Here is a 72,089-nt window from a genome sequence, read left to right on the forward strand (position 1 = left end):
ATGAAAAGGGGACTTGGATCTCCCTCGATAGTGGAAATGACCTAAGAATTCATTCTTTACTTGATAAAAATATGAGTTCACTTATTAAATTACTGATTTGATTAGAAATCCTTATAATAGATTTGTAACTTTTGAGATTAAAACATACATGGATAGTATGATTTTTGAATAAATTTCTGAAGACCAAATTGTCAGAAGTATTCTATATATCTAAATTGATTGAAATAACCCTAATGCTTTAGAACTCTAAAATGACTAGAAAAACCTCAAGTACTAAAATTACCTAAATACCCTTATGACCTACTAAAAAGTGAATGTCATTGGATAAATTCTAGAAACACTGATAAACCTAAGTGTTGTACCACCCCAAAAGGTTTGGAACACGACCCAAGCACATTGGTCATTTTGGATACTATTACAATACATAAATAAAATAAATACCACTAGAACACTTGTTCAGTTCCTCAAGATCCTTTCAACGATGAATCTGAAGGTGATCAGTTCAACTAATGCAGTTAATATTAGGAAGTGAATGAACATGAAGTATCTTGGTCCAAATGATTGGCTAGTATCACAGTGTGGGGATCTATTAGTTCAATTTTGGCTCAAAATTTGAATAATTTGATATATCTTGAATAACGTAAATCATCGTTTTACCCTTATTGGGTTAAATTAATAATAATTATTTAGGAATTGTAATGACTAAAATGCCTTTGATGGTCTGAGTAATAAAATCACTCTTGTTACATCTGAATCTTAAATAATACTGATGTAAGATTATTGAATACCTTTCTGATGCACATGAAATCCTAAATGATCATGAAACATCAATTTTTGAATGTCTGATTAGATCCGTTACTAATGAAACCCCTTTTTATTAAGGATTTCATTTACAATATCAGACTAATTTATAGAAGTTTCATGTTTCCCTTCCTGATAACTACCAAGTACCTCAGAAAAATAACTAGATCCGTTAGTCTATTCCTTATGCACATGGATATCCTCTCTGATATTAAAAGTTTGACTCTTTTATTTGAAATAAAAACATGATTTTTTATCTCTGGTTCCTGATACAAGATACATCTAGCTCTTGATTATGTTATTAGTATTTGTTGTTTAACCTATTTTATATTGGGGTATTGTCCCAGATCTGTTATGGAGTTATGTAGGTTCAACTCTGATCAAGCTGGCAATTCCTTATGGACCTAACACGAGCCTTGCGTGAGATCTTAAGCCTAATAAACCTAGTGGTAAGACCTTATGGATGCAGTTCTGAGGAACTGTATATCCATGTTTGGGTGGAGGGTATTATAGTGATTTTAAAATATGTTTTACTTAAATAAACTACTATTACTTTTTTCCAACTATGTTTATATTTATTTTTGGTTTTGTGGGAACAAACTAGACACCCTTTTTCGATCTCCTAAATCTATCTCTTTGAATGTTTCATCTGGACTGTAGGTTTCCCTTCTATTACCTGAAGAATTAATTAAATAAATATCAGCTCGTCACGATAACCTGTTACTGTATGAATCAATAAGATGCTTTACCATATATCTTCATCTCCTTTAGCATCATCTGGTAGTTTTGTATTCCTGAGCTTTCCAAAGATCACTCTTTTACATACAATTTTAGGTTAAAAAATCGATCTTGTGCAGTTATCGGCATCAATAATGAGAGTTTCTTCGACGCCAATTGCATAGTACGATACATATGTATTTAGGGGCATGTATGTCACTTTTTATCTGTATATTAGAGTTTGAAACTGGTTTTGATAATGAATATTAATATAATTATGTTTTTATTTATAAATGTTTTATGGTTTTTAAATGGTTTTAGAAAAAGTTTATTTTTCCCATATTTTTACTGTGTGTCGCTCTGGTGGCTCTAATGTGACACCTCGGATTGGATCAGGTCACCCGTACCAGTATGAGGGTGTTACAATTGGTGGCATCAGAGCTTAGGTTAACTCTAGTATTTTGGGTAGATCGACTGTCATAGGATGTATGGTCAGTACATGCCCCTAGATTATAATCATACTCTTCTAGTTCGGAACTCTGATGTCAAGTCCTCCTTATATAATAAGTGTACATAAGTATTATGTCCATTATTTCTTAATATGTGCAGAAAAAGGATATCGTTAACTTTTTTATATTATGGAAAACACCTCACACGTAACGTACGAGTTAATTGATAAAAAAATTTGACTTAACTTCAGACCAGAATTTGAGTTTTATTACTCCAAACAATAAATGATGTAAGATATTAACCAACCTTATAAGTGAAGTTTCAAGATTAATAAATGCTACCCAAGTGAATTGAAAATCAATGTATTTGGTCCAAGAGTTGACAATGTAATTTTCCCTAAAGTTCTGTATTGATAAATTGATTTGAAGAAATTTTAGAATTATTCTTTTCCAATTTATGAGATTGAAACCTGATAAGTGCTGAGCTGGCTGCCTCAATGATTTGATCGGTATGGGATTAAAATAAAGTGATTGTGTACTTGGAAAAATTGTAAATCTCGAGGTGATTCTATTTCATCTGAAAGAAAACAATTATGTATACATGTTGCAGTGAAGGTAAGCAATTCTTATTAGGATTGATGAAAGTTTAGTTTCTGCATTTCTTTAACTTGAATAAATTTTGAGGATAAACTTTTTTAAGGAGAATAGAGTTGTAACACCCCAAATTAGCGCAATTTACCCTATTACTTTCATGTAGTTTAAAAAATTGAGGTTGGTTAGTTTTGAACCTATGACTCACAATAGCAAAGCCATGCCTATACTGCCTAGGCTAGGCTACTATTTGAGAATAAAATATTAAGACTTATCTTTATATCTAATTTGAATCATATTTTGTAGAAAAAACAAAAAACCCCTTTTCGACCAGATGAAAACCAAAAACCATAAAGCTTTTAAACTCATTTGTCTCATTCATCACCATTCAACCACCATCTTTTCCCTCGGTAGTGTGCACCACCACCACCGTTGTGACCACCATTCACCCGCAATAAAAACCCAACCATCAGCTTCTCTCGTAGTCATCAATTCATCTTAAAATAGAGGAAAACATTTTGAACAACCCGTTAACAATCTTGATTGTTGGTCGTCGATGAGTGTCACCATCCACACCAACTAAAACACCACCTGGTCTTGATCAAAATCTTGGTTGCCGCTTGACGAAACTCACTACTGTTCACAATGAAAAACCCTTCAAAGCCTCTTCGGAGAACCAAACTGTCGCCCTCATTTTTCTTCGATTCTAGCCAATTCCAATGTTCATTGACTACCCCACCTTCATCATTAGAATGACCAAGTTGTTACAGTCAAAACCCAACCACTGGTCTTTCCACCGCCGTCGTCGATGATGGGTAAGTTCTGATTTCATTTTTGTTTAGTTTTATGTTGTTTTAGTTGAATTTTTGAATTATTTTGGGTTGATTTTGGCGAGTGTTTGAACAAGGAGTAATCAGTCGCCTGAAACCATCCTCACCATCGTTGCACGTGGCATCACGCGCGTCTGCCATGCGTGGGGCTAGTCCTTCAATAAAAAATTCTAGAACTAGTCCAAGTCAACTCAAACCGGACTAAGTCAACTCGAATCGAACTGAGTCAATCTAAACTGGTCTGACCTGTTGACCTTGACTGAATCGTTGACTTTGACATGACTATTGACATGACTAAAGTTTACTTTGACCTTTGACTGTGTTGAACTTTAACTTTGACAAAAAAAATTAACTTTTTTGAAAAGTTTTATTTTTTTTTTGACATCTTGTGTTGAATCTGGAGTCCGTTTCACCAAATTTGAACCCGGTAAGTTGTTTTTCAATGTTTTATCTCCTGATTCGATCTGATTTTAATGTTTAAGTTTCATTTATAATGTAATTTGTTGTGCCATGTATCTGAGATATTTTGGGATGTCGAATTGAAGTTTAATGGCGATCGAATAGTCTAAATGGTCGATCGATATAGCTTAGAAATCGAGGTAATACTCTACTACCTTTTGTATGCTTTACGAAACTCGTTGGTAATTGATTCATTACTCGTTGGTAATTGATAAATGAATGAATGGAAATTATTGGTCATTTGTTTATCGTTGATTATTCTTAAACTAGTACTGAATATGGTGAAAAGGATGGTAGATTAGTTAAGACTCAATTGACTCGTGTAAGGAACTAGAAGACTAATAAGAAATAAATCCAAGTTCAATGATTAATCAGTAAGTTAATTAAATTTAGGATCTTTATATTTCGATTATTTTCGTTAAAGGTTTTAATGTCGGAAATGCTTGGATGAGAAATTATGAAAATACCCTTGGGATGTAAAAGGACAAGGATTGTCCCTGAAAGTAGAAATAATCCTGAAAGGACATACTTGATTCAATTAAACTATTGATGAATCTATTAAATTCTTGTTAGTAAACTTTCAATATCCGGTTTTAACCTCCGGGATGCAAAAGACTTAGAATTCTAATTCTTCAATAAAACCATGGATTCTAATTTATCGAAAGTAATAAAAATGATAGAATTGAATGAAATGAATGAAATACTCTTGAGAAAAAAAAGACCTAGATATCCCTTGATAGTGGAAATGGTCTAGGAATTCATTAATTACTTGCTAGAAATACAAATCATTGATTTAATTCATGATCTGATTAGAAATCCTGATAATAGATTCGTAACTTTTGAGATCGCAACATAAATGGATATTATGATTTTTGAATAAGTATCTGAAGACCAAATTGTCGGAAGTACTCTATATAGCCGAATTGATTGAAATGACCATAATGCTCTAGAACTCCAAAATGACTAAAAAACCTCGAGTACTAAAGTTACCTAAATACCCTTACGACTTGATAACAAGTGAATATCATTGGATAAATTCTCGAAGCACTGATAAAATTAAGTGTTGTACCGCCTCATAAGGTTTGGAACACGACCTAAGCACATTGGTCATTTTGGATACTATTGCAATACAGAAATAAAAGAAATACCACTGGAACACTTGTTCAGTTCCTCAAGATCTGTTCAACGGTGACTCTGGATGTAATTAGTTCAACTGATACAATCAGTATTAGTAAGTGAATGGTCGTGAAATATCTTGGTTCTAATGATTGACAAGTATCACAGTGTTAGGATCTATTAGTTTAATTTTGACTTGAAATCCAAATAATTCAATATAAATCCTTAATACTACAAATCGTATTTTATTCTTATTAGGTTAAATTACTAAGAATTGTTCTGGAATTGTAATGACTAAAATGCCTCTGAAGGCCTAAGTAATAGAATCACTAATGTTATATCTGAATATTAAATAGTTCTGATGTAAGGTTTCTGAATACCTTTCTGATGCACCCGAAATCATAAATGGTCCTGAAAAAGTATTTTAATGTCTAATTAGATTTATTAGTAATCAAACTCCTTTTAATAGGGATATAATTTTTTATATTTGACCAATTTACAAAAGTTTTATGTTTCTCTTTCTTGATAACTACCAAGTGCCTCCGAAAAATAATTAGATCGTCTAGTGTGTTCCCTATGCACATGGATATCCTCTCTAACATTAATAGTATGAATCTGTTATTTGAAATAAAAACATGATTTCTGATCTTTAGTTTCTGATACAAGATACATCTAGCTTCTGATCTCTAGTTTCATGTTTTATACTGAGGATTATTTGGGATCTATTATGGAGTTCTACAGGTTTAGCTTCGATTAAGCTGGTAATTCATTATTGACCTAAGGTGACCCTTGGGTGAGCTCCTAGGCACAATGGACCTAGAAGTAAGACATAATGGATCCTAAGGTACTCCCTTAGGATGACTCCTTTACTTTGTGCATTGGGTAAGTCCTTATGGACCTGGGGCACTCCCCTAAGGTGGCTCCTATAGTTCACCTAGGGTAAGTCCTTATGGACCCAAGGTACTCCCTTAGGTTGTCTCCAACGTCCAATGGGCCTAGGGTAAGTCCTTATGGATGTAGTTCCGGGGAACTTAATATCGGTGTTCGGGTAGAGGGTATTGCAGTGATTTTAAAAATTTGTTTTATTGAAATAAACTACCATTATTATTTTTCCACTATGTTTACATTTATTTCTGGTCTCGTGTGAACACACTAGACACCCCTTTTCGATCTCTTTAGTCTGTCTCTCTGAATGTTTCCTTTGGATTGTAGTTTACCCATCTATTATTTGAAGAATTAATTAAATAAATCTCAGCTCGTCACGAAAACCTGTAGCTTCCTGAATCAATGAGAAAGTTTTATGTTTTACCATATATATGTTTGCCCTATAGCATCATATGGTAGTTTTGTATTCTTGAGCTTCCCAATGCTCACTCTTTTACTTACCATTTCAGGTTAAAGAATTGATCATGTGTAGTTATCGACATCAATAATAGGAGTTCCTTCGTTGTCACTTGCAGAGTATTGTACAGATGTATTTAGAGGACATGTAGGTAACTTTTTGTCTTTATATTAGAGTTTGAAACTGGTTTTGATATTAAATATTAATGGACTTGAGTTTTTATTTATAAATTATTTTACGTTTTTAAATGTTTTAAGAAAAATATTATTTTTCCTATATTTTTACTATGTATCACTCTAGTTGCCTTAGGGTAACACCTCAGATCGGATCAGGTCACCCGTATCGATCTGAAGGTGTTACAAGGAGAACCCTATAAAGTCAAGGGAAAGACTAAGGTTGGTAGAAATTGATCATCGATGAATTTTATTTTGTCTTGAGCTAAGATAGTGTACTCATAATTTTCATTATGTATAAATACATTCATAAAGACGTTTTCTTGTATGTTCTATATTGTTTGTTGGACATGTTTGAGGAGTATGCTTGCTTGGTGGTCAAATTGATGGTTATGTTGTTAATCATTTGTATAAATTATGTTATATGACCCTATGATACCCTCTTGAGTCCTAGAAATAGAATAACACCTTAACTTGAAACTTTAGATGAGTTTTGAGAGTGATTTCTCAGCATAGAATGATTATTTTTGAATTTTTACATCAATATTGTTCTTCTAGTGTTAATATGGTATGAAAACATAATTAAAATCTGGGCTTCGTAAAACATGACATTAGCATACAAAAACTCTATGCTATTAATTATTTTGAACACTTTGTTTCTTTCTTCAATATTAAACATTCATTTGATGCCACTTTAATAAGTTATGCTTTCAATACTTTCAATTATACCTTTTCCGACACTTAATCGAGTAAAATATAATGATACTTAGATTGAGAAATAATATGAAATTTAGTTTATTCCTTTCTCGACACTTATTCAAGGAGTAATACGATACTTAGTCTGGGATAGTAATACCACACTTAGTAATTATAGAATATAGTCAAGGCATAAATATCAAACTTTTATTTCAATTATCATAACAAATGTTCACATGCTATCGTGATGCTCGGATACTTTCAGCATAGTATATTCATAGGCAAAACACATACAAATATACATTTAGTATACATGATAACCAACTTTAAATAGATACTACCTTATACTTAATTCAAATTAATAAAAAAATGTATATTTGATAGCCAAATGCTCAGTTTAGAGTCGAAACTCACGTTTAAACACAAATTATGATTTTAACCTACAAATACATCTAGAGACGAGTTGAGGGGTTTATTGGTAGAGACAAATGCATGATTTCATGTTAGAGTGGGAGAATTTATAAATTTTTAATGAGAAAAGAATTTTCAAAATTTCAGGGTAGAGTGAAAACATATTTTTAATAGAAAATACAAAGAAAACATCTAAAATATATAAGGATTTAAAATTTTTAGGTGCGACGTCTCCACCTGCCCATCTTTTAAGTCTACTTACTGGGGTGTGTTACACAATTTGAAATTTTAAATTCTTATATATTTTAAATATTTTTTATTGATAATCTCATTTCGTACTTTCTAAATTTTATAATTTTACACCCCTTAAAATTTTAATATAAATTCTTAAATTTGTATCACTTAAATAAAATTTTACGATCTGTCCCTACATACATCATTGAAGTAAGATAAACACACAAACAAACATAAAATCAAAATGCATCTTGAATAAAAAAATGATATCATAATTTAGGGTTCTTGGTAACTTTACCTTACTGAAGTCACCATTCAAATGTTAATTTTCCATGGATTTTTTTCACAAGATTATTGCTAAGATATAATCTTAGCTCTCAAATTGAAACCCATTCTTCAATTTGTAACTAAAATTAAGATCACTCAGATTAGGATTATTTTTCAAATAATGGTTTTTCCTCTCTTTCCTATCAAAATGGAATCAATTTCTTAAAACCACTAGTGACCCTTCCAAACCTAAGTTATTTTTCTATCGTTTTAAATTTATTTTTATTTAATAATTAATATTAATATTGGTTTAAATCTCACTGTATAACAATATCATGTGATGATACGTCCGTATGAATCAAGCGACCTTAGTGGTTAAAGTGATGTTTATTATCTCTACAGGTCCTAGGTTTGAGCTCCAAAGATTGCAGGATATTAAACGTTTATTGTCAAATGATTGAGAGTATTTAGAACAGACAATATCACTTAGAATCACCTTATATTAATAAAAAAAATGACACAACACGTACATCCTAATAGCCAAGCAAGGATCATATTTCACTCGTAATTCATTTTAATCAGTTAATCCTAAACAAATAATCTTATTAAAGCTATTGAAATTTGAATTCTAATCAATTTAATCCATTTCCACATTTTTCAATTATCGATTTCAGACGATTTCTGGATACCGTAATTCGAAGTGTTACATTGTTGCTATGCTTGATGATAATAATTGCATGAAACATCTCTGTCACCTATCTTCCAACTTAATTTATTTTAATAATATGATAGCATAAGGTGTAATGTTGATTGTGTCCATGATCATAGGAAATTGTCGGATTTTTCTGGTAGTAGGTAGTGTTTGTTTTAGGAGATTGGCAGGGTGGTTTTATGTTTTGCATATTTAAGAGATAGTTGTTAAATGTCATATTTGGTCTAGGGAGCTCAAGAGACAGCTTCTTGTTCATTTTGCTGCTGTTTTGGAACTAGTATGGATCGGGATCATTAAACAACGGTAACAAAATTTTGATATTTTAAATAATTAAATGAATACAAAATTTATACAGATTATAACATAATATATTAACTTTCGATGTCACTTTAGTAATTTTTTAAATAGTTTAAGGTTCTTATAAGGTAGCATTTTTTCAGAAAATATTTAGTTATTAACAACACACACCAGACATAACTGCTTGAACTTATGATCTCTACATAGAACAATACTCTATTTAACCACTACATCATTTGATGGGTTCAAATATTATTAGGGTTAAAAGAACGTATTAATGTGATATGCCTAATCAATATTCAAAGAGATTGAATATTATAAAGACAACTAATTTTTATTTGTTACAAAAAATTTGAACAATCATAACTGGATTAATTTTAATTTGTTCAAAATCTTAAACCCAATTATTTATAAATTAATAAATAAAATTTGAAAAGAGTGTTATTACCAAATTAGCGAACCCCATTTAAAAGTCCTGAAATATTAGTTATTTATTATAAAAAATCTAAAGCTTGAGTGTGGGAGAGAGAATATGAATATTAGAAATAAAATAAAATATTATTTTTTTAATATTTTAGTGGAGGGAAAAGGATTAATTTATTTCTATATAAATTACATTTTTTATAATTTATTTTTTATTTTTTTATTTGTTCAATTTCTTGTTTCATATAAATTTATTAGTATCTTTTTGTATGAAGTAAAAAAAGTTTGCCATCAAGCACATCTTTTAAGCTGTAGGAATACTATGGATTCAAACTGTTGGACATTGATTAATCGAATTACAAGTGAGATTACAAAAAAAAAGATATTAAATATCCAATCCACACTAACAGTAGATAAAGACAACAAACTACAAACTGCAATGTGCAATCATCAGTGTAGACTCTTTTGATGTTTATATGGCAGTACAAATTAATTGAACAAGCAATCTGTCTCCATTACATTTTTAATGCATCCCAAGTTGTTTGCATGCCGTAAAGTATCATATACGCCTCACAATTCGGACATGAATATCGAACATGTTCATAAACTTCGAGAGAAATCAAAAACCCATTCTCTCACATATTTTTGATAACGCCACGAGCTGCTATAACATTATTACAATTTCGCACAGTCCTATCTATATTAATTTTAAACCATTTTGATAGTGAACACCCTTAATATCTCACCTTTCATTCAATAAATTCGATGCTTCACAACCCATTCACCTTCAATTGCCACCATAAAAGATGGTAATATTAAATTTTAAGATGCCCATAAATGATGGTAACAACATGATCATCTAATGATTGCAATAAAATCATCATGATGTTGCTAGGCATTACGCGTTTGGGTTTCCCCCTTCAATTATCATTATCAATACTTAATAATAAAAAATATAAAAAAAATATTTAAATCATATAATAATTTAAAATTTTTAGGAGACACAATTATATCTTCAGCGCTCGGTCTATTATTACATATAGTTATTCAAATATCGTTTGGAATCAATAATTATGTGGATGACATTGAATTAGTGGCATAAATAGTATACTCATATAAAGTCATAAATATAAAGATGCTTTCCATTTGGCTTTTACGTTTAGTCAAACAAAATGGCAATGGAGTAGGAAGTCATACAAATTTACTAAATTCAATCTCCACACTCACGCCAACGCATACTTTGATTCTAACCCCCTCTCAACATTTATAATCACATACATTAATTAAATTAAATATAGAAAAAGCTAAATAATGAAAGAAATTTAATCTTATATTACAAATATTATCTCTTCATGGAGACCTAATCTTTGAACTCGAGTTGGATTCAAATTTGACAAGCGTTGATATTTTGTTACTTGAACTCGAGTCTTAGGGTGAGATACGATCCGATTTTCAACCTTGGAGATGGATGATATCTCTATGTTCATGCGATTAACATGAGCATCGAACACAGATCCTTTAAGAAGAATGAAGAGTTGGAGTAACATAATTAACTTGTAAAGGCTTCTTCGGGTCATTATCGGAAACAGAACAGCGTTTGATGAATTCCAAGCAGTCGGAAATGGCCTCGGAATATAAAGAATTAGAGCGGCCAAGCGACGATCTCAACCTGTAGGTGTCGGCTAAAGGTATGACGTTGGGCGAAACTAAAGTCCTCCGGCAACGCCAGCCACTGCGACAACTTCCATTCATACGCATTTTCCGAAAGACGGATCGGAAATACGATCTGAATCTTGTGATTTGATTGAAGAAATAAAGGAAGCATGCCCTTAGCCCTTGAACCGAGAATCTCCTGCACTGAATATTGAGCCTCAAACCTTTGCTTCTCTTTGGAACCCTGGTGTACCCCATATAACTGCTCATGCTTCTTATTAGGCTATTTCAAAACATGTAAATATTTACACCAATAAATAATCAAATACTGGGAAAGCCTTATATATAAGTATTTTAGCTATGGGTGGAAAGAAAAGTTTTTGGAAGAGGAGGTAATGGTTTCCAAGGAAGGAACTCGGAAAACAATCGTAGCGTTTGGGATATATATATAATTTATATTAGAATATTAACATGAGGATCCTTTGTTTTGTAATCAACTTGTGGTTAATTAGAAATGGGTAGGTTAGTAGGGTCGTTTTTGCCGAGGACAAGCAGAAAACAATTTGTTTTTAAAAAAAAAGAATGTATTACAGGTGTCAGTCACTGATTTGGTCTTCTTTTATATGGATATAGATTAGAGCTTAAAATCAGACGAGACAAATCACGAGTTACTCGAGATTGAATCGATTAAGGCTCGATAAATACTCGGATTCAATGGACTCGACTTGAGCTCGAGCTTGACTCAAGTTCTTAATGAGCAGAAACGAGCTATTTGATATTCGACTCGAAAAGCTCATGAGTAACTCGAAAATATAATATATTAAGATTTTTTTAAAATAAATTATTAATAATATCAGCATTTATGTATTGATTTTTTTTATAAAAAATACAGTAAAATTTTCATGTATTTAAGGTTTAAGTTTGAGTTTGAGGCTTCAATCGAGTTAAGTTTAATATTTTTTTTTCATTTCGAGCCCTTTCGAGCTGCTCACGAGCTTCAGTTCAGGATTTCGAGTTCAAGTCGAGTTCAAAAATTTTAAGCTCGCGAATTCTCGAGTTGAGTCTAGCTCAACAATACTCGAGCTCGACTCGGCTCGTTTACACCCCTAATATAGATTGTTCAATTCAATGATTTTAGGTAAACCCTGAGATATCCCAATTTGGTGTTTAATTGCTGCAATCGAAACATTAATCATTATTTTTACAACAAAAGATCTACAGTTGCAAGGCGGGCATAATCTGAGATGCACATGACCCAAACTACAATATGAAAAAAATAATTTGTACACTGATATTTTTATACTATTTTATAAATGAATTCAAATGCAAAATTTATTAATAAGCAATAATTTATAAATAATAACAATGCTGATGGGTTTGTTATTGGATTTGTTTGGATATGTGATTAAGTTTTTCAACCCAAATGTTGATTGAGGGATATGTTACTACTATTAATTAATTTGAATTAAAAAATATATATTTGATTGAAATTGAGCCCCAAATTGATCACTATTCAAGCTTAAATTGACAACTATTCGAGCTTAACTTGATCAGACCCCTAGTTGGAAACGTACGAACACACCAAGGTTAGCGTACCTGCACGACATAAGTGACGTGAAATATCTGGATCGATCATGTCCTTGGGAGCCTATGTAAATTTTATCCCAATACCATTTTTTTCTCAAATAAGAGCATATCTCTTAAAAATTATGTTTAGAATTAAAAAAGATAAAATTAAATTGACTTTGATGACTCTTAATTTAGACATTATTTTAAGTAACTGTTATCTTAATTCACAAGACGATAATATTATGCATTAATAGATGAGAATATTATGCATATAGACACTAATTTTCGTCTGGATTTAAATCGAACTTTTATTCAAAATCTTTAATTTTTTCTTTAAAGGTAAATTACAATACACGCTTACTCACTGAACTTTATTCTCTCTCTTATTTCACTCACCGTACTTTCAATTTTTTCAATTTGCTCACTGAACTTTAGACATTGAACTTTTTTGTCACTCGACAGTTTACTCAATAACAGTAGGATGATGCGACTTTTTTATTAATATATAATGATTATATATATATTATTAATATTAAAATATAGCGTGTAATATGTAAATAAAATAAAAAATCTTAATCTCCCCCACCCTCCCTCTCTCACTCCCATCCCACCCGCATATCCTCCTTCTCTGACCACCATCTTAATCATCCCTTTTAGAACCATCATCATCCCAAGCAAGCTGTGTTGAACCCCCTAAATTGTATCATCACCATCACTATCTCCCAATCAAACTCACTATCTCAATTTCAATAGAATTTTTCAACTTTAACATCTCTATCAACATAAAAACACAACGAGCTCATCCCTTAAACTCAAAACATACACTAAAACACAAGCATCCACAAAACAAAGAGAAATAGAGAAGAGAACGAACATTTTCCCCTCTTTCGTTTAGCCTTCGTGATGGTTGGTGACGATTTGAAATGGTGATGATGAGAGGTAAAAAAAGAAGAAGAAGTGAAATCATAAATAATAGAAGAGAGAAAAGCAAAAGAAATCAAAAAAATTGAGAGCTTTACCTTTTTTTTTACTGCGACATCTTCGGTGGTCAAACGACCATTCCACAAGGTGAGGAGAAATGCAACGGTGAAGGGAGCAGAGATATGGGGTAAATGGTAGGAGAGATATGGGGATCGGGATTGGAGGCGGTTAATGTTGAAGAAAGAAAATGAGAGGAGAAAAATGGGGTAAATGAAAAAGGGATAAAATGAAAAAAAAAGAAATTTAATTTTTATTTAGACAAAACAACGTCGTTTTGATCAAGATTTGATTTTTTAATGATTCAAAACTATGTCGTTTTAGTACAAATTGCCATGTAATAACGCTGTTAATTATTTAACGACAAAGTGAAAAAAAAAGTTTAATGTCTAAAGTTCAGTTAGCAAATTGAAAAAATTGAAACTACGATGGGTGAAATAGGAGAGAGAGACAAAAGTTCAGTGAGTAAGCATGTAATATACCCTTTCTTTAATTACCTTCTTTAATGAATTGGCATTACTTATAATTTTAAATATGTTGATATACATTTAGTAAATAAATTATATGTATTATTATAATTTATTGTCGTATTTAAATATATATATATATATATATATATATATATATATATATATATATATATATATATATATGACACCGTTTTTCGCCCGGGCGGGGAAAGACCGATACCAACTCGGGGGTTTTCTCTTTGAAAATAATTTTCGAAATGTGAGGAGTCGCCACCAATCATTTAAGGTGCGATTGGGACACCGTGAAAACTGGGTAACCGAACCTTGCCTTAGTTTTAGAAATCAAGATGTGGTTTTGAAAAGGATGTCGTCCTATTTCGGGAATCACCAATAGTCACCCCCTGAGCATACTTGCGGGAGATATACCATTAATTCACTAATAAGTGAATATAACCTTAGGTTTAAAAATAATAATGCAATCAAACAAATTTTTATTTAATCCTAATTAAGCTAAGGTAAATTAGAGGCTTTTTCTAACTTAAGGTGTCAAATTATGAAAATTAAGGAACCTAGGGGACTACACCTAAACTTAGGCTCTAATATTAACCCTATTTGATTTTAAACCAATTATTAAATCGAATAACCGAGGTGGTCCCTTGAGCATTTACGTGAGGGCCGACTCGGATTATTCCCTAAATTAGGGGGACTATATTAAAATCTATCTAAATGTGGATGCTCTATTTATCTTATTTAATTATGTTAATGTTAAAGCTCTAATTAAGTTTGGGGACTAAATAGTCAAAGTATTTTAAAAAGACTACAACTATGAGATCTAAATGTAAAATTCTAAAACTTTGGGATCTAAGTCTAAAATTCTTAAAGTTTAAAGGATTAATCTACAACTCAAAGCCCTAATACTTATTAAAAGAAAGGAATTATATTAAGATAATTTTTAATTTTTTTTGAAGATTAATAAATTAAGGATTCGAACAATCAACTCGAGTAATCATATATTTTTAGTGCGAAAACTCAAATCGGATTGTTCCCTAATTAAACTAAAATGAAATCCTAATTACTATATTAAATTTTAAACTTAAGGATTTAATCTAAGAATAGATTCTAAAAAAATAAATTAAAAATTAGAATAACAAATCTCATTAAAAATAAAAATAAACAAGCAAAACTAAAAATAACAACAATATGCAAGGATTAAATTGCGTTAACAATAAATTATAGAGGTAAAAAAAATAAAATAAGCCTATAGATACAAAGGACTAGATTAAAAATAAAAAAATTTACACTATCACATTTAAACAATAAAAAACATATTAGTGACCGAAATCTAAAAATACTTAATGTAGAATAACTAGTTGAAAATTATTCCCTTTTTTACAGGCTTAAAATACATTTTAAATTAAAAATGTGTAAATTACTAAATCAGTCCAGCCATATTAAAATGAATTTAAATACTCATTGTATATGACCAAAAACAAAAACACGCTTAATGATCGCTTGTAAATGTGTATGCTAAGGCAAGCAATTCTGTGCAAGTATACACAATCGAATCAAGTAACATAGGATAAGTGAGTTATCTTCTCCTCAGGGATTGGTCGAAAGTTTTTAAGCTTCACCACAACCAGAACTAGTTTTCACAAACTAATTCCTACTGTCTTGTCAAACTAGAAAACTATTATTACTAAAACAAGAAAATACTATAAAGTATGATTGCAGAAAAGTTTGGTTGAAACAAAATAAATGCATAGACTATCGAAATAAAATAAAACAAAGAAAAATGTTGATTCAAATATAATTCAAACAACCTCGCATATTCAGACCCACCACAGAGCACTTAAGCTGATCTTTTGCATTGACAAACTATTATTCTAAGTTTATAAGGAATCGTTATGACACGCTTAAACTTCCCGACAGGAGTACTACGTATGCTTAGACGGTTGCAATAGAAATACTCCTCAACATTAACTACAACCCTTGGTTTGTCAGACTGTTCTTGTAGTAATACCTCTCAACGTAAACGATAGTTGTTGTTTATCCTACTATAGCATCTATCCCTTTTTTTTATTGAAACCCGCTTCTTATCTCTAAGGTAGACAAGATAGAACATCACCATCTCGGATCCATTCCATTGTTCACGTAGATATATCTTAATTTTCTCGAATATAAGAATCACTATCTAGACAAAAGGCAATCTCTCGACACTCTTACATTACCGAGACATGTTTTACCAACCCTAGGCAATCTCTAGAGGCTCTTACAGTGTCAAGGTAAAATATTCAAACAATGAACAAAATAATCATGAGCAGAATCATACTTCTTCATTCATAAAGCAAAAAAATAATTGTTTAGGCAAAACAAAGATTAACACCAAGTAAGATAGTCATGGTTCTATAAAAAAGTCATCCAAGTATCATCGTTAAATACAACCCCAAATACGTAAAGAAATTAAGAAAAAAGGATGAACGACTCCCAAAACCTGGGGCTCTATCATGACAATTCTGATCAGCAACAAGCCTGCCTTGGTGATCAGCCTCTCTCGAGACCTGATCACCGCTCTGCTACAGTCTGGCTATGGAGGACACCAAGGAAGGTCGGTTGGTAATCGGTGGGGAAGAACTGTAGTTGCTTGCTCACACTTTCAGAAAATCTCTCTAAATTCCTTGCCTCTTTTCTTTGGCGACTATGGTTGGATATTTATAGAGGGGAATCTCCTAGGGTTTCACATGAGTGGAGATTCCTTAAATAACCGTTATTATTTTGTGCAGACTAAAAAGGAAAGGTGGCTAGCGGCTGTCAGAATTTTTGAGGGCTTGCTTGCACGTGAAGGAAGTCATCCAGCTGGCTTGTGACATATGCAATTTTTTCATATTCGCTTTAGACTATCTAGATAAACCTTACCTTGGTGAGATAAATTTGCACCTCACGTTCTTTAACTTCTCTATTCCTTTGGCCCTTACAAATTATGTTGTCGTGACTGAAATGTTATTCCTCCGTAAATTTTCAGCACATACACAATCCACACAAACTCTTTCTCCTCAGCAACATCAGTTAAACCAAATAAATCTTGCTGAAACAAAACTTATCCACCACAAGAAAATATAACCTAAATGCAACTAAAATGTTATGCATACTTTGTTTAGACGAGCAATAACTTAAGTGAAAAGACTCGAAATTGAGTCTTTTTACGGAGTTATCACACCCCCAAACTTAAGCTATTGTTTATCCTCAAGCAATGTACAATAACTAGAAGAAAATTAAAATTTTCATGGCAAATCAATGTTAAGAAAATCATATGGTTTGAGATTTCAGCCCTCAGCAAAACAAGTTGCCTCAACATATTTGACGGTCATATCAGTCAAGTTCCTTCCCCAGTCAGGATTCCTTTCTATTGTGTGTGTGTGATTGTAATAAGTCTATGCATTAAACTAATTAGAAAACTTAAAGTAAGTGCTTCTGGGTTGTCAAGGCATCAAATTATTTGTCAGGCTTAGTTTCTACTCCTCGTTATTTATCAACTTTTTTTTTGGAGTCAGCTCATCACACCTACCTTCTCACACTCTATGTGAAAGGGAACATATCTTCCATCCCCATGCTAGTTGGGTAGAGTCATCTTGTGACTATTTTCATTCACTCATATGCCTCGACAACTCTCAATTTCTTATGGAGTTTTTCTGTTTATGCCCTTGCATAGAGGAGTGTCCCTTTTATTTTTCAAGTTTTAAACACTAGGGAGTTTAACCTTAGCCTTAAAATATTTTCGCTGTCTTGGCAAGAAGAAAGTTCATTCCTTAAAGTTTTACTGATTACCTTAAGAACAGACATCCTACAATCGTGTTTTTAAATTTCAAAGAATTTAGCCTAGGATTGGTTCTCTTCTTTAGATAGTCTTAATAATAATTTTGGCCTAGGCAATCAAATTATGCATTCATCATTAGGCATCCCTAATCCATTCCAAACAACAACCTTGACATGCTTATATCATGATAGCCAAAATTTTAACCAAATATTATCAATTGCTTTTTAACAAAGTATGTTATAATACCTCCCCTAAACTTGAGGGATGCATTATCCTAAATGCATGCAAACAAACTACATGTATCTATATGAAAATGCGATCTTACTGTGGTAGTGTAGCTTGACTAGATGCCCTCGTTCGGTGTCATTTAGGAGGAGGGGGGCTTTCTGAACCCGAATCGATTGTTGCTATCGTTGAGGGTGATGGATGAAGGACACGACCTACCGTTCTCTTGATGCGTCTCTTGGTGCTCGGGGCTCATACTAGAGTTGGTTGTTATTCAGTAGGCATGGGTTGTGTAAGAACTGGAGCTTGGCTTTGAGTTGTTTCAGGGACTGGCGTTGCTTGACGGATGGGGGACTGTACTGGAGCTTTCTCTGGTTGCGTCGGGGCTGGAGTGAAATCTTCATCGTGAAGAAGTTGGGAGGATTCTCTTGAGTGCTTTTAGAGGTTGAGAAGGAGGAGGAGTTGAGGAATTCGTCTGTGTCGCCATGGCCTTCCTCTGGTATAGGCGAGACATGGGTTTCCAGTGGTGGAACGTTTGTGGGTGCTTTTGGGGAGCAATCAATGTCGAGGCGTGGAATGTGCTGCCGTCAGCAGTGTGTTTCAGAATGATGTTGGGGAAAGGTGACAGATTATCAGTTGTGATCGGGAGCAACTCCTTGAAAAAAATGTTGAGTTGAACGTCTCATTGCTTGACATACCCAAAGAAGATCTTCATATGATTCTCAAGGCGCTCAATCTTCTCATACATTTCTCACGTGTACGTGACCACTGTTGTCATTCTTGCCACGACAACAGATTTTGCTCCTCTCTCTAGACCTTCATGCGGGGTTTTGCCATCGAAACTCATTAGTTATGGTACTTTATTTTTGGTGATATCCTCCTTGGATTTGATGAAATCCTCAAAGGGCTCTTCTGGGACCTTCTTTTTCCTACACAGAGCAATTATCAAGTTAGGAAATAAGAGATTACCCCGGTTTCTTTTGACGCACTTATGGATTTGCTCGAAGATGAGTTCTCCAACATCAATTATTTTCTCGTATATTATCGAGTGTAAAAGTATCAGTCTCTTCATGAGCACAGTTGTGTTATGAGATGTTGGCATAAGTTTTCCATTAAAAAAATGATTCCATAATTTTACCACTGGTTTAAGAGCTCGGCGATCGACTCTCTTCCTTGTTGGCGCATTCCCCTCGAACTTAGCCCACCCGAAACAAAGATCTTCAAGTACTCCGTCGTAAGTTTCTTGGTCTATCTCAACCACAAATTTCTTATATTGCTTCTTCACTGTCCCCAACTTGAAATATATATTAAGTGCTGAAGGGGAAAATCGAAGGAGCTTCCCTCAAACATACACCGTATGGTTGGACAGGTCTTCGAGATGGGCGTAGAACTCTTTGACCATCGCTGGTGCTACGACTTTAGGGTGGCGAGCAAACTTCTTCTAGTTGTGCTTCTGAATCACGTCCATAACCTCCGGTCTGAATTGCTCTTTGTTCTCTGGTGGAAAAACGAACCCGTCTTCCAAATACACTTTCTATTTTTTAAGGGTTTTGAAGCGTGCCTCGGCTTCTACTGTTTGGAAATGCTCAAAGCTTGGTGTTGGGGTGGGTTTTTCTTCAATCTTGCCATGATATCTTTTTGGTGCAGTGGGTTTAGTGGAGGCGATGGGGGGAATTTTGTTTGAAAAAAATTTCTTGCTATAGAGAGAGAGTGAAGCATGATGAAGAAGATAAAGTTGAGGGTGGTTTTTTCTAGAAGGTTAATGGGTGGTTTGTTTGGGGTAATTCAGTCAAAACAAGAGGGGAAATGTTTTTACTTTGATTGCATGATCTTTGATTAGACGTAAAGTGTGGGAAAAAGATACTTTTCCTCTTAATTCTGTCGCCCAAATTTCCTTGCCCTAATGTTTCTCTTCCTTTTATGCGTGAACTATCTTCCCATGCTGCCATGTGTACTTTGCATGCCTACAATAAATAAAGAAAAAAAAGCAAAATAGATAATGGGTGTATAAAATAACTTAATTTATTTATGTACATAATTCAAATTTTGTTGCCTTCAAGTAAGTAAGGCAAACTCTTGGGCATCATGTGTCGTTGATGTCGATTTATCTCGTATGACTGGTGCTCCTTTGTATTCCTTTAGCCTCTTCCCATTCACCTTGAAAATGGAATCATCATCTGGGTTCCTAATTTCTATTACTCCATTGTTATGAACTTGATGTACGATAAACGGTCCTAACCATCGTGACTTTAGCTTGCCTGGGAATAACTCGAGACGCGAATTGTAGAGCAGTACTTGTTGTCCAGAATAAAATTTCCTTGGCAATATTTTTCTGTCATGCCATCGTTTTGTTTTCTCTTTGTATAAGTGGGCATTTTCGTATGCATGTGCTTTGAATTCATCCATCTCGTTCAGTTCTAAAAGTCTTATTTCTCCCGCATTTTGAGCATCCATGTTTAACTTTTTGATGGCCCAGTAGGCTTTATGTTCAAGTTCCACAGGTAGATGGCATTTTTTTACTGTAAACAAGTTTGAACAGGGACATTCCCAGTGGTATCTTGAATACTGTGCGATAAGCCCATAGTGCTTTGGCAATCAGTCCCTTCGACTTGGGTTCACTACTTTCTCAAGGATCTATTTGATTTATCGGTTAGACACTTTGTCTTGTCCATTAGTCCGCGGGTGATACGCCATAGCGATCTGGTGTTGCACTCCATATCGTTTCAATGCCTTGGCTATTAATCTGTTATCAAAGTGAGTGCCTTCATCACTACTGATATCTCGTGGTGTTCCAAAACATGTAAATATGTTATTGTACAAAAATTTGAGCACCGTGTTGGAATCATTTATAGGTGTTGCAATGGCTTCGACCCACTTGTAGGAAAGGGTCCCATGAAGTATATTCCTCATACGTCGAAAAGTTCAACCTCCAGAATATTTTGCCATGGCATCTCATGTCATTTTGATATGTTTCCTGTGCATTGGCATCTATTAGAGCTAGGTATATGGGCTAAGACCCGTGGGCTACCCGTTTAACCTGCAGCCTGTGCGGGTTTCGGGCCTTAAAAACTAAAGCTCATTTGAATTACTAGCTTTTTAGCCCAGACCGTTGAACCCGCGAGTTTAATAGGTATAACCGCGGGTAGCCCGCAAAGCATGCAATAGCCCGCTTAATTTAAAATTTATAAAATTTAGAGAAAATAAACTTAAAAAATTTTATAGAAAAAGAAAATAAATTACCTATAAATATGATGTTACTTATAACCATTGTAGTTCTTAAATTCATTAGGGCGTTTGTCATAATTCTTCCGTTGCTTGATTTTTTTTTCATTTACAATGTAACAAATTATTCTTCATTTTAAAAAATAAAAATTAAAAGATTTATATAGTATTTTAGTCTTATAAAATTTACTCTTATACTGTAAGTATTTTATTTTATATTTTCATATTATGTTTTAGTCTTTCTCTAAAGTATCCATAAAATACAATTATTAGGACCACTTGACAACTTTCTTGTTAGATTTTTATAATGTGATTATTGTTTTATTTGTTTTTTAATTTGGTGATATAAGTGAATATTTCTTTTAATTTGAGTTTAAGTAATTATATCGTTATATATATATATATATATATATATATATTAATGATTAAAAAATTTTAAAAATATTACTTTATAATCATTTCTGGCTATTTAAAATAACATTTAAATATTATTTATTATTTTGACGATGTTACCTTCCTTTTTCAAGTTGTTGGATCATTTTTAAAGGTGTAGCAAGTTAGAACATTATTTTTTATTACATTTAAAGTGTTTAAGATTGTTGTTATTTAACGGGTCACAGGTAAGCCCGTTTAGCCCGCGGGTTAAATGGACGGGCCGCGGGCCTTAAAATTCAAAACCGTTTATGATTGCAGGCTTTTTAAACCGCTTCGTTTAAGCCCACACCGTCAAAACCCGCAGGCTAAACGGGCAGGTAGCCCGTATACCCAGCTCTAGCATCTATCACATGACTTATAGAATTCATGCGCATCTTTGAACAAGGTTGGCCAATAGAATCCAGATTGAAGTACTTTCGTCGCTGTTCTCATTCCACCAAAGTGCCCTCCATACGGTGACGAGTGACATTGAAGCATAATTTCTTTTTGTTATTCTTCTGGAATGCATCTTCGGATACTTTGGTCTCCACATTGCTTGAATATAAATGGTTCATCCCAGTAATAGTGTCGCATATCATGTCAAAACTTTTTTCGGCCTTGGCTAGATAAATCAGGAGGAACAATACCACTAACAAGAAAGTTAACTATGTCAGCATACCATGACACAGCTGTGACAAATAAAATTTTCTTATCAGGGAAATCCTCTTGAATTTCTGTTATGTCATGACAATCAATTTTGTTATCTGGTCTAGACAAATGGTCTGCTACTTGATTTTCTGTACCCTTTCTATCATTGATCTCTAAATCTAACTCTTGTAGTAATAATATCCATCGAATTAGTCTAGGCTTTGCATCTTTTTTATTGATCAAATATTTAATGGTAGAATGATCTGTATTCACAATTACCTTAGTACCTATGAGTTATGTCCTAAAATCATCGAATGCAAATACTACTGCTAAAAGTTATTTTTTAGTAGTGGTACAATTTACTTGTGCGTAATTAAGTGTACAACTTGCATAGTAAATAACATGAAATATTTTACTTTTCCGTTGGCCTAGCACTGCTCTGACTGCGTAATCACTAGCATCGCACATTAGCTCGAATGGTTCGTTCCAGTCAAGTGGGACAACAATTGGTGCTGCTGAAAGTTTTTTCTTCAAATCTGTAAAGGCATTCAGACAATCATTAGTAAATTCAAATGGATGATTTTGTTGAAGTAAAAGACGCAAGGGTTTAGACATTTTAGAAAAATCTTTTATGAACCGCCTGTAGAAGTATGCATGTCCAAGGAAACTGCGTACATCTCTCACGTTGGTGGGTGGGGGGAGGTTTGCGATTATTTCTACCTTGGCTTTATCGACTTCAATTCCTTGACATGAAATTTTGTGACCCAACACTATTCCCTCTGTTACCATAAAATGGAATTTCTCCCAATTTAGTATTAGGTTGGCTTCTTCACATCGTTTCAGTGCTCTGGATAAATTGTCGAGATATCAGTTAAAATTGTCACCTGAGACGGAGAAATCGTCCATAAATATTTCCATGCATTCTTCCACCATATCTGAAAAGATGGTCATCATGCATCTTTGGAAGGTAGCTTTAGCATTACACATCCCAACCAGTATTCGTCTAAATGAATAGGTACCATATGGGCATGTGAAAGAAGTATTCTCTTGATACTCCGGTACAATGGCTATTTGATTATATCCCGAGTATCCATCAAGGACGTAGTACAATGCTTTTCCCGCTAACCTATCGAGTATTTGGTCGATAAAAGGTAGGGAAATATGGTATTTCTTTGTGGCTTTATTAAACTTCTTGTAATCCATACATATGTCCCAGCCTATGACTGTTCTAGTAGTGATGAGCTTGTCATGTTCGTTGTTAACCACGATCACACCACCCTTCTTTGGCACACACTGCACCGGGCTGACTCATGAACTATCTGATATAGGGTAAATCACTCCCGCATCCAACCATTTTATAATTTCCTTCATGACTACCTTCTTCATGATTCGGTTGAGCCTTCTTTGGGGTTCTACCGAAGTACTATGTCTATATTATAGATTGATCTTGTGCATGCATATGGTAGGGCTAATTCCCTTCAAGTTTTCCATTTTCCGTCCAAGAGCCTTTTTGTGATGTGACAAAACATTCAACAAACTATTCTCCTATTCGGAGGTTATATTGGCAGAGATTAATAGTGGTAAAGTTTAATTACTTCCTAGGTATGCATACTTCAAATGTAATGGCAAGGTTTTAAGTTTCAATTTGGGTGCATGTTGTAAAGATGATTCTTGAGAATTAACTTCAAAAAAATCTAAGGGTTCGAATTTCGTACCTAATATATTATGAAGGAGACTTGATTGTTCCTTTGACTTTCCTTCGTGTTCTGCCTTGGTGTCATTTTCAGGGAACCCACTATGTGATTTATTCAGATTACTGTTATCGGGGCCATCACTCTCAGAATCTTCTGTTGAAAATAATTCACGTGGGCCAAGATTTTCTTGTTCGTGCATCACGATTATAGGGCCGTGGCACAAAGTGTTGTATTCGTCTAGCTTTAGAGGTTCATCATGGCCAAGAATTATCTTTTCTTCCTCTGCTATTGAACTTACTTCTCTGATGCATTGGCATTCTTCTAAGTTGTCCATATATTTCATAGAATTAAAGACATTGATTGTGATGCTTTGCTCTCCTACTCGCATTGTGAACTCTCCCCTTTCACAATCTATTAGGATTCTTCCACTGGCTAAAAAGGGTCATCCCAAGATGATAGGTGCATTTTCATCGGCCTCGCAGTCCAAGATAAGGAAATCAAATGGAAATACGAATTTGTCCACTTTTACTATGACATCTTCTCTTATGCCCTCAGGTCGCTCATAAGACCGATCGGCCAGCTGTAGGATAACTGTGGTTGGACAGGCTTGATAACCTTCTAGTTTCATAAATATGGACTTTGGTATCAAGTTTACACTTGATCCCAAATCAACAAGAGCTTGTCCTACAAAGTTATTACCAATTAAAATGGTATTATAAAACTGCCAGGGTCTTTTTGTTTTGGTGAGAGTTTGCTTACTGCAGAACAGATTTCTGTTGCCGTGGCAACATGTTATACATTCTTCTTCTTTGTAATGATGTCTTTAAGAAACTTGGCATAGGAAAGAATTTGCTCGATGGCTTCGAGTAAGGGCACGTTGATATACAACTGGTCCATAACATCAACAAATTTCTTGAACTGAATGTCATCATTATGTTTCTTCAATTGTTGAGGGAACGGTGGTGGAGGTTTCACATTTTCAGCTGATGGTCCTTAGAAAGCTCTGGCCCTTGTCATGAATTTCTCGTTATCTGGATAATATTTTTCTGAGTCTTCATCCTTTTCCTTCTCTTTGGGCGATTCATCTTGTTCCTCATTTTTCACTTGATCCTCTGGTTGTATTATGCCATATTGAGAATTGTTTAGCTGTTCTCTCCCAAACTTGTCCTTTTGGTTAACCTGTGTTCCACTCCTTAGTGTAAGTACACTGTATTGCTCCTTTCCATGATGCTTAGTGATTTCAGTATCACTAGGGAGATTTCCTTGCGGGTGAGAATGTAATACCGTAGCAATTTGGCCCATTTGATTCTCCAATGCTCTTAGAGATGAACTATGGCTTTGCAAAAGTGTAGCTTGGCTTTGTAACAAATTTCCTTGGTTTTTGATTATTTCCAAATGCTCATGCATTAAGGCCTTTGTTGAAGCCATTAAATCTTTTATCGAGGCCATAAATTCTTGCAATGACACTTCCAAGGAGTTAGTATTAGAATTTGTATAAGAGGAAGTAGCTATACCTTTAGGGTATGTTTGGTTCACAGAATGTAAGATTACCAGTGGGAATGTAAGATTACCAGGGAATAAGATTACTGGGAATGTTGTATTTTATGTTTGGTTAGTTTAGCAGGAATGTAAGATTACCGTGTTTGGTTAAAGGAATAAAAGATTATTGAAATGTATAGTTGACCAAATTGTCCTTATTATATATTTTTTAACAAGTTGGAGAATATTTATATATTTTCTTCAAAAAATTTAAATTCATAAAATTTATATACTTTTTTCACAAAATTGAAAATATAAAAAGGTTTAATGAAAGGGTAAACTTTTATTTTAACCCTTGAACTTCATATAAAAGTTTAGTTATAGACTTTTTTTTGTAAATCTAAAATAGTTTAAGGATAAATTTGTAATTTAACATTCGTAGTATTTTTATTATTCAACGACGGAAAAAGGATATTTTTGAAAAAAATTAAGGGAATTTTACTCCAAAACGTCGGTAACCCAACAATTCCTAAGAAAATGGAGGTAATGACATTCCCAGTAATATACCCCAAAAAATTAACTATTGGTAATCTTACATTACCGGAAATGAGATCCCGGCTAACCAAACAGGGGAATTTGGATTCCATTCCCATGAGAATCCCACATTCGCCTTAGTTTTTTGCCAGGGCAACTGATGATGCTGATTCTGAAAATGTCGATGGTATGAGTTATTCCAGTTGTAATTGCCCACAAAATTGGTGGACTCATGGTTTTCAAGACATTCACTCTCATGATGGTTGTCGTGACAAAATATGCATGCGTTATTGGTCACCTTGACTTCTCTTACCTCATTAGGACGCTACAAATTTTTTCACATATTAGTTATGGCATAAAGTTGAGCAGCAACCGAATCCTTACCCTCTAATTCATATGCTCCAGATGCTTTTCTGTCGGTTCCTAGTCTCATATTTGGGAATTGATAGTCATTATTTGCTATTCCGTCGAAGATATCAAAGGCATTCTCGGGTGATTTGTCAAGTAAGGTGCCATTTTCTGAGGCATCCAACATCATTCAAGTAGGTGCATTAACTCCGTTGTAAAACATAACTACTTGAGTCCAGTCATGAAACCCATGGTTGACACATTTGCGGAGTAAACTTTTATACCTATCCCAACATTCGTACATTGATTCATCATCTCCTTGGTGAAAACTTGCAATGTCAATGCGGACCTATGTATTCATATTGGGCGGATTGTATCGAAGTAGGAAACTATTGCATAAATCTGTCCATGACTTCATTGAGCCTAAAGGAACTCCACTAAGCCAAGCTCTCACTCTACCGGGTAGGGAATAAAGGAAAAGTTTTAATTTAAGCACATCTTCATACACTCCTTGTTGGTGGAATGAATCACATACTTCAAGGAAAGTATAGATATGTTGTCTAGCATCCTCATTAGGCGAATCACCAAATTGAACGATAGAATTTAGCATATTAAACATCACCGGTTTAAGTTCAAAATGAGTTGCTTGTATTTCAGGTGCCACGATGCTTGGATTGAGGTCATCAAGAATTAGATTCAAATGATCTCGTATTGTTCGTGGTCTTGCAACTTGAAGATTAATTGCTACATCGGGATCTTCATGATCTCCCATGTTGTTGCCTTGTAATTGTAGTTGGTTTAAATATTATCTTGTTCGTTGGTCATGCTGTCTCTATCTGAATGACTGTTCAACTTCAGGGTCGAATGGTTCCAATGGTTTTCCAGTAGATCTCAGGGTTATGCAATAACAAAAACCTACAAAAGTGAATAATAAAATAAGTTAGACTAAGTAGATATAAGGTGACAAGATAAACTTATTATGGCGAAAAATAAAAATTTTGTCGGTTGCCAATCCCCGGCAACGATGCCAAAAACTTGATCGCTTGTAAATGTATATGCTAAGGAAAGTAATTTTGTGCAATGTATATACAATCGAATCAAGTAATATAGGGTAAGTGAGTTATAGTGTCCTCAGGGATTGGTCGAAAGTTTTTAAGCTTCACCACAACCAGAACTAGTTGTCACAAACTAATTCCTATTGTCTTGTCAGACTAGAAAAATATTATTAATAAAACATGAAAATACTATAAAGTATGATTGCATAAAAGTTTGGTCGAAACAAAATAAATGCGTAGACTATGGAAATAAAATAAAAAAGGCAAACGTTGATTCAAATATAATTCAAACAACCTCGCATATTCAGACCCACCACAGAGCACTTATGTTGATCTTTTGTATTGACAAACAATTATTCTAAGTTTATAAGGAATCGTTATGACACGCTTAAACTGCCCTATAGGATTACTAAGTATTCTTAGACGGTTGCTATGGTAATACTCCTCAGCGTTAACTACAACACTTGGATTGTCAGACTGTTATTGTAGCAATACCTGTCAGCATAAACGATAGTCGTTTTTCTATCCTACTCTAGCATCTATCATGTTTAGTCAATTGAAACCCGTTCCTTATCTCTTAGGTAGACAAGATAGAACATCACCATCCCGGATCCATTCCATTGTTCACGTAGATCTATCTTAATTCTCTCGAATCTAAGAATCACTATCTAGAACAAAGACAATCTCTCGATGCTCTTACATTGCCAAGACATGTTTCACCAAGACCCCAGGAAATCTCTCAAGGCTCTTACAGTGTCAAGGTAAAATATTCAAACACTGAACAAAACAGTCATGAACATAAACATACTTCTTCATTCATAAAGCAGAAAATAATTGTTTAGGCAAAACAAAGATTAGCACCAAGTAAGACAGTCATGGTGCTATCAAAAAGTCATCCAAGTATCATCATTTAATACAACCCCAAATACATAAAGAAATTAAGAACAAAGGAAGAACGACTCCCAAAACTAGGAGCTCTGTCATGAAAATTCTGATTAGCATCACGCCTGCCTTGGTGATCAGCCTCTCTCTAGACCTGATCACCGCTCTACTACAGTCTGGCTATGGAGGACACCAAGGAAGGTCGGTTTGTAAACGGTGGGGAAGCACTACAGTTGCTTACTCACACTTTCAGTAAAGCTCTCTAACTTCCTTGCCTATTTTATTTGGCGGCTACGGTTAGATAATTTATATAGGGGAATCTCCTAGGGTTTCGCATGAGTGGAGATTCCTTAAATAACAGAATTTTGAGGGCTTTCTTGCACGTGAAGGAAGTCTGATGCTAAGACATTGTCTCGGCAACAATTATTTTAAGCACGTAATTAATTATTATTACTCACTAAACTGCCCGACAGGATTACTAGGTATTCTTAGATGGTTTGTATGGCAATACCTCTCGGCGTTAACTATAGACATTGTCTTAACCTACTCTAGCTTCTTTCCCTTTTATTCGTTTGAAACTCACTCCTTATCTCTAAGGTAGACAAGTTAGAACTTCACCATCTCGGATTCATTCCTTTGCTCACGTTGATCTCTCTTAATTCTCTCAAATTCAAGAATCACTTTCTAGACAAAAGGTTATCTCTCGATGCTCTTACAATGCACAAACATGTTTTACCGAAACCCTAGGTGATCTCTCGAGGCTCTTACAGTGTTAAGGCAAAATATTTAAACTACGAACAAAACAATCATAAGCAAACATAATTCATCATTCGTAAACATAAAATATTATTCAGGTAAAACAAAGTTTAACACCAAGTAAAGCATTCATGGAGTTATCAAAGATCATCCAAGATTAAACCGTTTAATATATCCCCAAATAAAGTAAGAGTTTAAGAACAAAGGAAGAACGGCTCCCAAAACTGGGGGCTTTGTTGCGACAATCCTGATCAGCACCACGCCTGCCTTGGTGATCACCCTCTCTCGAGGCCTGATCACCGCTCTGCTATCGCTGGCTATAGAGGACACCAAGGAAGATTGGGGGGTAGCCGGAAGGAAAACACTACAGTTGCTTGCTCACACCTAAGGTAAAGCTCTTCTTTTTTCTTCCTTGCCTCCTTTTCTTTGTGGCTACGACTGGTAATTATAAGGAGAATCTCCTAGGGCTTTGCATGCTTTTGGAGTTTCCTTAATTAGCCGTTATTAAATTCCTAAAGTTAAAAAGGAAAGAAGGCTAGCGGTTGTCAGGATATTCAAGGATTGCTTTCACTTGAAGCAGGTCATCGAGCTGGCATGTGACATAGGTAGTTTCTCCACATTTGCTTTAGACTTCTTCAGATAAATCTTGCATCGATGAGATAAATCTGCTCCTCACGTTCTCATATGCTCCATTGGCCTTTGCAATTTTTCATTGTTACGACTGAAATGTTCTTCCTTTGTAGAATTCATGCACAAACACAACTCAAACAACCCCTTCTCCTCATCAGCATTAGTTAAGCCAAATAAATCTTGCCTAGGCAAAACTTATCCACCACAACATATATGTAACTAAATGCAACTAAAAATGCAGTGGATACTTTGTTTAGACGAGAAATAACTTAAGTGAAAAGACTATAATTTAAGTCTTTTTACAGAGTTATCACACCCCCAAGCTTAAGCTATTGCTTCTCCTCAAGCAATGGATAATAGCTAGAATAAAATCAAAATTGTCATGGCAAAGCAGTATCAAGAACATCATCAGGTTTGAGATTTCAATCCTCAAAAAAAAAATGTGGCCTCAACATGTTCGACAGTCATATTATTCAAGTCCCTTCCCTAGTCAAGATCATTTTCTAATGTGTGTGCGTGATTGTAACCAGTCTATGTATAGAGGTAATTAGAAAACTTACAGTAAGCACTTCTAGGTTGTCAAGTCAATAAATTATTCATCAGGCTTAGTTTATACTCCTTGTTATTTATCAACTTTTATTCTCTTTATTCACACTTTATTTATATATAGGGGAGTAAGCTCATCAAAACTACCGTTCCACACTCTAGGTGAAAGGGAGCATACCTCTACCCCCAAGATAGTCAAGCAGAGTCATCCTATGACTACTTTCATTCATTCATATGCCTTGGCTACTCTTAATTTCTTTTGGAGTTTTTATTATTCATTTCTTTGCAAAGAGGAGTGTCCCTTTGTATTTTTTGAGTTTTCAAGTTTTTAAACACTAGAGAGTTTTTACCTTACCCTTAGAATATTTTTGAAGTCTCGACAATTAGAAAGTTATTTCCTAAAAAATTTACAGATTACCTAGAGCAAAGACAACCTACAATCGTGTTTATAAGTTTCAAAGGATCAAGCCTAAGGTTGGTTCTCTTCTTCAGACAATCTTTACAATAATTCTGGCCTAGGAAATAAAATTTTGCATTCATCATTGGGCATCCCTAATTCATTCCTAACAATAATCCTAACCTGCTTATGTCATGACAACCAAAATTTTCAACCAATTAACATCAATTACTATTTAACAAAGAAATGCATAATGGACAACACCTGCCCCAAAATTAAGGGATGCATTGTCCTCAATGCATGAAAACTACACTAAATGTTGTTATATGCAAATGCGAAAAAAAAAACGAAAACTAAAAAAACTTACTGTGGTGGTGTGGTTTGACTAGACGCCCTTGTGCGGCATCGTTTGGGAGGGTAAGGGCTCTCGAATCCTGAGTCTACTGCTTCTGGATGAGAAAGAGATGGTTAAAGTATACTCCCCGTCGTTCTCTTGTATTGCTTCTTGCTGGTCGAAGCTAGTTCGGGAGTTGGTCGTGCTGGAACTGGTGGTGGACTAGGAGCTGCTGTTTTCGGTGGTGGAGAAGGATAAGGAACTGAGGAACTCCTCAGTGTCGTCGTGGCTTTCTTCTGGTATGGGTGGGACATGGGTTGCCAATGGTGGCACATCGGTGGGCACCTCTGGTAGAACGTCTGGAGGGACATAAGATGTCGAGGCATGGAATGTGCTAACCGCCCGTATTGTAGTTGAGGATGACACTGGGGAAGGTTGGCAGTCTGATCATTGTGGTTGGGAGCAACTCCTTGATAAAGGCTTTGAGTTGCATGTCCCTTGCCTTGGCGTATTCAAGGTAAATTTTCATGTGGTTCTCTAGGCGCTTGATCTTTTCATGCGTCTCACGCATGTGCGTGACCACAACGGCCATTCTAGCCGCGGTAACTGATTTTGCTCCTTGCTCCAGACCCTCCTTTGGGTCGTCATCATTGAAACTCATCAAATCGGGGACCTTTTTCTTTGTAATACCCTTCTTGGGTTTGATGAAGTCTTAGAATGGTTCCTTAGGAACCTTTTTCTATCTGCACAGCGCGGTTATAAGGTTTGGGAACAGTAGGTTACCGCAGTTCTTCTTGGCACAGTCATGGATCTGCTCAAAGATGATTTTATCCACATCGATCGTCCTACCGTATATGATCGAGTGCAACAACATCAGCCGCTTGACGAGGACAGTGGTGTTGTGGGACTTTGGCATCAGCTTGCTTTTAAGAAAATGGTTCCACAGTTTCACATGTTGTTTGAAGGCTCTGCGATCTACTCGCTTTCTTGTGGGGGCATTCCCTTCGAACTTGGCCCACCAAAAACATAAATCTTCTAGAACTCCACTGTACGTTTCTTGATCTACCTCAGCCATAAATCTCTTATGATGGTCATCTATTTTCCACAACTTGAAGTATTTGTTAAGTGCAGAAGGGAAAAAATGAATGAGTTTTCCTCGAACATATACCGTGTGGTTGGAGGTGTTAGCGAGGTGGGAATAGAACTCCCTCACCATTACTGGTGCTACGACGTTAGGATTACGAGCAAACTTCTACTAGTTATGCTTTTTTATGACGTCCATCACCTCATAGCCAAACTGCTCTTCTCCCTTGGCTGGAAAAACGAATCTATCTTCTAAATAGACTTGGCGTTGTTGAATGGTTTTGAAGTGCGCCTATGCTTCGGTTGTTTGGAAACGTTCGGAACTCTGTCTGGGGGTTGGGGCTGATCTCGATCTCACCATTTCTCTTGGCTGATTTTAGTGGTGGCGATGGGGAGGTGTTTTGAGAGAAAGAAAAGAAATTTTTTGGTTTGTAAAGAAAGAAGGAAACACGAAGAAGAAGAAGAAGAGTGGGTAGTTTTTCTTGGAAAGTGATGGGTGATTTCGGGGCATTTTGGTCTTTACACGGATTGGGAAAGATTTATCATTAAATGAAAAATATTTGATAAGACATAAAGGGAAGAAAGGATTTCTTTCCCTCTTTATTCTGCCGCCAAAACACATACCCTAGGGCTTCTTCTTTTTTCTTCATGCATGCTTCAACTCCCCATGCTGCCACGTGTTCTCTGCTTGCCTACAATATGAAAGAAGAAAATAATAAAATAAAACAGATTAAAGCGAAAAATAACTTAACTTATTTTGTACAGAATTCAGATTTTTGTTTCTTAGGCAATTTATATTTGCTCAATTAAGAAAAGTAAACTATTGGGCATCATGTGCCAACGATGTCGGTTTGTCGTACATGACTGGGGCTCCTTTGTACTCCTTGAGTCTCTGCCCGTTCACTTTGAAGATGGAACTATCGTTTTGGTTCTGAATTTTAATTTCTCTATTTTCATGGACTTGGTGTACGATGAATGGTCTTGACTGTCGTGATTTTAGCTTGCCTGGGAATAACTTAAGTCATGAATTGTAGAGCAGTACTTGTTGTCCAGAATAAAATTGCCTCGGCAATATTTTTCTATCATGCCATCGTTTTGTTTTCTCCTTGTAAAGGCGGTCATTCTCGTAAGCATGTGTTCTAAATTCATCAATCTCGTTCAGTTCCAATAGTATTCTTTCTCCAGCAAGCTGAGCATCCATGTTTATCTTTTTGATGGCCCAATAAGCTTTGTGTTCGGGTTCAACCGGTAGATGACATTCTTTTCCATAGACTAGCTTGAACGGGGACATTCCCAGTGGTGTCTTGAATGTTGTGCGATAAGCCCATAGTGCTTCATCTAGCTTCAGCGACCAATCTTTTCAACTTGGGTAGACCACTTTTTCAAGGATCTTCTTGATTTCTCGGTTAGATACTTCGAGTTGTCCATTCTTCTGAGGGTGATACACCATAGCAATTCTATGTCGTACTCCATATCTTTTCAGTACCTTGGCAATTAATTTATTATCAAAATGTGTCCCTTCATCGCTAATGAGAGCTCGTGGTATTCCAAAATGGGTGAATATATTTTTGTGCAAAAACTTCAACACCGTCTTGGAATCGTTCTTAGGTGTTGCAGTGGCTTCAACCCATTTTGATACGTAATCCACTGCCAATAGAATGTACATATCTCCGAATGATGTTGGAAAAGGTCCTATGAAATCTATTCCCCATACGTCGAAAAGTTTGATCTCCAGAATGTTTTACCATGGCATCTCATGCCGTTTCGAGATGTTTCCTGTACGTTTACATCTATCACATGACTTGTAGAATTCATGGCCAATAAAATCTCGACTAAAGCACTTTTGTTGTTGTTCTCATCCCACCAAAATGCCCTCCATATGGTGACGAGTGGCATTGTAGTAAGATATCTTGCTGCTCTTCTTCTGGAATGCACATTCAGATTATTTGTTCTCCGCACTGCTTGAATAGAAATGGTTCGTCCCAGTAGTAATGTCGCACATAATGTCGAAATTTCTGTTTTCCCTGGCTAGATAAATCAAGAGGAACAATACCACTAACAAGAAAATTAATGATGTCAGCATACCACGGTGTAGCCGTGAAAAATAATATTTTCTCATAAGAGAAATCCTCTTTAATATATGTGTTGTCAGGAAAATCAGGTTTGTTATCTAGCCTAGACAAATGATCCGCCACTTGATTTTCTATACCTTTTCTATCCTTGATGTCTAAATCAAATTCTTTCAGTAATAATATCCACCGAATTAATCTAGGCTTTGCATCTTTTTATTAATCATATATTTAATAGCTGAGTGATCTGTGTGAACAATTACCTTAGTGCCTATTAGATATGACATAAACTTATCGAATGCAAATACTAGTGCTAAGAGTTCCTTTTCAGTGGTGGTATAGTTCACTTGAGCATCTTTAAGTGTTCGGCTTGCATAGTAGATAACATGAAAAATTTTACTTTTTTGTTGCCCTAGCACTGCTCAGACTGCATAGTCACTAGCGTCAAACATAAGCTCAAATGGTTCGTTCCAGTCTGGTGGGATAACTATTGGCGCTGCTAAAAGATTTTTCTTCAAATCTGTGAAGGCATTCAAACAATCATTAGTAAACTCAAATGGATGATTTTGTTGATCCAAAAGACATGAGGGTTTAGAGATTTGAGAAAAGTATTTTATGATCCGCCTATAGAATCCTGCATGTCCAAGGAAACTGCGTACACCTCGCACATTAGCAGGTGGGGGAAGATTTGCAATTGCATCCACCTTGGATTTGTCGGCTTCGATGCCATGGCATGAAATTTTGTGTCCCAACACTATTACTTCAATTACCATAAAATGGTATTTTTCCCAATTCAGTACTAAGTTGGCTTCTTCACAACGTTTCAACTCCTTGGATAAATTATCGAGGCATCAGTCAAAGTCATCACCCGAAACGGAGAAGTCGTCCATAAATATTTCCATGCACTCTTCCACCATATCTGAAAAGATTGCCATCATGAATCGTTGGAATGTAGCTAGAGCGTTACACAGTCCAAACGGTATTCGCCTAAATGTATAGGTACCATACGGCATGTGAACATTGTTTTCTCCTGGTCTTCGGGTGCTATGGCAATTTGGTTATACCCTGAGTATCCATCGAGGAAGCAATAAAATGCCTTTCCCGCTAATCTATCCAACATTTGATATTTGAAAGGGAGGGGGAAATGATACTTCTTTGTGGCTTTGTTGAGCTTCCTATAATCCATGCATATGCGCCAGCCCGTGACTGTTCTCGTGGTGAGTAACTCATCATGCTCGCTTTTAACCACGATTACACCACCTTTCTTTGGCACGCATTGGACTTGGCTAACCCATGAACTATCAGATATAGGATAAATCACTCCCACATTCAACAATTTTATTATTTCCTTTAAGACTACCTTCTTTATGATCGGGTTGAGCCGTCTTTGGGGTTTCACCGAGGTGTTACACAGTCGTCCATAAATATTTCCATGCACTCTTCCACCATATCTGAAAAGATTGCCATCATGAATCGTTGGAATGTAGCTAGAGCGTTACACAGTCCAAACGGTATTCGCCTAAATGTATAGGTACCATACGGCATGTGAACATTGTTTTCTCCTGGTCTTCGGGTGCTATGGCAATTTGGTTATACCCTGAGTATCCATCGAGGAAGCAATAAAATGCCTTTCCCGCTAATCTATCCAACATTTGATATTTGAAAGGGAGGGGGAAATGATACTTCTTTGTGGCTTTGTTGAGCTTCCTATAATCCATGCATATGCGCCAGCCCGTGACTGTTCTCGTGGTGAGTAACTCATCATGCTCGCTTTTAACCACGATTACACCACCTTTCTTTGGCACGCATTGGACTTGGCTAACCCATGAACTATCAGATATAGGATAAATCACTCCCACATTCAACAATTTTATTATTTCCTTTAAGACTACCTTCTTTATGATCGGGTTGAGCCGTCTTTGGGGTTTCACCGAGGTGTTGTGGCTATCTTCAAGATTGATTTTGTGCATGAATATGGTTGGACTGATTCCTTTCAAGTCTACCATCGTCAATCCTATAGCTTTTCTGTGATGTGACAAAACATTCAACAAACTCTTCTCCTATTCAGAGGTTAGGTTGGCAGAGATTATTACTGGTAAAGTTTCATCAACTCCTAGATAAGAATATTTCAAATGTGATGGTAAAGTCTTAAGCTCCAATTTTGGTTCATGTTGTGAAGATGACTCTTTAGATTTAACTTCATCATAATCTAAAGGTTCGAATTTCATACCTGACCTATGAAGAAATCTCAATTGGTCATTTGTCTTTCCTTCGCATCTTGCCTTGGTATCACTTTCAGGGTGCTTAGTGTGCAAATTTTTGTTGTCGTGGCCATGATTGTAAGAACCGTCTTCTGGAAATATTTCGTCAGGGACAAAGTTTTATGCTTTATGTATTTCGGTTGTAGGTTCATGGTAGAAATTGTTGTACTCATTGAGCCTTAGGGATTCACCTCGTCCCAGGATTACCTTTTCTTCAATCTTATTAATGCATTGACATTCCTTTGGATCATCTGCGTATTTCTTAAAGTTGAATATATTGATCGTGACACTTTGCTCACCAACTCTCATGGTGAATTCTCCCTTCTCACAATCTATTAGGATTCTTCCTGTGGCTAAGAATGGGCGTCCTAGAATGATTGGTGCATTTTTATCAGCTTCGCAATCCAGAATGAGAAAATCCACTAGAAATACGAATTTGTCTACCTTTACTATGATGTCTTCAATTCTGCCCTCGGGTCGCACATAAGACTGATCAGCCAAATATAGAAGGACCGAGGTGGGATGGGCGTGATACCCATCTAGTTTCATGAATATCGATTTTGGTATAAAGTTTACACTTGATCCCAATTCAATGAGAGCGCGTCCGATGAAATCATTACCAATGGAACATGGTGTTACAAAGTTGCCAGGGTCTTTTTGCTTTGGTGGGAAGTTGCTCACTACCGAGCAGATTTCTATTGCCGTGGCGACACGTTCTACCTTTCTTTTCTTTGTAACAATTTCCTTCAGATACTTGGCATAAGAAGGTATTTGCTCGATGGCTTCGAGTAGGGGAACATTGATACACAACTGGTCCAGAACATCAATGAATTTCTTAAACTGGATGTCATCATCATGTTTCTTCAACCGTTGAGGGAACGGTGGTGGAGGTCTCACATCAACTACTGATGGTGCAGGGAAATTGCTAGCCTTGACCATGAATTTCTTATTATCCGGATGATGCTTTTCTGAGCCTTCACTTCTTTCTTTCTTTTCATGTGCTTTCTCTTGTTCAGTATTCGTAGATTCCTCATCCGATTGTGTTACGCCTTGGCAAGAATTGTTCAGATGTTCTCCCCCAAACTTGTCATATTGATCAACTTGTTTTCTACTCCTCAGCGTAAGTACATTGCATTTCTCCTTCCCATGATGCTTAGTGACTTCAGTATCACTAGGGAGATTTCCGTGTGGACGAGAATGTAATGTCGTGGCAATCTGTCCCACTTAATTCTCCAATGCTCTGAGAGATGAACTATGGCTTTGCAAAAGTGTTGCCTAGCTTTGTAACAAATTTCCTTGATTTTTTATTGTTGTAGAATGTTCGTGCATCAAGGTTTTTGTAGACGGAATGAAATATTCTGTCGAGGCCATGAATTCCTGCAAGGATAATTCCAAGGAGTTACTATTGGAATGAGTATTAGAGGAAGAAGTTATACCTTTATTGTTCTTCCAGGGCTGCTGATGCTGATTCTGAATATGCTGATGGTCTGAATTATTTTTTTGTGGCCTGTAATTTGTGGCTTTATTGTTGATGTTCCCTTGATTATTCCACGAAAAATTTGGGTGTTGTCTCCAACCAGGGTTGTACGTGTTCGAATAGGGATCATAACAAATATTGTTGACTCATGGTTTTCAGGACATTCACTCTCATGATGGTTGTCTTGACAGAATAGGCACACATTATTGGTCACCTTGACTTCTCTTACCTCATTAGGACGTTGTAAATTTTTCAACATATTTGTTATGGCAGAGAGTTGGGCTACTACCGAATCTTTGCTTTCTAATTCATATGCTCTAGAGGTTTTTCTGTCGGTTCCCAATCTTGCACTTGGAAATTGATAGTCATTATTTGCTATCTTGTCGAGGATGTCTAAAGCTTCCTTAGGTGATTTATCTAGTAGGGTGCCATTAGCTGAGGCATTTAACATCATTCGAGTTGGTACGTTGACTCCATTATAAAACATCACCACTTGCGTCCAATCATGAAATCAATGATGAACACATTTGCAAAGTAAACTTTTATTCATATCCCAACATTCGTACATTGATTCATCATCGCCTTGGAGAAAACTCGCAATGTCGTTCTTAAGCTATGTATTCATATTGGGCGGATTATATCGAAGTAGGAAACTCTTGCATAAATCTTCCCATGACTCCATTATTCCGGAAGGAACTCCGCTGAGCCAAGCTCTTACTCTATCATGTAAGGAGTAAGGAAAAAGCTTCAGTTTAAGCACATCTTTATGTAATCCATGTTGTCTAAATGAATCGCATACTTCAAGGAAAGTACGCACATGTTGTCTAGCGTCTTCATTGGGTGTACCACCAAATTAGCCGATAGAGTTCAACATATTAAACATCACCAGTTTGAGTTCAAAATAAGTGGCTTGTATCTCAGGTGCCACTATGCCAGGGTTGAGGTCATCGAGAATTAGGTTCAAATTATCTCATATCGCTCTTGGTCTTGCAACTTGATCTCTTAAATCTCCCATGTTATTTTGCATTTAATTCAATTGTTCTCTGTTTCTTTGGGCACGCAACATTTGTCTAAATGATTGCTCAACTTTAGGGTCGAATGGTTCCTAAGGCTTACCAGCAGATCTCAAGGTCATGCAATAATAAAAACCTATAAAAGAAAATAATAAACTACATTAGACTAAATAATTATAAAGTGACACAAAGAACTTGTTATGGCTGGAAATTTCGTCAGTTGCCAATCCCCGACAACGGCGCCAAAAACTTGATTGCTTGTGAATGTATATGCTAAGGCATGCTAATCTGTACAAGTATACATAATCGATGCAAGTAATATAATAGTGAGTGAGTATCGTCTCCACAAGGATTGGATTAGAAATATCTTTTCACCACAACTAGAACTAATGCCACAAATTAATCCTATTAAGTATTAAAGCTAATATTAAGGAGCTAAGAATAATGATTCAATGATTTTAGACAAGTGTGGTCGTGACAAAGAAAATATGCAGACAGATAAAACAAAACAAGTATTGGATTAAATATAATGCAAACAACCTCAGATATTCAGACGTATCACATAGCACTGATACTAAACCATTGTCTCGACAACAATTATTTTAAGCTCATAATGAATTATTATGACTCACTAAACTGCCCGACATGATTACTAGGTATTCTTAGACGGTTGCTATGGCAATACCTCTCGGCGTTAACTATAGACATTGTCTTAACCTACTCTAGATTTTATCCCATTTAGTCATTTGAAACTCACTCCTTATCTCTAAGGTAGACAAGTTAGAACTTCACCATCCCGGATCCATTCCTTTGCTCACGTTGATATCTCTTAATTCTCTCAAATTCAAGAATCACTTTCTAGACAAAATGTTATCTCTCGATGCTCTTACAATGCCCATACATGTTTTACCGAAACCCCAGGTGATCTCTTGATACTCTTACAGTGTTAAGGCAAAATATTTAAACTATGAGCAAAACACTCATAAGAAAATATAATTCATCATTCATAAACATAAAATATTGTTCAGGCAAAACAAAGTTTAACACCAAGTAAAGCATTCATGGTGTTATTAAAGATCATCCAAGATTAAACCGTTTAATACAACCTCAAATAAAGTAAGAGTTTAAGAACAAAGGAAGAATGACTCCCAAAACTTGAGGCTCTGTCGCGACAATCCTGATCAGCACCACGCCTGCCTTGCTGATCACCCTCTCTCGAGACCTGATCACCGCTCTGCTATCGTCTAGCTATGGAGGACACCAAGGAAGACTGGAGGGTAGACGGAGGGAAAGCACTACAGTTGCTTGCTCACACCTAAGGTAAAGTTCTTCTTTCTTCTTCATAGCCTCCTTTTCTTTGCAGCTACTGCTGGTAATTACAAGGAGAATCTCCTAGGGCTTTGCATGCTTTTGGAGTTTCCTTAATTAGCTGTTATTAATTTCCCAAACTTAAAAATGAAAGGCGGCTGACGGTTGTTAGGATATTCAAGGCTTGCTTGCACGTGAAGCAGGTATTCGAGCTGGCATATGACATAGGCGGTTTCGTCACATTTACTTCAGACTTCTTCAGATAAATCTTGCCTCGGTAAGATAAATCTTCTCCTCACGTTCTCATATGCTCCATTGGCCTTTGCAACTTTTCATTGTTACGACTGAAATGTTCATCCTCTGTAGAATTCCTGCACAAACATAACTCAAACAACCCCTTCTCCTCAGCAACATCAGTTAAGCCAAATAAATCTTGCCTAGGCAAAACTTATCCACCACAACCTACATGTAACTAAATGCAACTAAAATTGTAGTGCATACTTTGTTTAGATGATCAATAACTTAAGTGAAAAGACTAGAATTTAAGTCTTTTTACGGAGTTATCAATTAACAATTCCATTTCCCCACTAAATTACCTACCAATGCATTTTCCCTTAGTTAACCACTTTTGAGCCTATTCCCGCTTTTTTGTTTTCACCATATTTATAAACTAGAGCATTTTATTTTATCACTCTTTTTTTTTTACCATTTTCAGGGAAAGTGAACAGTTATATGATGTGTGCTAAAAAAAGACGTGAAAAAATGGAACACGAAACAACAACAAAGAAAAAGAAAAAAATGCATTTCGAAAAGAAATTTGTCGTTTGATATGTTGTCTTTTTATCTTATTGTGCTTAATGTTTTGATGGAGTTGAGACTATTATTTGTCAGTTCCTTGCCTTGAAGATTTAGCCATATATTTAGCCTTTTCCCCACCTTTACCAGAGCCCCGTTACAACCAATAAAAGACCCTTTGATTTATGCAGATTGTTCTTATTAGTAGTGGAGATTTAATTTACTTGCAGGCTTATGGTAATATCATGTCAATTCTAACGTTGAGTGTTTCTTTACCCCAAACACATTGAGTGATTTGAGTGAATCCCGGTAAGGTATTAAGTTATAAGCATTGAGATTAATGAATGAATGTATATTGTAATTGCACTTGACTTGTTCCAATTGATGATATTCAATTGATTGATGCCTTGACTTGAATATTTCTTATGGTATCTACCTTGCTTTCCTTGAATGTGAAATTTGACAAAGAACAATAAATGGTGTTTTTGACAAATTTGATTATATCATACTTGAGGACAAGCATGAGATAAGTGAGGGAGAATTTGATGAGTGTTCAGAATTGTTAAACTTTGCTCGTTATTTCTTTGATTTTATAGGATTATTACTGCTAAATTGGTCGTTTTATGCTTGTTTTCGTGCAGGTCCTTACTTTCTAGAATTAGTGACAAAACAGGCGCATTCTGCATTTTTATTATTATTTGGTCACGGTTGGATAAGAAATGACCATCCAGCTCAGTTGGTAGAGCACAAGGTTCTTAACCTTGAGGTCGTGGGATCGAGTCCCACAGAGGGCATTTCATAATTCGGAGGTCTCCTACGGAAGCTGCTCTCAATTTGGTGTTGGGGGCAGCCTACTATCTTACCTCCCCTTACCCCATACATATGGGAAAAAAGGGACAAATAAATTTGGTCACGATTGGAGATATGGGCACAACGCGGTCTGACGTGACAATTTCTAGAAGGTCCAGTCAACGACGGTTTCTAGAAGACTTAATTCGCACGCCTTTTGGAAGATGAACGAGCATGATTGCATTAGGAGACTAGTTTTAAGTTTGAATTTAAATTAAAAAACAATTATCTTTAGGATTATTTTATTTTATTTTCTTGTTTATCTTTAGGCTTTGAGAGGCTATAAATACCCACTTGGGGTAAGCCTAAACTCATCACTCAAATTACAATATTCTTTTCTCTCTGGTTTTATTAAAACTTTCTCTTTTTACTGTTTCAAGTTCTTTTCATTTTTCTTTTATTTTCAAGTTTTGTTTTTAATATGCTAAGTATGACTTTTGTCATGCTTAGCTAAATTTTTCATAAGCCAAGAGCTGACGCGATAACTCAATTTCAATGGGAGAATTGAAACAAGCCCTTAATATCTTCAAAATATCTCTCTCAATCTCTGCGCTTATTTTTCAAAATCAAAGCAGTTTTCAAAATCAAAGATTGACTTTGATCAAGAGGTTGTTGCGATTAAATGTGTGGGATGAAGATTCGACTTATAGAAAGCAATTCGACTTCCTAGGAACACACTTGACGAGATGGCTTCACCAAGAGGGAATTGAGATCAGAATTGATGGTTATTGAAGCAATAATCTGAGTCAGTCGCCACGAACTTAAACGGTAATTCATCTACGACAATTGATGTTGTTAGAATGAATTTTTGAAGCCGGAATCAAAGATTGCCTTGGGTATTTGGTATACAATATAGAGTCACAGGGATAGCCCTTGTAGACAAAGTAACCGATGTGAATCCTGAAGGGAAAATCTTATTCGATGATCTAAAGGAAATTGAGTTAAAGCGAAGCTTGAGGCTATTTTTACCGTATTTATTCACAATTTTCATCCTCTTATTTTTACTTTAATTGCCTTAATTTATTTAATCATTTTTACTATTTAAATCTCATATTACAAAACCCCCCATTTTACTATTTTTCGCCTGGTTAAAACCATTCAAACATAAATTTATGATTTTCTAAGTCACTGTGAATTCGACCCTTATTTCTCTATACTACGTATTTCCTTATTTATTAATTAAGAAAAAAGAATTTATTTGACAGCGAAAATGAAAGTTGTGGACAACACTTTATCATTAAAAACAAAACCTATTTTCACTCATATTCAAACTCCCTTCCCCGGCAACGGCGCCAATTTGACAACTGTCGTTTTCAATGTCAAAATAAAATTTCTTCTTCTCGATTAATAAATAAAGGAAATTCGCAGTATAGAGAAATAAGGGTCGAATCCAAAGGGACTTGGAAAATTCTTAATTTCTGTTTGATTTGGTTATACCAGGCGTGAAAGTAGTAAATAAGAGGGTTTTTGGTAAAATGAAATTAAATGGTAAAAAGAGATTAAATAAATAAAAGCAATTAAAGTAAAAATAAGAGGGTGAATATTGTGAATAAATACGGTAAAAATAGTCTCAAGCTTCGCTTTGACTTAGTTTCCTTTAGATCATCGAAAAAGATTTTCCCTTCGGGATTCACGTCTGTTACTTTGTCTACAATGGCTTTGATTCCGGCTTCGAAAATTGATTCTATCAACATTAATTTTCGTAGATCAATTACTGTTTAAGTTTGTGGGGACTGATTCGGATCGTTGCTTCAAAAACCATCAATTCCAATCTCAATTCCCTCTTGGCGAAGACATCTCGCCAAGTGTGTTCCTAGGAAGTCGAATTTGCTTTCTATAAGCCGAATCTTCCTTCCACATATTTAATCGCAACAACCACTTGACCAAATTCAATCTTTGATTCTGAAAACTGCTTTGATTTTGAAAAATAAGCACAAAGATTGAGAAAGATATTCTGAAGATATTAAGGGCATGTTTCAATTCTCCTATTGGAATTGAGTCATCGGGTCAACTCTCAGCTTACGAAAAATTTAGATAAGCATGACAAAAGTCATACTTAGCATATTAAAAACAAAACTTGAAAATAAAAAAAAATTAAAAGAACATGAAAAGTAAAAAGAGAAAGCTTATATAAAAATTAAAGAGAAAAGAAGATTGTAATTTGAGTGATGATTTTACGCTTACCCCAAGTGGGTATTTATAGCCTCTCAAAGTCTAAGGATAAACAAAGAAAATAAAATAAAATAAATCCTAAAGATAATTATTTTTTTAATTTAAATTAAAAGTTTAAAATAGTCTCCTAATGCAACTCCGCTCGTCCATCTTCCAGAAGGCGTGCAGAGGAAGTCTTCTATAAACCGCCGCTAATTGTACCCTCTAGAAACTGCCACGTCAGACCGCGTCGTGCCCAGAGTTATGCCCATGTCTCCATACATGACCAAATAATAAAAAAATGCAGAATTCGTTCGTTTTATCACTTATTCTATAAAGTAAGGACCTGCACGAAAATAGGCATAACAAAACCAAATCAGCAGCAATAATTCCACAAAATCGAAGAAATAACGAGTAAAGATTAACGATTTTGAACACTCATCAGTGACATCCTTAAATTCTTTTAATAGTTCGAGGACTAAATTTCGATATTTGACTAGTTTCGAGTCTTTTATCTCCCATTTTCCCCTTAGTTGGTACACCACTAGCGAAGAATCTTCGTATACTCTGAGCGTTTTGATCTTTCTTTCAATAGTTGATTTTAACCCCATAATGCAAGCTTCGTATTCGGCCATATTGTTGGTGTAAAAGAATTCTAATAAGCTTGTGAATGGATAGTAAATCTCCTCTGAGGAAATCAACACTGCCCCAATTCCATTTCCTAAAGCGTTAGAGGCACCATCAAAGTACAAGATCCAAGATTTGTTGCCCTCAGAAGTCTCTTCCTCGGTAGAGATGCACATCAAATCCTCATCTAGGAAATTGAAGTTCAAAGACTCGTAGTCCTCTAAGGCACGACTTGCAAGAAAGTTGTCTATACCACTTCCTTTTATTGCCTTTTGGCTCACATAGATAATATCAAACTCAGGCAACAATATATGCCATCTAGCCAGTCTACCAATCAGGCTAGGGGACTTCGTCAGAAATTTTAGTAGATCCATCCTTGATATCAACCATGTGGTATGGTATAACATGTACTGTTTGAGTCTTCGGGTAGCCCAAACTAAGGCACAACACAATTTTTGAATCGGTGGGTATCGAGTCTCGCAATCGGTAAACTTTTTGCTCAAGTAATAAATGACTCTTTTCTTTATTCCTGATTCATCATGTTGCCCTAGTACGCAACCCATTGAATTCTCGAAAAACCGTTATGTAGAGAATTAGTGGTCTGTCAGGTACTAGTGATACTAATATGTGAGCATTGGATAGGTATTTCTTGATAACTTTCAGAGTCTCATGGCTTTCTTCATTCTAGACCTCGGGATTATTCTTTTTGAGCAATTTGAAAATCGGATCACTCTTATCGGTAAGCTGAAAAATGAATCGCGATATATAATTTAACCTTTCTAGGAACCCTCAAACTTATTTCTGTGTACGAGGTACTGGAAGGTCTTGAATCGCCTTAACCTTATCCGGATGAATCTCGATTCCTTTCTGGCTTACCACGAAGCCCAATAATTTCCCTGATTTTACTTCAAACGTGCATTTTGCTGGATAAAACTTTAATTGGTACTTCCTTAATCTTTGGAACAATTTTCTCAAATTTTATACATGCTCTTCTTCCATTTTGGACTTGATAATCATGTCATCCACGTACACTTCTATTTCCTTGTGCATCATGTCGTGGAATAGAGTCACCATGGTTCTTTGATAAGTTACCCCATTATATTTCAACCCGAATGGAATTACTTTGTAGCATAAAGTTCTCCACACGGTTATAACCATCGTTTTCTCCATGTCCTCAAGGTTAATTTTGATCTGATTGTACCCTGAGAAGCCATCAATAAAGAAAAACCATGAATACCCTGTAGTATTGTCCATCAGGTTATCTTTATAAGGTAAAGGAAAATTGTCCTTCGGGCTAACCTTGTTAAGGTCTCGATAATCCACACACATGCGGACATTCTCATCATTATTAGGTACTAGAACTATATTGGCTACCCATTCAAGATATTTTTCCTCCTGAAGGAAACCTGCATCGATCAGTTTTGTTACTTCCTCTATAATGTTTAATAACATATATGGCTTTATTCTTCTGAGTTTTTGTTGAACTACCTTGCATTCTGGCTTATTGGGAAATGTGTACTACTATATCAATAATTAGCCCTGACATATCTTGATACAACCAAGCAATGACGTCTTTAAACTCTTGGAGCAAACTTATCAAATCTAGCCTTATTTCTGTGGATAGAGTAGTGCTGATTTTTACTTCTCTCTGTACTTCCAATGTCCCCAAATTCACAAGTTCTATTACTTCCTTGTGGGGTAGGATCTTTTTTCATCTCTTTTCATTAATCTTAACAGCTCATTAGGGACTCATAGTCTTATTCATTTTCGCATTCATTGACTTCTTCCAAACATAATGGTCGCTCGAAATCTGTCTTGCAACTGGCCTCATAAACAATTATGCTAGTATTATTGGGACATCTGCATGAAATTTGACTCGGAAATATTGGAATATAAAGAACAAAGAATATATAATAAAGAATATGATGTAAAGAACGTAATGCAAAAATATGAAGAATGAAAGTGGTTGTCATTTGAGAAAAAATATATTTATTTAACTGATTGGATAATCGTTGGGTTTTATAAAAAGTTCAGTAGATATTTTTAAGATGCTAATATAAATTATTTATGGGTATTACTTTGGATTGACCCTAAAAACTATGGGGATGTCTTCGACTATCCAATTGTAGAGCTTTTCACCAGGGAAACACTGACGAATTCTAGCTAGAAACTTCCCGGGTCAGTTGCCCCCAGAAATCATAGTGATTGACATTCCCTTCAGAGCTTCGCCCATCCCTTCTTCTTCTTTTGTTAGTCTTTCAATCTCGATGGCACTGGTTAGTTGTTGCTCTGTATCGTACACTCCAAATTTAAAAGAGTTCTTCATAGGAGGGAAGGATATGCGTTCTCCAGGGATGTCCTCTCATCTTAATTTGGCTTTCCTTGCCTCAGCCCTTTTCTTCATTTCTTGGCCACGTTGCTGGAAGGTGGCCTAAAACCCGAGCCTAAAACGATCTCTCTTCCATTCAATAGTTAAAGATCGTACTTTCCCTTGTATATCTTTTCCCAGTCCTTTATCGGTCCTCGCTCCTCTTCTTAGGGTTTGTCTCACCGTCATCTTAGTGTAGTCTGACAGTACGGGGCATGGAATTCTACTACCTTCAACCACATAGGTTTCGTTGATAAATTTCAAAGCCCTGAATGAGCCTTTTAAGGCATCCTCATTGATGTTGATGTATGGGGCATCGGACGTCACATAAACTAGGATTTCTTGTTTAGCTCCGATGATGACTAACCTTCCATCAATTACGAATTTTAGCATCTGATGTAAGGATGAAGGAATTACCCCCGTCGCGTGGATCCAAGGTCTTCCTAGTAAGCAGTTGTTTGTCGGGAATATGTCCATTATCACGAAGTCAGTGTTGTAAATAGCAGGCCCAATCATTAAGGGTATTTTCATATTTCCCATTACATCTTTCTGGGTTCCGTCAAATGCTCTGACGATGTTATGATAAGCTCTCATATGTGAGCTATCAATGGGCATCATTTGCAATATAACCAAGGGCATTACATTCAGTGTCGATCCATTATCTATAAGAACCCCCGGAAAGACATGTATGTGGCAGTGTACCATGATATTTAAAGCTTTGATAGACCATATTCCTCCTTTTGGGATCTTATCATCAGTGAAGGTGATGTAATTATTAGCAATTATGTGTCCCACGATTACGTTCAATTTATACGTCGAGATATCCTCAGGGACAAATGTTTGGTTAAGTACATTCAGAAAGGCATTCCGGTGTACTTCGGAGTTGATCAAAAGATCCAAGATTGGGATTTTTGCATGTTGTTTGTAAAGCTGCTCCACTACAGTGTATTCACTGTGCTTTAGAAATCTCAGGAATTCACAGCCTTGAGTTTCGATCACGGGTTCGTTAATGATCAGTGGAGGTTCTTCGTTGAAAATTTTTAGCACTACCACAGCTTTGGCTTTGGCCTTTGCCTTGTCTACCTCGGTGGACGTTTTCGGTGAGTAGCATCTTTCTCTTCTTGTGAAGTGTCCCACCTCACTTACTTCTTCCGAGATCAATTTGTTTCCATTTCTTATATTTTCATAAATCTTCAGCTCCTCTGGTATTGATACACTGGCTGCATAACTCCAAGGAACCCGTATGGTGTCCTAAAATGGGAAGGGATGGTGTCATAATTACAACCTTGGTAGTTGTTGACGAGGAGCTCTCTTGTCTTGGTCTAACTGTGATGATTACCGACTTTCTCGTCCTTGACATCATTTTAGTGTTATCCGTCATTCAAACGTCCATCTCCCGTAGGTTCTCCTCCTTATTGAAAAATTCCACTTCCCCGTTATTCATCATCTTTTGAAGTAAACTTCAGAATTCGTGGAAATTATTAATGTCATGGTCCTCCTTTTGGTGATATTTGTAGTATGTTTCTCATCTCAATGGCCTTGATTCAAGATTACCCTCAAACATTCTCGATGTACACAGCTGCCTGAACACCCAGCAGAGGTGAGATTTGACTTCTAATAAATTTCTTTTGGTTGTTCTGATCTCCCTTTCTTCGACCATATTGACTCCCTGCCCCCCATGATTGGGCAAGGTGTGAGTGTTTGCAACTGTTATTTTGAACTCTAAATCCCCAGTATTGATGAGCTTTTGTACAACCCTTTTGAAAGCTAAAACATTCTCGATATCATGCCCAGCGATCCCTGCATGGTATTCGCAGTAGGCGCTGACATTATACCAATACGGGTAAGGTGGCTGCAAAGGAGTCAACTTGTAGGGACGCACTAATCTTCCTTCAAGAGTGAGGAATAAATTTTTTAGTACAGAACTGACACTGGTGAAAAAGTTGGTCTCGTATTCTCCCTTCTTTGCCCCCTGTTTCCATAGGTATTGGCCTTCTCTGCCGTAGGTTGAGAAATTATAAGACTGGCTGCGTAGTTCTTGTGGTAAGTGCTCGTATGGTTCACCTCGCTTTCTTTCTTTTTAAAATAGGGATTTTTCTACCCTTCTCCTCCCTTAATCTTGTCATTCCTAATGGAATTCTCAATTAATTCACGGGAAATGACCAGGTCGGCAAAGTTCTTGGTAGCATTTCCTAACAGATGCCCCAGACAAGGAGCTCTCAGGGCATTCACAAAAATAATTATAGCCTCCTCTTCCAGCAATGGGGTATGCACTTGTGATGCCACTTCACGCCACCTTTGGGCGTATTGCCTAAAGGTTTTGTTGTGTCATTCTCTATATTTTATAGTGTCCACCTGTCAGGAACTAGGTCAATGACATGACGATAATGCTCCAAAAATGCCTGGGCCAAATCCTTCATCGATTTGATATGGGATTCGGTTAACTGATTATAACATTTGATCACCAATCTAGTCAGACTGTCCTGGAAGAAAATTATCAGTAGCTTTTCATTTTTCAGTATAACCCGCCATTCTCCTACAGAACATAGTGAGGTAGGCTGATGGGCAAGTGGCCCCGTTGTATTTCTCGAAGTCTGTTACTTTGAACTTCGAGTGCAGTATGAGATTAGGAACCAAGCTTAGCTCCCTTGCGTCCATTCCGTAGAAAGGCTCCACCTCTACTGACCTCACCCTTTCCTCTATACCTTTCAACTGCTGGTTTATCTCGCTATTAATATTTTCCTTTTCTGTCATTTCATGGAAGTTAGGTGGCAGCTCCACCACGCCTAATTCGATAGGTCTTACTCTAGCAGCAGGTGGGTAATTTGTTTGGAATGCAGGATCGATGTGATTTTGTTGATTAGCCACGTAGATTCTAGGAAGAGTTTCTTGTAAAGCTAGCATTTTAATGGAAATGTGCACTAGGGTGAAACCGGGAGGATGCGGACGGGTTTTGGGGGTTGGATGTAAACCCAGTAGGATGTGACGATCCCGGTCCAAAACATAGAATTCTTTTTGAATATCTCTTTGATCTTTTGCAGTAGACTGAGTTGTGAGTTTTCAATTTCTGCTTCCATCTTACTTAGTCTTTCCCTCATTTCCTCTTGTGCTTCTCTTTGGTCTTATTCAATTTGGGCTAATCTCGCCTCTATTTTCTTGGTTGACTTACGAGTACTGTATGGGTGTGAGGTGTATGCTAGGATAACTAAAAATGATCAAAAATTATATTTTATTTTTTGGTGAATTTTTGAAAGAATGAATTATTCTAATACAATCATTAAGATTTAAACATTTAGAGAAAAAGCATGAAAATGTAAATGCAAATGCAAACCGATATTGATTCCAAAATAACTTAGTTCTTACAAAAGGTTCTCGACAACACACAATGCCTAAGCACTTAGGCAAAGAGAATACATCAACAGAGACCTAAATATAGAATCTAGCCTATCCCCTATTCTCTCGAGTGCTATCATCAACTCTATGATGATCCGCTCTTCCTCTGATTCCGGGATCATAAATACTCTTAGGGCTGCCGCTTCTTCAGATAATTCATAGACTTGGCGAGCAACACCACTAGCCTGATCCATTGCTTTCTCTATTACTTTGTGCTACTTCTAAATGGTGTCCCTAGCCTACTGCAGTGCGACCCCAATTCTGGACTAGTCAATGGTCAGCTCTCCTCTAGTTGTTAGATTTGTTGATGGCATCTCTGTACCGTAACTTCTAACTCAACAATCTTGTCTTTTAAGGCTTCATTTTTCTACCTGGCCATTTCTTGTGCAGATGAGTAGATCAACTCTCCTCCCTCCAACTCCATTATCCTCTTCTTTAATGCCTCATTTTCTTTTTGAAGAAGGAACCCATTATTGTTGTAAGGGTTCTGAAAAGTCTCCTCTAAGCTAATCAGTTGTGACTCGAGCTGCTCGATCTGTGCTCACCTCTGTGCTAATTCCTGATTAGCCTCATCCTTTTATTCTATCAGTCTCTAAGAATGTTACAGGGCTTGTTTCTTTTCCTCTTGGCTCTTTATTGCGCTTCTCTCTACCCCGTAGAGTTTTATTTTTAGGGCCTTAGCAGTATAATGTAGACCCTAGGCTCTCATGTTCTTTTCTAAGTCCCTGAAATCCCGGTCCAGCACATCGAAACTCCCTTGGACTTTCTCTTTTTCTTTGGTCAACTGCTTTATTGCCTCATCATTCTTAATCAGCTCAAGCTCTCATATTGTATTTTCATCCAAGAAGCTTCTCTGTTCTTTCTCTCTCTAGATTCATCAGTCACATTTCCTCTCTCAATAACTTAACCTTAGTTGGGAGCCTCTTCAATCGCTTCTCTATGGTCAGCCCATCCTCTAAATGCAGGCTCTATCATCTTAAAGCTCATAAAGTGGGGTTTCTGCCATGCCGTGTAGATCTTTGAGATACGCTCTCGGTAACCCGGATTAGAGAAAGAAAATTATGCCTCCTTCAAACCGTGGGTAACTGGTATGAACTGGCGAGTGCTTAACTGTCTGAGTGCTATCAGTGGAGTATAACCGACTACTCCCCATAATTCATGCAACCTCACAAAGCTATCGTTATCGCACCTGTATAGTATGTCCTCTTTGGGTAACCAGTAAGCTTTTCATAATATCTTAATATCTTTTATGTTCCGGAGGGCTTCAACCCAATCTTTCCTCTTGCGACGCTCCAGGATTTGGTACATATCAAGGAAGTCCACTAGACGAAAGAAATTTGACTGATGTCTTCAAGCCCAACCTTTATCGATTATCCAAGAGTGACTCCACCACCAAACTAGTAACAGCGAGGCACATCCAGTTAACTGACCTGCCCCCGATCGTCTAAACTGATTTAGTGACAAGAAAATTTCCGCTAGGATGGGTGGTGTGGGATATTCTTCTGGAAATGACTTCGAAAAAATTGATTAAGGAAATGTCGAAATGATTCTCATTCCTTGGGAAAACTATCAAGCCATATACTGCGAACGCGAAGTGATCTCTTCTTCTCTTGGATGGAGTCTTCTCATAAATTAAACTTTTCAGTTGAGCCCAAGAGTTCTCCTCATCGTGAATGTACTCCTCAACCCATTCCTTGGTCTTTTCCGTCAGCCTGATCATCTTGGTTATGAACCCCTTAGGTCGGATAGCCTTGGTATAAAGGGAATGCCTTTTAATATTTGGGATGTTCAGAAAAATTGTATATTCTTCCAAGGTAGGGGTCATGTCCAGTTTACTGAAAGTGAAGCATCGGTAAGTCGGATTCCAATACTCGGCCAGGGCTCGAACTACCACTACATCTAGTAGCCTCAACAACTCAACAATGTCACTGTATACCTCTCTGAACAGTATTTTTTCATTATCATCCCAACTGGCCCAAATTCTCGATAACTCGGACCAATGTGCATGTTTGACTCTGACAATCACTTTATCTAGATAAACTGACTATTCGATAGTGTCAATGATGTTCCCGAATCGTGTCTTCCCATACTCAGACCCAGCTCTTTTTTATAGTAACTAGGTAATATGGGAATCAATACCTTCTATGCAATGATACGATATAAAAATGATACATGCAATCAGAAAACAAAGCGACAAGTTAGTGACATTAGAATAATTCATAAAAATCAAGGAATAATTAGCGAAAATTTAATGTATCAGATGTAAAACAATCAAAGAAAATTAAAATCCTAACCTCATACGATCTAGTTCTTCTAAGTTATCCACATGGCTCTAGCGGGGTAGGTTTACTAAATTCTCTATATGAGGTGGGCTTCTAGAAAAGGTTCGAGCCATTTTTACAACCTGCTAAGGTTTCCCCCGATTCAGGCCCATTACAGACTTACGAATCGAGTTCAGCTCAGGGTATCACACCGCTAAAAGCATATCTCAGATCCGATATCTGAATAGGCAAATAGTATTCTTTCTAGAGATACTTTGTCAGATCCACACAAGGAAGCCCAATGCTCCTCATGAGATGTGATGTTTCACCCTACTTAGGTAAATCGGGTTTGAACTCGGGTTTAGAGCTATAATATGCAACAATCCTAAATATTCACAGAAGTGTAAGAATTAATCAGAGATAAATAATTTTTTTCTTTTTTTTGAATATCATAATGAACTGTAAATTAAAATAAGATCGAACTCATAATTTCTAGAATCCTAAATATAGGGTAACCAACTCGTGGCTCAACTCTCAATTTGTTTAAAAAACAAAATTCCCCATCAGAGTCACCAATCTATCGACATCGTTTTTCGCCCAGGCGAGGAAAGACCGATACCGACTTGGAGCTTTTCTCTTTGAAAATAATTTTAGAAATGTGTGTTGCCACCAATCATTTAAGGTACGATTGGGACACCGTGAAAATTGGGTGATTTTAATAAAACATTTTATTTTTATCAAAATATCGAATTTTGAGGTCTACAAAAATCCAAAAATCAGGTTCGGGAGTCAGTTATGCATGGGGAATGGTTAGCACCCCTACAAGCACCCAAAAATTGGTACCTAGTTGATTACCCTATATTTAAAATCAAAAATTTTGAGTTTGATCTTTATTTAATTTGCAAAATCATTACGTATGCAAAGTTGAAAAGGGTATTCTCTTATTAAGACCGATAGTATTCGCCCCCTAGCATAAATACGGAGGATCAACTATTTTACCTAATAACCGAACCTTGCCTTAGTTTTAGAAATCATGATATGGTTTTGTAAAGGATGTCGTCCTATTTCAGGAATCACCAGTAGTCACCACCTGAGCATACTTGCGGGAGATATACCATTAATTCCCTAATAAATGAACATTTCCTTAGGTTTAAAAAAATAATGCAATCAAACAAATTTTTATTTAATCCTAATTAAGCTAAGGTAAATTAGAGGCTTTTTCTAACTTAAGGTGTCAAATTATAAAAATTAAGGAACCTAGGGGCCTAAACCTTAATATAGGCTCTAATATTAACCCTATTTGATTATGGTCCCTTGAGCATTTACGCGAGGGTCGACTCGGATTATTCCCTAAATTAGGGGGAGTATATTAAAATCTATCTAAAAGTGGTGTCTCTATTTATCTTATTTAATTATGTCAATGTTAAAGCTCTAATTAAGTTTGGGGACTAAATAGTCAAAGGATTTAAAAAAGGCTACAACTATGAGATCTAAATGTAAAATTCTAAAACTTAGGGATCTAAGTCTATAATTCTTAAAGTTTAAAGGATTAATCTACAACTCAAAGCCCTAATACTTATTAAAAGAAAGCAATTATAATAAGATAACTTTTAAAATTATTCGAAGATTAATAAATTAAGGATTCGAACAATCAACTCGAGTAATCGGGCATTTTTAGTGTGAAAACTCGAATCGAATTGTTCCCTAATTAAACTAAAATAAAATCCTAATTACTAAATCAAATTTTAAACTTAAGCATTTAATCTAAGAATGGATTCTAAAAAAATTAAATTAAAAATTAGAATAACAAATCTCATTAAAAATAAAAATAAACAAGCAAAAATAAAAAAAAAAATACATAACAACAATATAAAAAGGATTAAATTGCATTAACAATAAATTGTTGAGGTAAAAAAATAAATCAGCCTATAGATACAAAGGACTGGATTAAAAATGAAAAAATTTATACTATCACATTAAAACAAATCCAAAAAACAGATCTGTGACCGAAATCTAAAAATACTTAATGTACAAGGACTAGTTGATAATTATTTCCTTTTTTTACATGCTTAAATACACTTTTAATTAAAAATGCGTAAATTACTAAATTGGTCCAGCCAAATTAAAATAAATTTAAATACTCACTGCATATAACCAAAAATAAAAAACACACTTAAATAATAGGGACTAAACAGAAAATAATCCAATAAATAATAACATGCATAAAAATGAGCAAATAACAGATTTTGGCCTCTCAGGTGACTAAATTATGAAAACACGCAAGACTATTAGGGACTAAGCAACAAATAACCCACAAATACATAACATACATAGAAAAAGGGAAATAATCAAATCAGTACCAATAAAAAGGGATAAATAACCAGCTTAGCCCTTTCCTATGACTGAAATGCAAAACACAGAAACAATAAGTGTAACAACCATATCCTGTATCCTTTTCGTACACGAAATACAGAGGTCACATCACGTTATAAAACTTTTTGTCATTTGAAAACCCTTAAAATTTTTGTTTCATTTTGATCAACTACAAAATATGTTGTTTATAAAAGCAACATATTAAAACTATCACTTTAGTACATTACAAAATATTTAATATAGTTTAATTACATGCCAACTAAGTTCTCAAAATGAATAAGATTGTTATAATGTTACTGGTGAGTCAACCTTTAATTGATGAAAGTTGCTGCAACAGCTACACTCCTTAGGCAACTAATCCTTGCCTTTACCTACGTGTGAAATAAACACACATTAAGTAATTTATGGGTAAGAGATAATATTGCAATGATATTACAATTATATAACAGTATCTTATGAATACTGAATAAAGAATTGAATTTCGTCATATAACGACCAGTTAAGCCATTCTCAGTTCAACCATAATTCCTTAATACCATCATGGAAATTATTCATATTATACCTATCTTACTTATCCTTTTATATAATTCCCCCTTTATTCTTTATTTTCCCTGTATACTTTAAATGTGAAAATAATATACATGTATTGCACCGATGTGCTAATTGATCATGTATCTTTTAAAATCATTAAGGAGACACCTTAAATACTATTAAGATACCGTTTATATTTTAATTTGGGTATCCTTTCATGCCCATTATATTCTGTATATGCTTTCCTTTATAACATCCCTTCATAACACTTATATGTCACTCATATCACATTTCAATTTCTTTATTCTTCTACCCCAAAGAACTTAGCTTTTCATTTAACCTGCATATTTAACACCTTTCTGTCAAATGCACAGTTAATCCATCACTCTGTTATTCAACCGTGTTTAACCTTTCATTTTTACTCAACAGTGTTTAACCGTTTATCTAACTGACATAATTGGCACCTTTCTACTAATTGCACAGTTAGGCCATTATTCTTTTTCTCAACGATATTTAATCGTTCATCTAACTACATAATTGGCACCTTTCTACCAATTGCACAGTTAGGTCATTATTCTTTTACTCAACGGTATTTAATCGTTCACTTAACTGGCATAATTGGCACCTTTCTACCAATTGCACAATTAGGCCATTATTCTTTTACTCAACGGTATTTAACTGTTTATCTAACTGGCATAATTGGCATCTTTCTACCAATTGCATAGTTAAACCATTATTCTTTTACTCAAGGGTATTTAATCGTTCATCTAACGGGCATAATTGGAACCTTTCTACCAATTACACAGTTAGGCCATTATTCTTTTACTCAACGGTATTTAATCGTTCATCTAGCTGGCATAATTGGCACATTTCTACCAATTGTACAGTTAGGCCATTATTCTTTTACACAACAGTATTTAACCGTTCATCTAACTGGCACAATTGGCATATTTCTACCAATTGCTCAGTTAGACCATTATTCTTTTACTCAATGGTATTTAACCATTCATCTAACTGACATAATTGGCATCTTTCTACCAACTGCACAGTTAGGCCATTATTCTTTTACTCAACGGTATTTAACCGTTCATCTAATTGCATAATTGACACCTTTCTGTCATACGCACAGTTAGGCCTCAAATGCACTTAGCCTTTCATCTAATTGGCATAAATGACACCTTTCAGTCATACGCACAGTTAGGCCTCAAAGGCACTTAGCCTTTCATCTAACTGGCATAAATGACACCTTTCTGTCATACACACAATTAAGCCTCAAAGGCACTTAGCCTTTCATTTAACTAGCATAAATGACACCTTTCTGTCATAAGCACGGTTAGGTCTATAATCTTTTATAATATCAATTAACCCCTTTCAATCATTATACATTCTATGATTTATAACCATAATGCCAATGAAATAATACCACAATTTTACTATAATTTACGTGGATTACTCATTCACTACAATTACGACAATTCAACTTCCTATTATGAACTTCTGACAATTTAACATATATTTTCCCATACTAACATTCATACACTTGGTATGAATTTCTTAGTTCGTACACATAGTGCCCATACGGAAATTCATACACTTAGTATGAATTTCCTTGTTTTTGCACACAAAGTGCCCATACAGAAATTCATACACTTAGTATGAATATCTTAAAATTTTTGCACACTTAGTGTCATTCAGTAATCACTATACTTATATTAATAGATCATACAACTATGCCTTCTATAACATATACGTACATAATTAAATGTACTCACCTGACTATCATTGCTATGTATGCAAAAGGTAAGACTGATTACTCTGGTACTTTGCCTTTGCCCTTAGTTTTGCTTGTTTCGGGAGCTTGGTTTCGATCTACTCAAGCATCCATAAAAACGTATACCATACCCAATGTTAGAATATTTCCTAACCATTATACTTAAATAATACTCAAAATAACATATCATTAACTTTCTATACCAATATCAGCCTATTTTAACATTTCTGGCTCAATAGTATCGATACTACTACCCTAGTACTGATACTTCTATACTATGGTATCGATACCCCATTCAGGTATCGATACCAAAAACAGGTTTGATGTTATCTGGTATCGATACCCTTACTATGGTATCGATACTATTCTACTAGGGTATCGATACCCACTACCAGTATCGATGCCAAAAATAGATTCGATGTTTCTTGGTATCGGTACCCCTTATCATGGTATCGATACTACCTCATCGGTATCGATACTGATTGAATCAGTATCAGTACTACTCATCTAATTTATCAAATTTTAACCTATAGTATCGATACTGTTCTTAGTAGTACCGATACCCTTGCCCAGAATTTCCAGTTTTCAACTCAATTTTCATCCCAATGTGGTCAATTCTCGTTATATTTACCGCATATAATACTATTAAAGTCTTCATTAACTATTCATACTAACATTCCTTCATTTAGCCTCTTAGAACATCTTAAATCATTTAAGAACATCTAATTCTAAGAATTAAACCACTTTTTTCTAATATGTTCTTAATCCTATATAATCCTTCTATTCTCTCATTTACCTCTTTGATAAGTCAAATCTACCATTAACCATCAATAAAAACCAATATACTAATATAATTTCGAAACCCATTTTCTAAAATCTATAATATTTTCTTCATTTCATTGTTTTAACCTCATTTAATCCTTCCTTAAGCTTCTATATCACTTAAGGTTACAAGAACTACCATAATCGAAAGGAAAAATCAAATAATAAAAGTTTACCTTTAGAGCTATGGAGGATAGCAAAACCCACAGGAAAGAAGGAAGAAGAAGAAAATTAGCTTCCTTGACCTCCTTTCCCCTTTTTATTTAAATCCAATGGGTTTTAAAATTCATTTCACTTAAAAGAACCAAAATGCCCGCTCATTATTCTATCACTTACACATTGGTCTTGCTTGAGTAATTTCTTATACTCTACCTTTTATTCAATTTAGTCCTCAAAATTTTTAATTCCTTTTAAATTAGTCACTGGCCTACTATTTGGGGTATTACAATAAGGGGGACTTAAAACGTGAATAACCCTTACATTTCTACTATATAAGATACTTTTTCACTCTTTTTTTCTTATTTTAAACCAAACACTCAAAAAAACCTTTAAAATCTCTCAACTCTCCCTTCTCCCTCTCAGTTGAGAACCTCGTCGGTGTCCAGCGCTGCCACTTCCCGATCGCTCCAGCCACCATACACGGTGGTCGGAGCTCCCAAACCAAACCCAAAATAACCCTCTTTCTCTGATCTATACTCCTAAGGCTCTATTTGGGGTTAAAAACACCCTAAAATAACCCTCCTATATATCCCCGAAAATGCTTCACCGTTTGGGCTCCTCTCATTTGACCACCGAGGCTTGGTTCTCTTTCCCCTCCCAGGTAAACACTCAATCCCTCATCTCTCTTTTATTTCCCTATTTAATTTAAAATAAAAGTTATTTATTTATTTTTATTCTTTATTGTTACTTCGAAAGAAATAAAATGAAGAAAAAAATCTACCTTAAGAATAGTTTTGTATTTCTTCCGAAAATCGAGAGGAAACAAATCCTTGCTTGTTACATTTTATTCAGGTTTTATAACCCTCTTTTTACATAAATTTAGCATAAAATAATAAAAAGAAAACCTAATCTAATGCTAGGTTGTTGTTTATGATGATTGCGGGCTTTTAATGACTTTGATTTTTTTGGCTTGTTGACATCTCTGATAGGTATCTGACCGGCGTGGCAGTGGCAGAATGCTTGGAAACGGTGGTGGTGTCTGAATGAATGATATCTTTAGGGTTAGGGTTAGGATTAGGTTAGGTTAGGGTATGAATTTGGGCTTAGGCCTGTAATTAGGTCGGACGTTTTGGGTACGGGTTTGGTTTAGTTTAGGGTCTATTTTATATTTTGGGTTGTTATTTTGGGGTTTTTGTTTGGTTTGGACCCAGACAGAAAAATGGTGGTTACAATAACAGTTAGTTATTATTATTAAATGTATATGTTACAGGTTATTAATTTTAATTATATTAAGTTTCATATTTATATATATTTATTATAAATATTACATATATATATATATATTAAATGCTTAATAAAAAATATTAAATTTTATATATTTCTTATTTTACAAACCATATAAATTAAAGACCAAGCCCATATCAAACAAATCAAGCCCCTATTAATTTCAAAGATGCCCAAATTGTCAATACAACTAAGCCTAAAACAAAACCCAATAAACCCATATTTTTTAGAAACCCTAGCGAGGGCTCTTAGCGTCGTCTGATGCCATCCATTAGATCTGTTTAGATCCAATGACCCAAAATTGTTGTAACATCAAGTGTTTTTAAACCCTAGTGAGAATCCCAACCGCCACTGCCACCATCAGATTCCAGAACATTCTAGAACCATCATGCGTAGAGCTCACGTGTTGACTGTAGGTTGCTCCATGCCTCGGTTGTTTCTCGTGCGTGTGATGAACGCGTCAGTGGTCCCGAACACAATAGTCTCGCTTGTGTACTCTTCGTGTAATACATCAGGAAAATGGTCCTCCTCCTCGACAACAAGCAGATCAACTAGGGATGACTGGTCCCCTCCCTCTTTGTGAAGATCACATAAAAATGATGAATATCCCTAAAAAGCCAGAGATGTTAGAGGTACTGCCAGTGTCCTACAACAAAGCAGGAGAGGAAGAGGAGAAGATTCCTCTCCATATAACATGCAAACGAGAAACATAAAGGGAAGGCCCATTTTCAGAGAAAAATGACATTGAAAAAAATAAAACAAAGAACAAATGGGAGGAGGATCGAGTAAAACAAGAAGAGAACCCAATAACAACATATAAAAAAAACAAGAAAAAAACCAATTTTCGAGCAACTGAAAACCCAAAAACAAAAAGAAATGATATATGGGGAGAATTAACCATAAAAAATAAAAAGTAAAATACAAAAAAAATAGAGAGGAACGCTTCCCTTTTTTTTGGAGAACGTTGACAGGCACCTACCCTTCGCCGAAGCCAAAGCCTTAGACTTTCGAAGGTAACCATTAAAATCCTTTTAGATCTAGGGTGAAGGTTTGTTTCTTTATTGATTTTGAGTTTGTTTTTGGGTCTTGGTTTTGAAAAGGAGTTGTATTTAAGGTTGTTTTTCATCTGTCTAGGTCGATTTGGGTTGGTTAGAGTACTTTGAATGACGGTGGAAATGATTCTATTAAATCTTAAAGAAAAAAATATAGAACATCACTCTTTTGTTTCAAATGACACATGGTGTGAAAACAAACAAATAGAATGTAATGGTTTACTGAGACCCTAAAAAGGGTTATATGTACACTATTAAACGACACTGTTCCAATAAATTTTAGATTTATCATATTTTAGTCCCACATGCTTGTTTACTTCAATCTATATTTTTTATATATTTGTTGAATAATTTTAATATATCTCTTTTTTGTCTCGAACATCATTCATGATTTTATTTTAATTTTAGCACTTGCATTTCAAGATATTTCTTTTCCATGCCCAGATCTATGCCATGTTTGTTATCAAACTGTAAAGTTACATTTTTGTATATAGGTTACCTTTTTGCCTAATTTGTTATTTTTCTGTTGTTTACATATATGTTTTCCATGTTTTATTCTTTAAATATTCAACCTTTATTGTTTTTTTTTTGTTTCTTTTATGATTTAGTCCTTATAAATACATGATTGATTTGAGCTTCTCTTTATTTCTATTTTTACCATGTATGCGTATTTGGGTGTATGTATCCTCTTATTATTATTTATTTGTGTACATTTTATGTATGATTGTATACTTTAAAATTACAATGTGCATCTCTTATTTGCTAATATTTTCTTAATATCTCTTGCTCGAATACTATCAAGAACACTTATCATAGAGTTAGCGTGAAAACACTTCTTATTAGAAGTAGTGTGATTCAATACAACGTTCGAACGAAAAGTAGACTTGAAATAAATCGATCCCTCTTTAAATAAAAATGTTCTTTTTTATAAAATCAAATGATTTTATATTCTTTGCTGGCATGTCTCGTATATTTTTTATCATATTGTTTTTATTGCATTTTATACCTGATCTACGTATTTTTGTGACTTTAAAGAAGAAGGGGACCTTCTTGTATAGAGAAAAAATAGATGAGATAGACTTCCTATTGGTGGATGTGTAAATCCTATGGTTTTTTTATCAAAATAGGGAATGTCCCTTAATAAATAAATTGAAATAAATCAATCAATCAATGTTCAATAAAGGGATCATATTTTAAATCTTGACTTGAATTTGCAAATTCCACTACTACGACTATAACACCCTAGTCCATTTAGAACCAATGATCTATAGATTAGAATGTTATACAGGACTACCGAAATAGTGACCTAAAATTTTCTTTTAAAACTTCTTGTAAATCTCTGAAATTTAGACATCCATAATGTAATATAAAAACATATTAATAAATTGGTTTACAAATAATGGGGAGATCCTAAAATACATCCACAAAAATAATACAAAATACTGATTTCCAAAAAGAGTTATGATTGAAAACATAATGCAGGTTAATAAATATACATGCCCTCTAAAAATGACTCAAGATGTACTCTGAAAGGCCTTTAGAAATCTTATCTACTGTAATAAAATGTCTGATGACAATAGCTCTCCACGATTTGCTCACTACGAACCTGCGCATGGAAACACATTCCGAACGTTGAGCTTACGAGCTCAGTGCCTCATGAAAAATTGTACTATACTATATTCATTCACTAAATGAAATGGAAAGTGGAACAGGTCTAAGTATACAAGTACTGGGCTATAAATTTGTGGCTGGCATCATGGTGTGGCTGAGGGATTATGCATCTCAAAGCTCATGCCCTCTAGTACTGCAGAAGCACCATCGGGTACTCTTGGGTGAGATTTGGAATTCTACATCATAAACGTACACCCATCGACTTACTCCGTCGAGTCTTGGGGCATCTGGTGCCCATTCAGCTGCTGAAGTGTCATGGCACTGACTTGGATCCACTAACAGTTGTATTTATGCTAAAAGAAACTCGAGTCCTTATTATTTCCCGAGCATCAAACAAGGCTAGTTTTATATAAACCTGGCTATCTTTTGTTTCTACTGTTCTGATATTAATTATTGTTCTCTCTTGAAGTCTTATTTGATGATATACTAAAGTGTTGGGGTACCTCGAGTCTAATTCACTTAAAAATAGGCCTTTTTTTCCAAAACAAACTGAAAGTATCGATACTAGCCCAAGAGTATCAATACTCTTGCAAAAGTTTCGATACTTTCTACAAGTATTGATACTTTTAAACGCTCTGGACTGCCTAGTTTCGATACTTTCTGAGAGTTTCGAAACTATGACCCAAAGTATCGATATTCTTGAAAGAGTATCGAAATTCTTGAAAGAGTATCGATACTCTTGCTTAGAAACTCACGAGTTTGCCCGAGAAGAAGAACAAGTTTCGAAATTATCCCTCTAGTATCGAAACTCAACCTTCAGATAGCATAAAATATGTACAAACACTCTTATTCTTCTATCCCAAAGACCTTAGTGAGGTCCCCAAACATTATTAATGTTTAATGTATACACAAAAGAGTATAAATAGGGCTGTAAACATATTTATAACTCTAAAACATGAAATCTACCATGAGAGTGTTTCAAACTCATGTAACCTACTATATTTTATCTAAATGACTTACACATGGTATAGTTGAGTCAAAAGTGAGTTACCTTTGATGTTAAACTGCTTAAAACACCCAATGCTCAACCAAGGGTGACTTTCTTCTTCCCTTTAGCTTTGGGGTTTTCTCCAATCTCTCTCACTAGACAAACATCAAGTGATAGAATACTAGCTAAAAGAAATGGTTAAGAAGGTAATAAGAACACTTCCTAAACCTATGGAGTATTGAAAATGGGCTAAAATCTTGAACACTTCCTGGCTTCCATGGTGAAATGGTAAAGTTGAGGGTTTAAAAGAAAGATCTAAAGATGTTAAATTCACTCCTTAACTTGGTATTGTTGAACTACGGTTGTCACGTTCCAAAGTTATCACCTTTAACTTGCTTAACTTAGAGGAGAAGAAGAAAGAAGATGAAGATTTGGAGAGGAAGAATAGACAATGAAGAGTTAAGAAAAAGAGGGAGTATCATACGTGATCTCACCGAGCAATTAAAGATTTCATCTTTTTGAAAATTTAAAAGGTATAATTTCTACCTTGGTCCCTTTAATTTTGATTATAGATTAAAAATACACTTTTTAACTCCTTATTAGGCTTACCTCAAGATCAATCCACTTTAATTTGGGTCAAAACCTCTTACAATTTAGAAATTAACACAAGGCCCATCTCAGGTTAGTCCAAATATTCTAACCCAGGATTCAAAGCGTTACAGCTCTCCACTCATAAATAAAATTTCATCCTCAAAATTTACCTGGATATAAGAGGTGAGGATACTGAAGCTTCATGTCCTCCTCTATTTCCCATGTCGCTTCCTCAATGCCTGGTTTTTACATTGAACTTTCACCAAACGAATCCTCTTGTTCCTTAACTCCTTCACTTCGCTCTCCAATATTTGTATTGGTTCCTATGAATAGGTCATGTCTAAGCTGACCTCAATCTATTCTAAAGGTATGATATGCAAATAATCGAATCGATATCTTCTAAGCATAAATACATGGAACACATTGTGAATGCGCTCCAACTCTGGTTCTTAGGCTAGTCTATAGGTTATTGGTGTGACTATATTGAGTACCTCATAAGGTATTATAAAGAGAGGGGTCAACTTGCCCTTACGTCCTAAGCAGAGCATTTTCTTCCATGGGAAAACCTTGAGGAACATATTGTCCCATACTGCGAACTCAATGTCCTAACGCTTTAAGTACGCGTAAGATCTCTTCATGTTTGAAGCCTCCTCAAGCCGGCTCTGAATCAACCAAACCTTCTCTTATGTCTTTTGGATCAAGTCTAGATCTACTATTTTACCCTCACTAAGCTATGACCAACAAATCAAAGTTTTACACTTCCGCCCATACAAGGCCTCATACGGAGCCATCTAAATGCTCGACTAGAAACTGTTGTTGTAGGCAAATTCCATTAATGATAAGTGGTCCTCCCAACTACCTTCTAGATCGATGATAGTACACCTGGGCATGTCCTCAAGAATTTGGATAACTCGTTCTGATTTTCCATCTATTTGAGGATGGAAAGTTGTGCTGAAGTGTAATCGGGTATTTAAGGACTCATGAAGAGCTTCCCAAAAGCGAGATGTAAACTGAGGGTCACTGTAAGAAATGATGGAAGTCGATACACCGTGCAACCTCACTATCTCACGGATATACAACTCAACTAACCTCTCTAAGGTATAGTCCATCTTAACTAAGAGGAAGTGAGTTGATTTGGTGAGACAACCTACTATGACCTAAAATACGTTGTGTCTCTATCTGGTCATTGGTAACCCAGTCACAAAGTCCATGGTTTCCCTGTCCCATTTCTACTAAGGAATTTTAATGGGATGAAGCAAACTTGAGGGAACCTGGTGTTCTGTCTTAACCTAAAGACACACTAGACATCTAACGACAAAGTCTGATACTTCTATTTTCATGCCCGACCAATAAAAAATTTGTTAAGATCCTGGTACATCTTGTTACTACCTAGGTGTATGAAGAGTGGACTGCAATGTGCTTCATGGAGAATCTTACTATGCAACTGAGCATCTGCGGGTACATATAACTGACCCTAAAAGTATATCACATCTCTATCTTGAAGCTCAAAACATGAGGCCTCACCCTAGCAAACCTGCTCGGTCCGACTTCTCCATCGGTCATCTAAACTCTGTAGCCTATTGAATTCAGCTACCAACTCTAGCTCAACTTTTAACTCGGCTAGCAAACCACCATCACTAGATAAAATCAAACACGCTAGGAGAGATAGCAACTCGGTCATTGACTTCCTACTTAATGAGTCTGCTACCACATTTTCATTTCCTAGATGATAATCTATTATGCATTAGTAGTCCTTAAGTAACTCAACCCATCTACATTGTCTAAGGTTTAACTCTTTCTGAGTGAGAAGATACTTGAGGCTCTTAAGATCGGTGAAGATATGGCACTTCTCACCAAAAAGGAAATGTCGCCAAATCTTCAGGGAAAAATCCACTGTTGTTATCTCAAGGTCATGGGTAGGGTAATTATGCTCATGGGGCTTAAGCTAATGAGATATGTAAGCTACAAGTTTACCTTCTTGCATCAAGATGTATCCAAGTCTATTCAAAGAAGAATCGCTGAAAACTGTGAAGTCCTTACCCGACTCTGGTTGCGTCAACACTAGGGCTTGGGTCAAGAAGGCCTTCAACTGCTCGAAGCTCTCTTTTCGCCCCTCATCAAAAACAATGAGAGCTCCCTTCTGAAGCAATTTGGTTAATGGTGATACTATCATGGAGAAACTTTGAACAAGCCGACGATAGTACCCCAACTAACCCGAGGAAACTGTACACGTCTGACACATTCTTAAGGGACCCCCACTTAACTATAACCCAAATTATCTGAGGGTCCACTTTGATTTCTATGGTTGAAATGAAATGACCCAAGAATTCCACCTCCTATAGCCAAAACTCGTACTTCCCGAATTTAACATACAATTATCTATCTCTGAGGGTCTAGAGAACAATACAAAGATACTTATCATGCTCGTCCTCAAATCGGGAGTACACCAGTATGTCATTTATAAACACCACCAAGAATTGGTCCAAGAATGTGTGGAAGACGCGATGTTGAAAATATTTTGATGTTTCTATGTATCAAATTAAGAGTTATTGGTTTTAATATTTTCTAATCATTTTTGAAAATATATTCGATTAAACTATTCAGATATCAACATATTACTCCAAGTTTTTCAAATGTCAATTTCAATCCTTAATTAAGTGTAAAATTATGTTTTAGTCTTTTAATATTTTTGAAACAATTTTACAAAGTATTTTGAGCCTTTAATCGAGCCAAAAATAATTTTTAAGTTAGAAGGGCTTCAAGAAAATAGATTGCTAGAGGGTACCGATACCCTCCTCATAGGGTACCGATACCCCTATGCAAGATTTGGCTCCGAGAAAAAAAGAATGCCCTATGGGAACCTATACCCCCTGGAGGTACCGATACCCCTAGTCAATTAATGGTAGAAATGTTTGAATTTTACACTACATGTACTGATACCCTATGGAGGGGTATCGATACCCCCACGCACCCAACTATTTTATTTAATTGTTTTCACATAATAACGGCTCTATTGACTTCACCAATGACCCCCAACGTTCAGAAGTGATCCAAGGTGTATTTAAACAAGCTTAGGAGCCATTGATCAACAACAATTAAGGAGAAAAGCTAGAGAATCAAAGAGAAAGCATCAAACCTCAAGTTTGAGTAATTCAAGCCTATTTTCATTTAATATTCATTTTTTCTTTCAAGAACACTTATTGTGCTCAATTTTATTATTCTTGAGTGTTCTTTCTTTGTTCTAGAATTGTGCAAACATCTTGCCTTGTGAGGTTTTTCTGTAAGTTTGCAAAATTTGTATTGTTCTCTTTGGGAGAGAGTGTTCTCAAGAATTTGGGGTATAATTCTTGAGGGAATTGTAAGGTTACTCTTTGTCCTCAAAATAAAGACAAATTAGTGAATCTGTGAAAAATCCTTAGTGTGGATAACTAAGGTAGTGGACGTAGACTTTGGTTGAGAAAGTCGAACCACTTTAAATCACTGTGCAAACATTTTCAATTTTCTGTAAAAGCTTCCACCAAAATTTTTATTGCCAATTCACCCCCTCTTGGCTATTTCGTCGATCGATTAACTCAACAATTGGTATCATAGACTCACTCATTTGAAGGTTTAATCACCTCTTGAGTCGATTCAGGAAGAGTTATATCGATAATCAAGTCATCAATGGCCTCTACTTCAAACTTCAAATTCGATCTTGATTCATTGCCCGTCAACAAGTCTCCTTTCTTCAATGGGGCTAATTATGCTTATTGGTAGAATAGAATGATGTACTTCATTCAAGCAAGTGACATGAGAGCATGGAATATCATAGAAGACGGATACATCAAACCTTTCACTCATCCAAGATTATGGAGTGAATGAGAAACAAGAATCTTCCAGCTCAACTCAAAGGCTATCCATATTATTTTTTATGCTCTTAGACCAGATGAATATGAGAGAGTTTCATCTTGTACAACTACCAAGGAGATATGGGATAAACTACAAGTCACTCATTAAGGCACAGACGAGGTAAAAGAATCTAAAATTAGTCTAGCTATGAAAATTTCTGGATGAAACCAGATGAAGACATCCAAGCTATGACGGATAGATTTTTAACGATTGTTAATGGTCTCAAATCATATGGAGAGATATTTCCAAATGAGAAGCTTGTAAGGAAGTTAGTTTACTCTCTTCCGAAAGCTTGGCAATCAAAGCAAACGACAATTATCGAGGCTAAGAACTTAAAGTCTTTAACTCTCGATGAGCTAATTGGTTCACTCCTCACTCATGAAATGATGCTTCAAGATGAGGTAGACCTCGAGAAGATTGACGAACCAAAGAAGGAGACGGAGAAAAAGAAGAATGAAGTTGCTCTCAAATACACAAGAGATGAGAGTGATTTGGATGAAGATGACGATGACGAGGAGATGGCATTATTTGCCAAATAGTTCAGAAAATTGATGAAGCCCAATCGAGGAAGAAAATTCAAACGAAATGAACGCTTCAAAATTAAATTGAAAGAGAAAGACCCGATCATTTGCTATGAATGCAAAAAGTCGGGTCATGTCAAATATGATTGCCCACAATTGAAGAAGAATGGTCAATCCAAGAAAAAGCACAAGGCTCATATGGCTACATAGAGCGATGAGAAAGGTTCCGATGAAGAGGAACAAGAAGTAGCAAACTTGTGCTTGATGGCCATCGAGGAAAACTCTCAGGTAACCTCTAACTCATTTAATTCAGATGATTTATCTTATGATGAGTTATTAGAGGATTAAAATGGGTTTGCTTCGGATTATAAGGCTTTATTTTCAAAATACAAAAATGATATTTCAAAATTGAAAAATGAAAATAGTCTTATGTCCAAAACCAATAATGATCTTGAAAGTAAGTTTAAAGAATTGCAAATCACAATTTAAGATTTTGAAAAGAAAAAATTGATGATATGAAAGCTCCTTTTAATAAAGTTGGAACAAAACATTTTGAAAAATGAGATAATTCAAAATCCAATTTTGTTAGAAAAAGTTTTAGAAACTACAATCTTAAAGGTCCCCAAAGAAGCTCTAACGAAAAAATTATTAGAAGTATATGGGTTCCTAAAGAACTTATTACTACTAAAGATAAGGATATCCTAAATAAATAGATACCTAATGGGACTATGATTTTAGAGACTAATGAATATGCACCAAAAAGAATTTGGGTACCAAAAATCAATTATTAATCTATATTTGTAGGAAAATGAGCATTACTACAAGGCACGGGAAACAAATTCAAACTCATGGTACCTTGACAGTGGATGCTCAAGACACATGACCGGAGACAAAAGCCGGTTCATAGAGCTTAACGACAAAAATGGAGGAGAAGTGACTTTTGGTGATAATTCAAAAGGTCACATTGAAGGTATAGGTACTATAGGTAATACCTCTTCCATACAAATTAAAAATGTTTTATATGTGAATGGATTAAAGCATAATCTATTGAGTATTAGTCAATTATGTGATAAGGGATACAATGTCATGTTTGAAACTAATGGTTGTAGAGTCATTGACATTGCATCTAATCGAATTATGCTTGTTGGTCATAGAATAGGAAAAATTTACATGGTGCATTTAGATTCCATTAATATGACTAATTTATGCCTGATTGCTAAGGATGAGCATGATAGTTGGTTATGGCATAGGAGACTAGGACATACCAGCATATTGTTTTACAACGATTAATTCAGGGAGATTTAGTAAGAGGGTTGCCTAAGTTAAAATTTGATAATGATAAAATATGTGATGTTTGTGCTAAAGGAAAACATAGAAGAGCTTCCTTTAAGTCCATTAATGATGTATCAACTAGTAGAGTATTACAATTGATTCATATAGATCTTTTTGGGCCAATTAGGATTGTTAGCTTGGGTGAAAAACAATATTGCTTTGTATTGGTAGATGACTATTCTAGATATACTTGGGTTCTATTCTTAAGTACTAAAGATGAAACATTAGAAAAATTCATCACGTTTTCAAAAGTAATCCAAAATAAAAAAGGTTACTCCATAACTAGTGTTTGGAGTAATCATGGTATTGAATTTGAAAATCTTGGCTTTACTGATTTTTTGTAATTCTAATGGTATTAGCCATAATTTTTTAGCACCTAGAACCCGTCAACAAAATAGAATTGTTGAGAGGGAAAATCGAACTTTAGAAGAAATGGTTAGAATCATGCTTCGTGAAAATAATTTGCCAAAATATATTTGAGCGGAAGCCATAAATACCGCTTGTTATGTTATAAACCGACTAATGATTAGGCCAATTTTAGAGAAAACACCATATGAACTTTTCTAAAATAAAAAGCCTAACATTAGTTATTTTCATCCTTTTGGATGTAAATGTTTTGTTTGAAACAATGGTAAAGAAAATCATGGCAAATTTGATGCTAAAGTGATGAAGGAATTTTTTTGGGTTATTCCTTAAATTCTAAAGCTTATCGGGTATTTAATAAAAGAACGTTAGTGGTAGAAGAGTCTATACATGTTTTTTTTTATGATAATTCATTTCGAGGAAGGATTCTTGTGTGAATGATGATGTAGGTATTGTAAATATAAATGACGTTAGACATGACGTTGGAGAACCATCATCAAAGGAAGAAATGAAAGATGAGGAAACTCATGATGTTCTCGAGAATCCAACCATTGAAGAAAGGGAAGACTTTTACCCAAGAGAATACAACTATGTCAAGGATGGTGAGATAATAGGTGATCCATCCAAAGGGGTAACAACTCAATCTTCTCTTAGAAATATTTGAAATTGTGTTGCATTTATCTCATGCATATAGCCTAAGAATATTAAAGAAACATTAAATGATGAACATTGGATTATGGCTATGCAAGAAGAGTTAAATCAATTTTAAAGAAGTAAAGTATGGACGTTAGTTGAAAGGCCTAATAATAAATCTGTTGTAGGTACTAGATGGGTATTTAGGAATAAGCTTGTTGAAATTGGTAATATAGTAAGGAACAAGGCTAGACTTGTTGCTCAAGGCTATACTCAAGAAGAAGGAATAGACTAAGATGAAACATACGCTCCCGTAGCTAGGATTGAAACAATTAGAATGTTATTAGCATTTGCATGTTTCAATGAATTTAAATTATATCAAATGGATGTTAAAAGTGCTTTTTTAAATGGTTTTATAAAAGAAGAAGTGTATGTGGAACAACCTCCTTGTTTTAAAGATTCAAAATTTCCAGATCATGTTTTTAAATTGACAAAAGCTTCATATGGTTTAAAACAAGCTCCTATAGCTTGGTATGAAAGATTGTCAAATATTTTAATTGAAAAATGTTTTTCAAAAGGGAAGGTTGACACTACATTGTTTTTAAATCATAAAGGTAAAGATTTATTAGTAGTTCAAATTTATGTTGATGATATAATATTTGGTTCTACTAATGATGTTCTTTGCCTAGAATTTTCTAAGCTAGTGCAAAGTGAATTCGAGATGAGCATGATGGGGGAGTTCTCATTTTTCTTGGGACTCCAAATCAAGCAAAGAAAAGATGGGATCTTCATTAATCAAGTAAAATACATCAAGGATATGCTCAAGAAGTTTGGATTGGAAAATGGGAAACCTCATACCACTCCAATGAGCTCATATACAAAGCTTGACAAAGATGAAGGAGGTAAATGTGTGGATGTTAAATTATATAGGTCAATGATTAGCTCTTTGCTTTATCTAACCACAAGTAGACCGGACATTATGTTTAGTGTTTTCTTATGTGCTAGATTTCAATCATGCCCTAAGGAATCACATTTACTATCTGTTAAGAGAATCTTTAGATACCTTAAGGACACTCCTAGTTTAGGATTATGGTATCTTAGAGACTCTAGCTTTTGCATGTCTTCTTTGATGCGGATTATGGAGGATGCAAAATAGATAGGAAAATCATCTCCGGTACTTGTCAATTCCTAGGAAATATGTTGATTTCTTGGTTTTCAAAGAAACAAAATTGTATTGCATTATCTACCACTGAAGTGGAATACATTTCAGCGGGTAGTTGTTGTGCACAAGTTTTATGGATGAAACAACAACTTTTAGATTATGGAATTGAAGTAGGTACTATACCTATCAA

This window comes from Hibiscus syriacus, unplaced genomic scaffold (assembly GCF_006381635.1).
Source record: "Hibiscus syriacus cultivar Baekdansim isolate YM2019G1 unplaced genomic scaffold, ASM638163v2 tig00112215_pilon, whole genome shotgun sequence".
Classification (NCBI taxonomy): domain Eukaryota; kingdom Viridiplantae; phylum Streptophyta; class Magnoliopsida; order Malvales; family Malvaceae; genus Hibiscus; species Hibiscus syriacus.